The sequence below is a fragment of the Silene latifolia genome, chromosome 9 (genome assembly GCF_048544455.1).
Source record: "Silene latifolia isolate original U9 population chromosome 9, ASM4854445v1, whole genome shotgun sequence".
Classification (NCBI taxonomy): Eukaryota; Viridiplantae; Streptophyta; class Magnoliopsida; order Caryophyllales; family Caryophyllaceae; genus Silene; species Silene latifolia.
Window position 1 is genome coordinate 59,296,955 of NC_133534.1, and position 72,089 is coordinate 59,369,043.

At 35.7% G+C, this 72,089-nt stretch overlaps 1 protein-coding gene across 1 annotated transcript; it reads right to left on the minus strand.

Moving 5' to 3' along the window:
• Positions 1-1,931: 1,931 nt before the first annotated feature.
• Positions 1,932-6,713, minus strand: LOC141599808 (uncharacterized protein At1g51745). The gene is made up of 3 exons (XM_074419926.1): positions 6,035-6,713; positions 4,180-5,072; positions 1,932-3,239 (listed from the first exon to the last, which is right to left on the minus strand). The coding sequence occupies exons 1-3, from the start codon at positions 6,217-6,219 to the stop codon at positions 2,344-2,346; spliced, it is 1,974 nt and encodes a 657-aa protein (XP_074276027.1). The 5' UTR covers positions 6,220-6,713; the 3' UTR covers positions 1,932-2,343.
• Positions 6,714-72,089: the final 65,376 nt, after the last annotated feature.

Below are 72,089 nucleotides of genomic sequence, written 5' to 3' on the forward strand. Positions count from 1 at the left end.
TTAACCTTTGCCCTCGCATCCCATACGGCCTTTTTAGCGGCTCGTCTAGCCTCCTTGTACTTTTCAAAGTTCTCATCACTCATGCATTTCCCCAAAACCTTATAGCATTCACGTTTAGTCTTTATCGCTTGTCTCACCACATCGTTCCACCAAGATGCGTCCTTACTTGATGGTATATTCCTTTTAGATTCCCCTAACACCTCCCTCGCCAAATCCTTTACAACATGCTCCAATTTATCCCACGTTGCATCAATATCTTTCTCCTCGCAATCCGACCAAATATCGCTACTTCCAACCTTATCCAAAAACACTTGTTGGTTTCCCCCTTGTAGCTTCCACCACTTGATCCGTGCCTCACCGATTATCTTTCTCTTCCTCAACTCTCTCTTACCCCGAAAATCAAGCACCACTAGTCCATATTGTGTTGCGGCACTTTCCCCGGGTATGACCTTGCAATCGGTGTACTCTTTCCTCCACACATTCCTTACCAAAAGGAAGTCAATTTGACTAGCATTTCCTCCACTTCTATAAGTCACCAAATGAGAATGTCTTTTCTCGAACCAAGTGTTCATTACCACCCAAGTCATATGCCAAAGCAAAATCTAATATGTCACTTCCTGCTTCATTTCTCTCCCCGAACCCAAAACCCCCATGAATGTTCTCGAAGCCAACTCGACTAGTACCCACATGCCCATTGAAGTCACCACCAATGATCAATTTCTCTCCAATAGGGACTCGTTCTACAACCTCTTCCAAATCTTCCCAGAAGGCTCGTCGAAAAGAAGCATCCAAATCTACTTGAGGTGCGTAAGCACTTATAATAGTCACCACCTCATCCCCGACTACAAGCTTAATGCTCATAATCCTATCACTCTTTCTCGATACTTCTACCACATCATCAATGTATGTGATAATTTACAAGTGTTTTATACTTTCATCTGAAAAAAATAATAATTTATTTTTCAAATGAATGATGGGAAACAAAAATTGATAGTGATTTGCATGGGCGGACCTAGGGGGTCCCGGGGGGCAAGTGCACCTCATTAAGTTTTAGAAATAGATTTGTATAAGTATCATAATTAGACAACAAGCTATCATGGCTCAGTTGGCAGAGTAGTGGACTTCTGTCTAACCTGTACTAGGTTCGATTCTTGCCCCATATACTTTGTGTTAACTATTTTTGTGGTTGTTTATTGGGCTAAAGCCATGTAATTTGATTGTTTTTTCGTGTATATATGAAAAAATTGGTTGTCACGTGATTCAAACCTTTGACCTTCAAGTGATTTACTTACCACAAATCCATTGAACTACTTGAACTTCATGCTAAATTAAGTATTTAAATATATTATATGTTGTACAAGATATATTATTTTAAAAGGTATTTCCCTCACTTCATTCAATTCTATACATTTACTTTATACATGTATATCAATGCTTATTTTTTTTGTTCATATGTTTAGTTACATATTAATAAAAATTGATATTCACAATGTACTCGGTAAGAGAATTTAAACAAGATTTCACATACTATTTTTTGAGAAATTTTAAAAATAAAACACTATTTATGAATAGTGTCCAAAAATCAAATGTATAGAATTAAATGAAATGAGAGAATTATAATGTATTTTGAGAAATTTTCAAAATAAAACACTATTTATTGAGACCAATTGTTTTTCAATGCTTTTACTTATATAATACGAGTAACTAATTTAGGGGAAAAAATTCCAAAATATGAAAAAGTCATCCCAAAAAAAAGATATAATATGATAAAAAAAAAAAAAAAAATCAGTGCCCCCTTCTACTAATTTTCTAGGTCCGCCACTGGTGATTTGCATCAATCATGGCTACTTCACAATAAAAGGAGAGACTTGTATACCTTGAATTGTGATTTGCATTGCATTGAGAGACGCTATTTTACGCTTAAAAAGTCATCCGCAAGTTATGATAAATGTGACTAAAAACTCCAACAAAAACAATTACAGAGTACGCTAAAGCCCTAGTCTACCAAGACTCTTTCATCAACAAAAGAAGAAAGGTGGATATATGTTAAAATTCAGGAACACCAAAGCCTCAACCTCTCTTTGGCATTATGTGTAAACCAACAACAATCTACCAATCTATCTATGACTGTCTAATGTCTACCATTTCCTACAACTCTACACTTCTATAACAAAAATAAGACTAAATGTACAGCGCCGGTAATTAATCTGATCAATTAGACCTCCTCCTAACTTAATCTGAAATCTCTAATCATATTTAAATTGAACTATTAAAAAGAAAAAGAAAAAGAAAAAAAGGTATAATCACCCCCAGCTTTACCATAAATCAATAAGGGGATCACCATCATGTGTTAGCTGCAAGGTGAGTAGACCGTGAGCCATTCAGTGCCTCGTTTATCCGACTAAACACTACCTTTAGCGGAATACAAGCCAATGTAGGAGGACCGTTGGATGTCTGAGACATGGGTTTACTCTTGTGAGCACCAGTTAGCGACGACAGCTTTCTCGTCTTCTTTGAGGAAGAGCCCGAGCCACGCCGCTTTTTAGACTTGGAAGATTTTCTGCAATTGAAACGAGATCGGAGTTTGTTTTTCTTCTTTTTATGTGATTTTGGTTTGACTGTGACTTTGATTTCTGTGTCTTCATAATCAAAATCACAGCTGCCACCTGGTGGATAATCGGGCGGTTCAAGATCACAATACCCGTCTTCTAAAACTTCGACTGCGAGTGGGTGACCAGTGATAGGTTTACCATTAAGCTTGCTCATGAGGGAGATATAAGGAACATGTTGAGCTTGAGACCTTGAAGCTTCCACTGTGACTTCAACCTCATATAACAAAGACTCTGCGGGGATGCTTATCGGGGAAACGTCAGCCAACTCAAAATTGGAATTAGCTGAAAAACGTGACTGATTGTATGGGAATGATCTCTGAGAAGAAGCCATAGAAGATGGAGGGAGCCGGCTGGAATTCTCAGGATCGAACGAATAAGGATCGAGTTGATCATGGACATCTGCTTTCCATTTAGAGAGTGGTTTTTCACCGTTGCTCAGATGTCTTGAGTTTCTTTTTCCTTTTGACTGCCACTTAGAAGCACTTTTCTCCACATTAGTGTTGATATAGCCAGATGAGAAGTAGGTAAGTCTAGGCTCATCGAGTGCTTCGTGTCCAAAAGATGAAGCTTGAACTTGGATATTTGAACCAGACTGCCCTCTAGAAGATCGACAACTTGGTGAGAAACCTAAGAAAGACCAAATGACAGATGAATATGACAGTCATTTATAGCTAAACCATAATATTTTGAAAGATAGAGAATATCCAAAGCAGCCATATGGAACATATATAATAACTATTTGGTTGGCCATGCATGTATAATCTAAAATTTGCGCTGAATAAGAAACAGAAACCAGCCCCATATACAAGATCCAAACGCAAAACCTGTTCGAAAAGAGACGTTTACAAAAAATGTGTAAGAAACTGTTTTGATAATTTTCATATACAACTTTACATCATAGGAAACATCAAAGATCATTGCTTAAAACTCCACTTGTTGATCTTTGGGCTCATACTTGCACAGGCAGGTCAGATACTACTGAGTAAAGAGGAATGTTTTAATTGTTATATAAATCAGACTTGCACAACAGTGTGTTCTTGTAGTCAAAGAAATTTGGGCCTGTGGATATAACGGACAAAATAAAAAAAATGTCTCTTTAAACCCCTCAACACTTCTTTTTTCATGAAATACTAGATGGTCGTCTTTTTTTCGGTTATGGGTCAAATTGCTAAACATTATTGCAGGGGGAATGTTGCATACCCCAGAATCTCACTTACCCCACTTTGAGCACGAGTTTCTTTAAAGACAATGGGATAATGATAACGTGTGCTACTAGCCTACTGCAACTAGAAGGTACTCCGTACAACATAAAAGTTTAAAACAAGTTTTAAGTTCCATAAGAAATCAGCTTCATGGCTACACAACAATATTTAGTTGTATAAAGGCAACCATTCTCCATGTGGGAATGGCTAGATCAATAAACAACCAAAATACTAGGCACTTGCAGACCAGTGTATGAAACAATGGCCTATTAGAATTTCTTTGGATATTAAACAGACCAAATATAGCTTAAAAATCAAAACAAACTCATCTGCACATGATATAAAAAGCCAGACAGAAAACATACCAGACGCATCCCCATCGACAAACGGGACATCAATTAATATTTCTGAAGAATCATCCTCAGATAGAAGCCAATTAGACAGTTCAACACTTTTCATACTGCTATTTTCTTCACATTCATAGCCATCAGATACTGCATCGGATCTCTCAAACGGATTTGCAAATTCATCACAGATTATGTGGACAGGAACCATTGTTGTATTCTCCAATACCTTTGTCACTGGCCGTCGTGGATATTCTCTTTTCAGAAGTTCGTGAAGATGTACCACTTGAGATCTCTTTTTCTTTAACATCGACATTGAACTTCCATTCGATAAACTTCCCGTAGAAACTCCATTGATACCGCACAAGTTATTAACATATAAACTGTTTTCTGAACTTGGATTTGGCAAAGCTATAATCGGGTCTATCGGGTCTTTCTTCTCAGAGACCATGCCCAGGTCATTTAGTCCTTTCATGCGTTTTATCCCTTCATATCCATCATCTTCCGAGTCATTAGGGGTCTTCCGCTTCCTGCCTCTATATTGCAGACCCTTAATATGAGTAGAACCATTAGTCTCTTCATATGAGATACCAGATTGAGACAACTCCTGAGTTGAATGTGAAATTTCCCCATAGACACAAAATGTTTCCTCAGAACATGTTCCCTCAGATGAATGCTCACTCTCAAAGGCCGGATCTTTCTCGCAATTCTGCTGTGTGACAGTGTCTGGAAAATCTTTCAACATTGATTTTTCAATTTCAAGGGCACAAACGATGGCGTTTTCTCTCCGGGGATATTTAGTAAATTTCAGAGAATTGCTAGCTGCAGAGAGACTTGCCTTTTTAATGCAGGTGTCATATTCCCCACAACGAAATGCCTTCACCGCTTTGGTTGTTTCAAGATCAAACCAATCTCTAGTATACCCAAAAACAAAACAAAATAGAGACAAGAGACTTAGAGATCCAAAGAACATATACTAAGACGCAATCAAAACATGGCAGTTCATAATATAAATGCCAATACTAAAACATTAAAACAAAGATTAAAAAATAAAAATAAAAAAAAAAAAATAAAAAAAAAAAAAAGGTAGAATTGGGAAGGGTATATACATGGACAGACATTGGATTGAAAGGGTGAGAAAATGAAGTTGCCTTCATAAAATAAATAGGTTAGAAGGCACAACTAAACCACCCTCCAAATAGATACGATGATACACTCTACAAAGAACCATCAAGGTGCTAGAGAAGTCCTTAGACATTGACACCACATACCAGACAAAAAGGGTTATCAAAACATAGCATTTTCATAGAAAGGTGAAATCCAAGTGCGGCCCTTTTTCAAATCATGGTCCAGATCCAAAGCCCCAAATAGATTTCATGGCTATGAAGGAGCTTTAGAGTCTCACGCGATTGTTAAAGAGAAAGTCCCTGTTCTCTTTATTCAAATCCATTCTTAAGAACCATATACCTTTGGAGTCAAAAGTCTGGCTGCAGTTATCCTCATTCTTCCAATGGCGATTTCTAAAGTACTCGTAAAAAAGAAAGTCAGTCTAGGGTTTAAATCACAAGGCCTAAGCTTTACCAAGCCATTGATAGCCAGTGACATCCTGTAACATCATTTCATCCCCCAACAACATTTCTAAGCCACATTGAATTTATTACACACAGCCAACAATATCACGAACACGAAACTCAGCACAGAACAAGGAATATACACTAAAGAAATGCAAACAGCTCGAAACAAGGATAACTGAATATACAATCTTTCATCCAAAACCTAAAAATCAAAAGCAGAGAAGGGGCAGTTTCAGATTCCAAAAATCAAGAGGTTGAGAAATGCAATAAAATGAAAAATGAAGGAAAAAGAAGAGACATACACACTAATGTCATCACGGCCAAGAAGCTTAATAGGAGTACCAGATCTTGGAGTAACCATGTCAGTATCAGAAAGCTCTTCTGAACAAACAATTTGACCAGGCCACCATGACCCGTTTTTCCTTCGGACCCAAACCAACCCACCCACCGTAGCATGCAACACCCCATTTGCACTACTACCCACCATTTCTCTCCTATCAATATATATATTTCAAATATTCACTAACACAAACACATAGCCCACCAAATCTTAAACCCCCATATAAATTAAATAAATAAAGTTATAAACTTTTCCAAATTTTTTGGGGTTTTTTTTATTTAAGAAGATGAGTTTTTAAAGCTTAAACAGAAGAAAATGACGGAAACCCAGATTAGATTTGATGATGTTTACAGTGATTTTTCAGGTTTTGGTGACAAAGGAAGGGTTTTGGCTTGTTTTTCTGAATTTTTTTTTTTTTGTCAAAACCCTAAAAATCTTTTCTTCTACTTTCAGTCTTTGGAGTAGAAATACATGAAGGTCGGTGGATTTTTGGTTCTCATGTTCTTATGAACAATGAAATGAAATGAGAAAGTTTTGGCCTTTTAATGTTTGGATCATCCAATAAAATATGTGAAATACAAACGTTGAAATCAGGTGAGAGAAATTTAAACAAGGAAGGGAAGGATAGATGGAAAAAAAAATACTGTGTTTAGTCTTGTTTTATCCTATTATAATCGTAAAACGGATTCAAACATAATTATTAGTGGTTAAATTGGTTATTAAAAAATCCCGTTTTACAATTAATTTATGAAAAAACGTCTTAGACAGGTCTTTATGAAAAAAAAAAATATATATATATAAATAATTAGTATTCTTAACTATTTCGTTTTCTAAAGTTGTTTTAACTTTATCGAGTTAAAAAACCTAGAGAGAGAAAGCGATGGCTGCATAAAGAGAGAAACGTGCCGCCATTGATTTTCGAGCCCATGGCTAGGAAATCAAATCTTCAACGACAGCGGGAAATGGCATTGAGGGACAAGAGTATTCCTGTCATACCACTAGAGACGTCCCTGAATGAATCAAATGAGGAATTGACATCATCGGCAAGATCACTCTAGCCGGAACAGAAGGTCACTATTTCATCCTAGTAGCAATCGATTACTTCACCAAGTGGGTAGAAGCGGCTTCCTACACTAGTCTTACAGCCAAGAACGTGGTAAAGTTCGTACAAACCAACATTATCTGTCGATATGGTTGCCCACATGAGATCATCAGTGACAATGGATCACATTTCCAAGCTGAGACTGAACAATTCCTAGCCAAATACAAAATCAAGCATCACCATTCCTCGCCATATAGACCACAAACCAATGGCGCGGCAGAGGCGGCAAATAAGAATGTTGTCACGATTCTCAAGAAAATGATTGACAACTATAGAGATTGGCCAAGCAAGATGCCCTTTGCTTTATGGGGATACCGTACGTCTGTTAAGACGCCCACTAGGGCCACACCCTTCTATTTGACCTATGGCATGGAAGTTGTACAACCAGTCAAGCTAGAAATACAATCCTTGCGTATTTTACTCGAAAGTCAAATCCCAGAAGTCGAGTGGAAGAAGGATAGATATGAAGAACTCATTCTCCTGGATGAACGAAGGTTACGTGCATTACATAATGTGCAAACATATCAGGCACGTATCAAATGAGCCTTCAACAAAAGGGTTAAGCCAAGGAACATCAAAGAAAAAGACTTGGTCTTCAAATCAATTAGAGCTCTTTTACCTGTCGATCCACGAGAAAAGTTCAAACCCAATTGGGCTGGGCCATTTCTTGTCAAGTTCATACTTTCAGGGGGTGCGGTTAGAATCACAGACCTAGATGGGAACGAATTTGCCAACCCGACAAACCTCGACCAACTGAAACGTTACTATGCCTAGAATAGGAGCAAAAAACGCGCCTCGCGTAACCTCACCTGTCGCTCTTGTGGCACGAAATAAACGGCCCCTGGCCAAGCTGAATTAAGCTAATGTCATCTTGCTCTTGCATTTTGACAATTTGTCATCCTCATATCATCAAACAAACTAAATTGCATTTTAGGAGTAAGTAAAGCTCATGCTTATTTTCTAAGTTCATTACAAGCTCGTGCTTAGAACAATTATTCTTTTACATTTACTCGAACTACGCGCAAGGGTTTGATTTCATTTTCTAAATGAATACGTAGGCAATCCTTCACGGGATACAACTCATTTAATTATTTCAAATGTAAATAGAAGGACATTTGCAATTGCATTTGAAATTCGACAAGAATAATAATAGAAAATCTTAACGGTTTCATAACCAAGTAACTTTTTTTATTTCATTTCTAATAATAATAGTACGTTACATAATAAAAACAAATAGGTTAGGATTCTAAAAACTCCACCTTCTTATTTCAAACAATAATAATAATAAAGACTTAGGCTACTCTTCCATTTTCCCTTTGCCTTTGTCATTTTTGTCAAATTTCTTATCCCGGCCTCGAGCCGGATGCTCTTGCGCCACTTTAGACTTAATCACCAACGGTCTCTCTCGTGGTCTTGCTTTGCCATTCTTGTCAACCACCATCTCGACGGCAGGACAAGTTTTCGGTTTCTTCAAAGGATGAACAACTCGAAATCCGGCTTCTTCCTCTCCCTCAGTCAGATGCTTCTCTTTCTCCTTTTCCACCTCGCGAACCTTGTAGTCAAAAGGCTCGCGCTTCCTCAATCTCTCGCGCTCCTCCGGAGTAGTAGCTTTCCTCCACCGCAGATAGGAATCCGACACCCATAGAGCACTAACAGAAGAATTCAAGAACCAAATGTTCCTTTGAGCCCATTTGATGGCTCATTCTCTTCGACTCTCAGTAGTAAGCGCCACGGCAGTCTGCGGGACAGTGTCAAGCTTCGGAATCATCTGCTTCAATCCAACCTGCCTCATCAACCTCTTCGGGAAGATGCATACCATAAACTCCAAGCCGGGAATGCGAACAGATCGGGTAGGATCCAAGGAAGATACTCCAGTGACAGATTTGAGATGCCACCATGGTACGATCCATCTAATTAAAGGGCCATCTTCACTCTTCAATTTGTTTTCCCAGTAGTTGCAGACTCGAGTGAAGTCCACCATGTAGAGCCTGATCCTCATTGCAATTAAGCGAGCATGATAAGCAGGAACATTAACTGGGGGCTCGATCAATCGAAGACGCTCCATAAGCCAGACCTACCAGAAGCAGGAATTAAACGGAAAAAAAACGAAAAAAAAAAGCGAAAAAAAAAACAAAGAAAAAGAAAAAAAACAAGTCTTTTACCTGCAAATAATGGGACTTCCCAAATAAGGAAGGTCACGATTGGCTTTCCTGTTATCTAAACCCAATAGGATCTCTCCTAAACACAGGCAAGCTGGGCTCCTGCGCAGCTCCATTTGCTCAATCAAGCTCAAGAAACGAGGGTCGCCTCTCAAATCAACATCAACATGCCCTTGAAGGACATATACATGTAGTAGGCAAAACCCGAATGCCCTTCGTCTCGCGACATAAGAGATAGTAGGATCTGCCCTATTGATGAATCGGTCGATGAAATCCAACATTCGCACTCCTTTAGAAGTCACAAGACGGTCCACATCAGCTCTTGCCAACCTAAGCAAGTCTCTAAACTTGTTCTTATACCCTTGTGAAGTGGAGGGAATAGCAGGCAAATGTTCCGGGTCCTAACCACCAATCGCAGCAATTTCTTCGGGAAATGGGCAAAAATCGCCTCCGAGGAAGGCAAATACGTGATAATTCGAGTCCCAATAATCAAGACAAGCATCTAGGAACGGTTTGACTAACTTGATCAACTTCAAACTCAATAGCGATCCAAGATTATAGGCACCCATGTCGTGTTTCTCCACATTGGAGAACTCATTTGTCCATTCTTTTAGACGAATTTCGCGAGTATTCATGATGCATGCTTATTTTGTATGCTTTATGTAATAAGACGAAGAAAAGACGGAAGAATTATGTGAATAAAACCTCCCTCGACGTCTCTATTTATACTAAAAGCTGTTTCCTAAAACCCGTCAGGACGGATGCACTGGGGAACAGGCGCAGCACCTGCTGCGCCTCTTCGAAGGGACACAGCTCTTGTTGCGCCTCTTCCTCAGCCTTCTTTCTGTGATTTTCCGCGTTGGATCTTTCCTAAATTCCTCAACGAATAATTTCCTATTCATACGGGTTATTATTTTGGTAAATACGTCAAGTTGCCATATTTCGTGTTTCCTAATTGCACGGGCACGCATTTCGAGGCGATATCGACATTTTCGTCATTTTAGCACACTTATGCATTTCTTTTTTATTTTTCTTTTTGGGGGAATCATTTCACCAATTTAATTTATTCGTTGTCAAACTTATACATTTCTTTTTCTTTTTCTTTTTTTTTCTTTTTGGGGAATCATTCACTCTCATCCCACATTAACCTTCAAACTTATAAGTTTCTATTTTTTCTTTTTTTAGGGGGTAACCCTCCCTACCGTCCGGTCATTTCCGGCAAAATTTTTGCATTTTCGAGTCATTATTTTGCGCTAATTTAGGCCATGTGTACAAATGTATGTTCTATGTGATTTCTGTGTAAATTTCGGCAGCATGACGGCGCAAACCGTCATCTACCAAACTTGTTCAAAGCTAACCTGCAGGTACAAGTAAAACAACCCAACAGCAAAGGCACTCAGGCCATCATATATACAACCAAGAAGGGATATGTACACCAAACTGGGGGGGCTCGAGCCCCAAAACAAAGTCCGAATGTCCAAAATGTGGGTCCTAAAACGTACAAATGTACAAAACACAGCCTCGACAAACAAGCTACTGCTGGTCGTCATCTAGCTCGACAACTCTCGCCTCGAGAGCAGCAACCTCGGTGTCGCGGACCTCGAGCTCCCTCAACAGGCGAGTTGTCTCCTCCCGAGACTGGGCAAGCTCTCGCTCCAGCTCACGCTCCCTCTGCAAACAACAAGAATTGGCTCATGTCAATTATTTCAAACATAAGGAAAGTTAGAAAATTCGAAAATGAAGTAAACGAAAGGTTCATACCTGACGCCCTCGGCCGCCAACAAGTGCCTCTACGGTAGTAGCCCGCAGCCGGTTGGCTACCCTCCATAAAGCCACGAATCGGGATGGCGCAACCTACATTTCAAAAGAAGAGATTCTTAACGATTGGACAAGCTCAAGCAAATGTGTTCTTACACAAAATTATACAAGTTAGGAGACTCACCCTTCGAATCAGATGCTGCCACTCGTCCAAGCCAGCATCTCTCACCGCCGCATCAAAGTCACGCAACTCGGAGATCGTCGTCATCCCCGTCGTGTCAGTGTACTCGAGGGTCTCGGGGTACTCTGGGGGCTCGATGCCCGCCGCCTCGACCTCCTGAAAAGTCAAATGAATTATTTTAACCGATGATCATTCATCGTGTTCTCAAAATAATCAAAAATAAAGAGTAAAAAACTTACCACAACCGGCCAGTACGCCAACCTCCCGTAGAGGAACGCCGAGTAGTCCTCACCCGGAAGAACAAGGGCGTCGCCACCGACGCCAGCCAGGTCAGCCTCCCTCTCAGCCTCAGAAGGCTCCTTAAACATCGTCCAAGGAGGATCGATGGGAACCGTCAAGACATCCCGAGAGCACTGACGAGCCAAGCGCTCACCCAAGTACCACAAAGGACCCATCGACGTCCTCAGCAGCAACCGACTCAAGCTCCTAGGTCGAAGGATCTCAGCCACAAAGGGAGGAGCGCCAGCGTACTCTAACCAAGGCCTGGGCACCCACTGGGAAAACCAAACAAGAAGTCATTCTTATGATCAGTTCTGAAAAAAGTAACGAAGAAACGAACAAAGGTGAAGTACTCACGCCGTCCAACTGAAGAGCGTTCACCTCCCGCCGACAGACGTCATGGAAGGAACGCCGGCTCCTCGTATGGCACATCACCTAATCCCTCACAACGGGATAGGCCTTCTCCACCGGCTCCGTCCTCTTGGGCGCGAGGCCCGAAAAGTAGGAGTACACCCACGCCTGTAAGGCAGATAATCAATAACGATCTTTCGTGATTTGACAAGAAAAAGAGATGATCTTTCATAAAATGAAATGAAGGTTCATACCTCCAACAGCAGTCCAGGGTCGACAGCAGCAGGAGAAGTCCCCTTCTCCATCAACTCCAGATGAACCATAGCCCTCGTGAAGCGGATGAGGACCGCAAAACAAGCAGTGACCCAGTCCCAATGGCCTAGGGAGCTCAGGTCAGAAAGAAAGGGAAGGAGCTTCGTTGAAAGCCTCTCTCCCTTGTCTCTGAGGTAGATCGAAGACAGAAACCACCCGAGCCACAAACGGACTCTCTGCTCTGCGGTACAGGGAGGAGGAGCCGTCTCCCTCCCCTCGATCACCACCGACGCCGGGGTCTTCCCCGCAAAGTAGCCCCGAACGTAAGAACTAGGCACCAAACCAGGTACCGCAGCAGCCTTCGGCGCCAAGTTCCAGCCGATCAACCTCTTAGCCTCAGCCGAGTCAACTCTCATCGCTGTCTCCGGCCACTCCACCACCTCAGTCCCACACGGTAGACTAGAAATCATGCCGTAATCCTCCAATGTGATCCCACCTCGCCAAAAGGCATGTGAAATGTGGAGGTCGTGTCCCAAAACCGGTCCAAGAAAGCTCGGACGAGACAGAGGTTAGCTCGAAGCTTCCTCCTCGCGATATCCCTCCAAGCCTGCACCAGGGCGCCGAATGCTCCCCGCTTGATCATGGCTCGCTCCTCCGCTGACAACCTCTCGTAGCACCCCATCGCCATCGTGTAGCCCGAGAACGATCTGATATTCCCGGCCTCCTATGTTAATTTGAAACAAAAGCTATCTTTAGCTCAAATGAAGAAGAAAAGGAATGACAAATGGAAATGAAAGAGGATGAATGAAGAGTGATGAATTCGATTTACCAAGCTCTTCACCGTCATGTAGGACAAGTGACCCTCCACAGCCCAAAGCAGGTGCCTACTGTCCCAGGTCTCAGCCCACGCAAGTGCTCCCCTCAGCTGGCGACCACCCCGTCCAACGTTGGCCCATCTCGGGGCCGCCTCTTCCTCAGTTTCCCTCCATAAGAATTTTCGAATATTCGTTATAAGTTCGTTATTTTGTGAGCCCATCTTTGGTGCTCCTCTTCCTCGATGCCATATCACATATTTGGTCCGTTTGACTTATATTTTTCGCCTGGACCCGTATTTCCATGCCAACAGCAAACTGTTGCCACGTTTTGCCAAGACCTAGCTTGTCACAACGAGCGGTTCTTCTTTGACAGGTGTTTCGACACGCCTTTATTACGTTCCCCTGCGAGAGTACACGGATAGACATTTCCTCTCGAGACATGGAGATCAACATCGACCCCAAGCTCTTTTGAAGTTTGTTTGAAGCCGACCACAAGCAGATTTCTCCCAGCAGTTCCTGACTATGTCTTGCTGTCTTCTCCCAATATCGCGTTTTGTTTCCCCTGGAGTTTCAAGGAATTTCATGTATGGTCTCTTCTTATGGCTGCCGAGCTTCTTTACATAGTGGAATGGACTTTAAACGACCCTCCCCAATAGTCGACAGACTCTAAAGTGTTCCCGACGACAGGTCCTTGGCTCAGACCCCTTGAGCCGCCTCGCGTCGCCATAGTCGTCAGGTTGTAATCTTCGATTGACCTGATGGCTATACTTTGACTTTCGCCTTGTCCAAGCCTCAGTCAAAGTGGGGGGGCTCTGTAGATACCTCATTTCTACACCTCCCGCAAACCACCCGGTGATGATTGGGCTGCATGTTTGGTACGCGGAACGATTTGTGACAGTTCGTAAGTTTATCGTCAAGTAATCGCTCAAACACTTGTGTCTACCTCTTAATTGTCATCTACGTGCCGATACGGTCGTTTTGGCAGTAATTAGAGTACATTTGGAGTTCGGGTCAAAAACCGTCTTCATTTTCTAAAACCGAGTCAGAATGTTCTGGAATGTTCCGGATATTTCTATTCCATATTTTGCAATCTTTTAATCTTTGGTAAATAATTTCCTGTAATATTCACACAAAATATTAAGGAAAACAAGATTACTCCGTTATTCCATAACCAAAACACGGAAATCTTTCTTCCGCAAGAGGAAACGACGCAGCAAGTGCTGCGACTCTTCCAAGAGACGCAGTGCCTGCTACGCCTCTTCCCAAGTCCTTTTCTGCGTATTTTTCGTATCTTTTCATATCTTTTCGAGATTAACTTCCAAAGTTTCTCCGAAAAACCCTACTTCCTCCGTGTGATTAGTATAAATAGAGACCTTCGGTCTCACATATTTCTCACGCGATTGTCCGCCCTTCTCTTCTTCCTTTGCATTCTAGACCATTTTCTTACTTTTTGGCGTCTACGTGCTTGAACTTTCGACCACGTAAGCTCGGATCCTTCTGAGTACCAACCTCGTTTTGGACGACTGACCAATTTGACCAACTCCACAATCAATCAACTTAATCAATCTTATTCGTTTTCCGCCTAGAGGGCACTTTCTTCTACATTCGAGTCGAGCATCACTAAACGTATACTTAGTTCATCTCGTTTCATCAAACATGTAAGTCTGAGGGTGTAAATCCTTCTTTTATTTATTGTTCTTTATTTTTGTAATCATAATGTAAGATTTATGTCGAAAATACTCTTAAAGCCGATTTATAAAACCATGTTTTAAACTCTTTTCTCGGATTATCAGAAGACAACCGTCGAGAAAGGACGCAGCAACTGCTGCGCCTCTTCCTGAGGCTGCCGCAGTTCCTGCTTCCTTTCTTATTCCTTTGTCTTTTGTCAATTCGTTTGTTTTTATTTGCTTTCGTTTGTTTTTCGATTCTTTGATATAATAGCATAATAATTATAACATGTAATATATTATTCATCGTCTTTAGTATTAAATTCGTCATTAAATCCCGACTTAAATCCCTTATAACCAATATTTGCGAGTTTTCGTCATTAAAGTCAATCCGGTTTTTAGAGGTTCGATTTACCCATATTGAGTCTCTGGAATTCGATCTTTGATATATTCCCATCTGTTATTTATCATATACATCATTAATTCATCATTGATAGTTTGTTTAACCTAATTAGTTTGTTTAATTTGTTAATTAACCTTATGAATCTTGTATATAATTAGTCCTAATTAGTTTTGTTCATGTTTTACTGTTTTTTTTGACCTCATTCACATGTAAATAATCTGATAATTACTTCCACCGAGTCAAATAATATTAATCAAGCATTAAAATCACCAACGAATATTAACAATTTGCAATTCCGGCTTCACAGCCAGAACTGAGCCATGGAACGGACGCAGCAACTGTTGCGCCTCTTCCAAGGGACGCAGCTCTGCTGCGCCTGTTCCTGGTTGATTTCTGTCTCTGAACTCCCGTTTTGCCTTGATCTAGTTTATTAATTACGTATTAATTAACTATTATTCGTATTATCACCCTAATTCCTGTTCGTTAATTTGTTTATTCTTTCTTTTCCCAAATTATCCGTTTTAAATGTATTTTCGACATAAATCAATTAAATCCGATGTAATTATTGTAATTTTCATTATTGTATTCGTTTTATTATTGCTTGTATGTTTTCACATGTAATCAATCTAAATTCCTACTTCGACCCACTTGTATGATAAACTACGTGTTAACCGACTTAGTCTAATTCTCACATGTTAGGATTAATTTATTGGATATTGCATTGCATGCTAAAATTGACAATACATCGAGTACAGACAATTTCCCTAATCATTATTAGAGGCCGCTATCGAGGCGGGCGGGATTAGGTGTTCGATCAAAAGAGCTTCCTAGCTAATACGTACCCTCACCCCTTACTCCAGATCTCTGTGAACATCCGTGTTCATTGGCATCCACGAGAGTCATTCTAGACATAGAATGCTAAGGGTAATGAGTTCTTGGTGTTCATGTCACTACTTTGTGTCTTGACATGGCACGAGGTATTCGAACGGTTTCCAATTTTCCACAATAAATTGGTGGCGACTCCACAAATGCAAACGCTTGTTCCCAAGCGCCCCCGTGGGCCCGCGTTCACACCCAGCCACGATGCGTTTTTGCATCATTTCAAATACAGCCACGATGTCTATTTACATCATTTAAAATACAACCAAAACCTGCAAAACACATATAGAATCGTCGACCGCCAAGCGGGAATCCATTTTCACGTCGACCGCTATTGCGGGAATCAAGATAGGCAACAAAAGAGACTTGAACGCAGTTTTTTTACATAAAAAGTAGGTCAAATTCGTACATTGTCTTACTAATTAACAACAAATCACCAATGTTTTTTCATACTCTCTACTAGACGACAATACTAACGTAACTAAAGGCTCTAACCTACAGGGGAAATAAAACTACCACCTCCAAACCCGTGTCCATCATCCGTAAAGTCGTCCCGCCTTTGTGGATTAAATTGTGAACACGTGTTTGGGGGTTGAGATGCTTGTATATCAGCCCAAGCCTTTAGCATTGCCGTCATTTGTTCGGCCTGTTCACGAACGGTTTTTTCAAGAGCAATTCGAGCGGCTCGCTCATCATTCATTTGGGTGGAAAGCTATGAAATCATGCTAGGAGTATAAGAGAAAGACCGTCGACCAGCTTTGTTAGTAGGAGGATTATACCATATTTCGGCCCCTTTATCTCCGGTTCTTCTCGTCAAAGCCCTTGACAGCCTTGTAGTACGCCCGGATCTCGTCGGGAGATAGTCCAGGTGGCAATGGTTGACTCATCTCCTCATTGTAATCATGCTGGAAAAAAAAAACAAAATCGTCAGAAATGATATATATAGTATTAGGATCAAGTAAGTCCTCCTCTTACATGTGAGTCCATAAATCCTCTTTAGGACCATTGGATGGGAAGGTTGGAGGGCTGAGATTGGAAGCAAAAAATAAGGGATTATGGCCTAATTAAACCCTTTCCCTCTCTACTTTTCTAATCCACCTTAATCTAACACTAATTTACTATATAACATTTTTTCTTCCACTAACTTCTCACTCATCTCTCACAATTTCAGTCCCCTCTCTCTCTAAAACCCAATTAATTCATATCTCAAATAATTCCCCCAATTAATTCACCCAAAAAATCCAAAATAAATCACTCAAAAAATCCTCCCACCACCCACTGCCGCCACCACCACCCTAACAATACACCCGACATCAACACCACCACCACCCTAACACACCCGACACCACACCACACCACACGACCCCCAGATCGCCTCCACCCACCACCACGATCGACAACACCATCCCACCCACCACCAACGAAACCACCCCACCACCCTTCCCCATCCTAGAGCTGTCGCCTGCTACCACCCTCCCTCAACCTCTCCGCCTCACTGCCTCGCACCACCCTCGCCACCTCCCACCACCAACACCAACGTCCTTTTAATCTCTTATTTTCAGATCTGAAATACCGCCTCACAACACCTCACGGCGGCAACATCATCACCACCGACTCCTTTTCACTCTGACCACACCCCACGACAACCTCATATCAGATCTGTGTTTTGTCGCAGATCTCGGTTTTGGTGGGGGATTTGCAGCGCCGATGGGGAAGGAGGAAAAGGAAGAGCGTTGGTGGTTGTCGTTGTTGGCGTTTCAAAACATTTTTCAAACGAGATTTTTAAAAATTTTGTGACTTGTTTTGTGTTTGCTATTTTTAATATTGTTGTGACTTGTTTTGTGTTTGCTTTTTTTTTTTTTAATATTGTCGTTGTTGGCGTTTCAAGTCATGGTTTTAATATTGTTGTGAGATCTTTTTAGTCTTAGATCTGCTTTTTTTGTTTTAATATTGTCTTAGTTCTTATTTTTATTTTATGAGATCTTTTTATTTTAGTCTTAGATCTACTAAATAGATCTAAGATTATTTGTTGATTTTAATCTTAGATATATTTAAAATATAGTCTTATTTTTAAGGTATTACACTTTGTCCATTAAAATTACACTTTTTTTTATTAAAATTACACTTTTTCCGATTAAGGTTACACTTTTCTCTATTATTAAAATTACACTTTTCTCTATTAAAATTACACTTTTTTCTATTAAAATTATACTTTTTTCTGTTAAAATTACACTTTCTTCTGTTAAAATTACACTTTTCTCCATTACAATTACACTTTTTTCTGTTAAAATTACACTTTTTTCTATTAAAATTACACTTTTTCCTGTTAAAATTACACTTTTTCATGTTAAAATTACACTTTTTTCTGTTAGAATTACACTTCTTCCGCTAAAATTACACTTTTTTTCCTTGGAATTACAATTTTTTCTGCTAGAATTAGACTTGTTTCTGCTAGAAATACACTTATATCCATTAGAATTACACTTAATTTCTCTCAATGGACTTGGTTATATTCTCATTGGACTAATGTTACACTCTCAATGGACTGAAGTTATTCTCAGTGGACTGAAATTAAACTTTCTTGGACTAAAATTACACTTTCCTGGACTAAAATAACACTTTCTTGGACTAAAATAACACTCTCATTGGACTGAAATTATACTTTTCTGGACTAAAATAATACTTTCCTGGACTAAAATAACACTCTCATTGGACTGAAATTACACTTTCCTTGACTAAAATAACACTTTTTGTCGTTAAAATAACACTCGTAAAATGCTAAAATTACAATAAGTTGTGATAAAATTACAAAAATTTAAAATATTATTCGTCAAAATCAGTCAAAAAAGACAGAAGTTAAACTCGTAAGACGCAAAATTCTCGTAAACATTCTTAAAATTACAAATTTCAAAATAATATCCGTCAAAACCGCTTCGTAGATTAAAGTTACACTTTTTTGCTGTTAGAATTACACTCGTAAAATTCTAAAATGTCGAAAACTTGTCTAAAAAAATAAAAACGAAAAAAACTGAAACAAGAAAAGTGTTAACAAAATTTTCATAAACTTTGAAGTATAAGACAAATGGTGGTGTTAATTGTGTATGATAATGAATTAGTAAATGTATTATTAAAACTAGAGAGAGAAGTGAATTAATTAGTGTTAAGTGTGTTTCTTACTTTCAATCTCAAGCATCCACCAAGCATGATCTAAGGGATATGGGAGGGACTTATAGACTCAAAACATATGAAGGACTTATAAGAACTTCACACACTATATATATATATATATATATATATATATATATATATATATATATAGATTTGGGATCCCATGAGAACCATCAAGATAATGAGAACTGTGAGAACCTCTTTAAGGGCTGAGATTAAACATAGGGCTGAGATTAGTCCAACCCGTCTCACTCTCCATTTTTCAATTATCATTATCACGCGTTCTGCACTTTTTCTCTTTTCATTCAACTTTCTCCCTCCTCCTTCATCACACCCTCTTTTCTGCGATAACTTTGGTTCATTCCTTCTCCATTCTCGTTGATCTCGAGCGCCAATCATTGTGATTTCGACCAAAATACTTCGTATATCCGATTTCAATTTTGCTTCCTTCTCTGTTCCGCTGATTTCATCATTGAGTTTTCCGATTTCGAGCATATTACAATTTAGGTAATTCCACAATTCCCCCATTTTCTTTTTTTATTCCTCAGTTTTCCTGATTTTTATAATTCAAATTAGTTGATTAGGGTTGTATTCTTGTTTGTACTTCTTTCATTTGTGTTCGTTGCTTTGTTCGATTCAAGATATCTGCACATTAATTACCTATTCATTACTTCATTTTACGTACTTAATCAATGATCTATCACTATAATCTCTTGTGGCACATTGTGTGTTCCGTTAGTCTTTTGATGTTTAATGAATTCTCGGACCTTTTTTTTACTCTAATAATGATGGTAAAATTATGCTTTTTGTCATTTGTCTGCTCCTGAAAAATTATCGCAACAATCCCTTTATAGGACACATACTCTTTAGCCCCCATTTCCTCCTAAGGATTCTTAATCTTTTGAGGGCTTCTGCAAGTTGAGGCTTTTGCTCTGAGGAATGCAATTTCTGATGCTATTTGCCATGGCTTTTAAGCATATTGACCCTTAATAGGATCCCTCATTCCATCTCGGCTTTGGTGTGACATTATAGCCATCATCGTTGTGAAGGTAGCTTCATTATTCTTGTAAATACTTTTCATTGATATAATATTTGTGAACATTTGAAGTGATTATTGTTATTGGATTAATCATATACTGTCTGTGTGATGCATAAATCAGCAAGAAAAAAGTAACACTCCATGTCAATGATCACAATTTTATTGGGTCATCAGTATTCAGTCATGCCTGTTCAAGTGTCTATGCTTTAAGCCCTTTCATTTTTACCTAAATGTGGTTAGGTTACTCTTACAGCTTCAGTTTGCATCTGCTTTAAGTGTTTTCACAACTTCTTAACTGATCGACAATTTCCTTTTTCCCTTTTGGATCTTATTTCTTGGTTGGACTGGGGCTTTCTATAGTTACGTCGGTGACTACTAGACTCTTTGTTTGTCAAAAAAAGAGATACTTGTGGGTTGAAAAATTGAGTTTGTAAGAAACTATGGTATTGAACACGTGATGCTACCAGAGAACCCGTGACGCCCACCGGGTGTTCCTACTCGCCTATTGGAGTCCCAACCATTGTGTTATTGTTAGTCTTTGGGTCGAGTGGTTTCTTTACATTTGGCTTTGACCCAAACATAGCTTCTTTTTTCAGTAGCAAGTCTGTTCTGCAACTTTTTTGCTCCTGCAAAATCCATAACAAGGAATTCTCGATTTCAGTAAATTTTTGGCTTCATTGATCTTGCACTTACAGAAACACAGAAGAAAGGCTTTATCTGACAAAGATCCATAAAAAATGGACAAACCAGTAAGTTGGTAAAAATAGAAAGAGTGAAAATGATCGATTGGTTAAAAACAGGTAATTTTAAAAGACAAACTGGTAATAGAAAGAGTGAAAATTTTCTACTTCTGCTCCTCCATTCTCGCCAGTTGAGCCCGATTTTTTTTAAGTTAGCCGTTTTGAGTAGTAACATAGTTTGGGTATTAAACTGTGACAAAACCTTTAGCAAACTCGATTATCTCTTGGCATGCAATAGACCCTCCAAATCTCTAATGTTACTGTTAAAGCTTTCAGGATATGGTTGTGTTTGCCTTCTTCATGAAATAAGGTTCTATGTACATGAAATAATGTTCTATGTGCATGAAATAAGTGTTAAATGGGCATGAAATAAAATTATATGTGCATGAAATAAGGTTCTATGTGCATGAAATAAGGTTCTACGTGCATTAAAAAGTTCTTCAGTTGCATAAGTTGGTTATATTATGATACTAATTAATATTGGTTAAGGACATTAATTTTATATGGGCATAAAATAAGATTATATATGCATAAAATAAGGTTCTATGCGCATGAAATAAGGTTCTATGTACATGAAATAAGGAAAATGACTATGGAGGAGATTTAATGTATTAACCGGCCTTTTTATGTAACTACAAGGCATTTTAGTGTATCTATTATATATCTTACTAATATGTGAGAAACATTTGAGGGTACTTATGTCATTTATTTCAGACTCGTATTTTTTTAGTGTATTTTAAAGGCTATTAGCTCAATGGTAGAGCAATGTGCAAATTTTGCACAAAGGTATGGGTTCGAGTCCCATATAGCCTAAATCGTAAATCCAATGATAAGAACGTCTCATGATGCAAGCAATACAATACAATTATTTAGGAGGCTATAATAATATTCGGAGAATGGCACGTAGACCTTGATCGGACTCAAGCGAGCAGCTACAATGGCAATGAGCCCGTGAAATAGCTTTGCAATTATCAGAAGTTCGATACAAGCATTTCAAATACTAGCATATATAGTTATATAACAAAACTATTACCATACATGTCATACTTGAATTAAAGGAGATTACCAATTACACTATTTTTCATTCTTAAGAGAAAGAAAGATTTGGTATTTCATGGCCAATATGGGAGTCGAACCCACATCTTGTGCATTGCACAATGCTCTCCCATTTGAGCTAATTGGCTTTCAAAATAAGTAAAACGTAGAAGAAAGAAGAGCTTAAGCTTGACTTAGAGGACTATTTCATCAGAAACTCAGGTATTTTTCTCGAAAAGCAGCTTGCTCATAGCCACGGCCAAGGAAATGGAGCGGTGCGGATGAGGTTCAACCTCCTCCGCGTGTGCAATGTGATATCTTGTCCAATATGAATGCTGCTGGTAGGTCTATGACTGAAGCTACTTTCAATTCTGGGTCAACTGAGGTGCTTACTAGGTCATGTGTCCATGGCAAAAGGAAGAATTTACAATTATTATATCTTTCAGCCAATCAAAATAATTCTAAATCTTTCAGCCAATCAAAATAATTCAAGAAACCAAAAAGATTGCCATATGTTGCAGCAGAAAATCTCCTGTTTGTGTGGTTGCAGGTCCATATGTTTCCTACATTTGGCGTCTTATAGGTGAGTCGATTCTAATATGTTTGGGTGTTGTACATCGAAAGCTTTCGATGCAATGAATGCAAGTTTATTTTCAAAACTTGTATACAAAAAGTTATACTCTGCAGTTTCTGCACACAATTTCAAACCTCCGTAAATGATGCTATTTTAGTAACTGTCAAGACTCAAGAGTAAATTCACGTCTTTATGTTTTCATACTTTAGGCGCACAACTTTTTTTTATAGCTCTCTGGCTATTCACTAGAATTACACCTGATTTTTTATAGCTCTCTTGCTATTCACTAGAATTACACCTGATTTTTTTTATAGCTCTCTCGAGCTAAAGTATGTTTTCATACTTTAGGCGCACAATTTCTGATGCCGCGTTCCGGGTGAGCTCTAAAGCTTGTTATACCATAAAGAAAGATTTGGTATTTCTATGAACATTATCTAGAAGATAAGAAATCCCCTTAGAAAATCCACACGTGAGCCCATATTCATATATGAAGTTAATTAGTCTATTGAGGGAAGCTTTGGTGTAGCTTTTTAGAAGATAAGAAAATCCCCTTAGTAATTAATTATCTAGAAGCCGTGTTATTCAGGGCAAATCCTGAACTTCTGATGCTTGAGTTTTGCATCAGGAACATATGCAATTGTTTCCCTTGGTGATAAACATTAGAGTGGTAGGATTAGTAAGTCTGGTTTTTGTTTAAAAAAGCATAAGCTCGCCCGAGACCAGTAATCAAAGCGTCTCTGTCCACCTTAAGCACTATGCAAAGTCCATTTCTATTGACCTCTTTTTCTTTTATTTGCACTACCAGCACTGATTTTGTAGAAAACTTGTGTATTCAAATCGAACTCAATAAGACTACCAGGAATATCACATACATCCCAATATAAAGCATCAGTCTCGTACAGACCTACACCAGTTAGCGGACCAAACAGACTCGGGTAATGAACACTCTCCCAGAGATTATGTTTAACAGAATACAATCTGTAACCAGTATTGACAGCATTACCACCTATGACAAAATAATCATCCCTCGACGAAGAATAGCCTAACCCAAAAACCATACCAGGAAAACCATCATCTGTAACAATTTTGTAACGGTTAGTTGACGGATTCCAAATGACACATTCAAAGTCCATTAGCCACAGCAGTCAGTTCAGGAAATGTAAAGGCTGATTCTTTATACACAAACACATCAATGTCATTTACTACATCAGATTTATTTGAACCTACGAATTTGATGAAGGTAGAGTAGCAAACATTCTCACTGCAAACTTCTAATATTTCTATTAATCGAACCAACTAATTTACTGCTATTCCAATCAAACTAATTCAACATTACATCAATTTAATTCAATCCTAATTTACTGCTATTCCATTCAAAATAATTCAACATTACATCAATTTAGGTTAAAATCGAATCAATCAAACAAATTTTACATAAAATCATTGTGCTATATATTGATATAACATGGAAATAATATCTTCTAATTACGAAATTGAATAAATTTAAACATGAAACTTACCTTCGTCAATGGCGGTGAAGGAGGAGTATGACGATGGTCGATGACACCGAAGAAGGAGAAGCGCAATAGTCAATGACAGTGAAGAAGGAGAAACGCGGTGGTCGGCAATGGAGACGATGAAGAAGCGCGATGATCGAATGAGGAGAAAGAGAGAGACGATTGTGTGGTTTGTAAATTGTAAAGATGGAGAGCGTCTAAAATATTATATGACCCCGATAAATCTCAGTCGTTGAAATTATGTCTGATCCAGCGGTCCTTAGATGCTTTAGAGGTTCTCATGGTTCTCATTATAGTAGTGGTTCTCACCGGATCTTGACCCTATATATATATATATATATATATATATATATATATATATATATATATATAGAGGTAAGATCTAATGAGTCCAACATGGGACATTGAGTCCATAAGTCCCTCTAAGGGCCATTGGATGGACTAAATGGAAGGTTGAGATGAATTTGATTAAAGGCCTTTAAAAAGAAAAGGAAAAAAATGTGGATGGTTGGATTGAGATGGATGGTTGAGATTGAAAATTACCAAAAAAATTTACCACTAATCAAATTTCTACACACTAATTAATTTTTCTTTCTCTCTCTAGCCCCTAATTAATCAGTTTTGAGTTTTAGATTTCAGAAGTGTAAATGTAATGTTGTATGAGTTTTACAAGTGTAAATGTGACGGAAATATAATTTTAACATTTTACAAGTGTAAATGTGATGTTTTACAAGTGTAAATGTAACATTTTAAGGGTGTAAATTTGATTTTTTGTGACGGAAATTTTGAATTTATATAATTTTAACATTTTACAAGTGTAAATGTGATGTTTTACGAGTGTAAATGTAACATTTTAACAGTGTAAATTTGATTTTTTGTGACGGAAAGTTTTAATTTATAGAATTTTAACATTTTACAAGTGTAAATGTGAAGTTTTACGAGTGTAAATGTAACATTTTTAAGAGTGTAAATTTGATTTTTTGTGACGGAAATTTTGAATTTATAGAATTTTAACATTTTACAAGTGTAAATGTGAAGTTTTACGAGTGTAAATGTAACATTTTTAAGAGTGTAAATTTGATTTTTTGTGACGGAAATTTTGAATTTATATAATTTTAACATTTTACAAGTGTAAATGTGAGGTTTTACGAGTGTAAATGTAACATTTTAAGAGTGTAAATTTGATTTTTTTGTGACGCAAACTTTGAATTTATATAATTTTAACATTTTATAAGTGTAAATTTGATGTTTTAAGAGTGTAAATATAACATTTTAAGAGTGTAAATTTATTTTTTTAGTTAATTTGAAGGTTTTAGAGTGTAAATTTTGTCCTTTGAGTGTGAATTTGGTCCTTTATAAGTGTAACTTTGTCCTTTACAAGTAAAACTTTAGTCCGACTACCAAAAAACGCCACCATCAACTTTGTCCTTTACGAGTAAAACTTTAGTCCGACTACCAAAAAACGCCACCATCATCGTCCTTCCCCACCAACTCATATCCACAAAAAATAGAGTGCAAATTTATATAATTTTAACGAGTATAAATGTAAAGAAATACGAGTGTAAATGTTAAGAAATACGACTGTAAATGTTAAGAAATATGAGTGTAAATTTAAAGAAATACGAGTGTAAATGTGAGGAGATACAAGTGTAAATTTAAGAGAAATACGAGTGTAAATGTGAGGAGATACAAGTGTAAATTTAAATAAAAACGAGTATAAATGTGAGGAAATACAAGTGTAAATGTAAAGAAATACGAGTGTAATTGTAAAGACATATGAGTGTAAATGTAAAGAAATATGAGTGTAAATGTAAAAAAATATGAGTATAATAAATATATTTATTAGATCTAGAATAAAAATCATGATAAACAACATCAACAACACTAGATCTAATAAAGAGAGATTGAAAAAAAAACATCTAACAAAAATATAACATTAAATCTAATAATAATAACAATAATAATAATAAAAATAACACTTTATTGTTGAAAAAAAAAAAAAAAAAAAAAAAAAAGAACGACAACAAACAACGACAACAAATATGAGGGTAAATGTACAGGTATACGAGTGTAAATGTAAAGAAATATGAGTGTAAATCTGAAAAATGCGTGTAAATGTAAAGAAATATGAGTGTAAATGTACAGAGATACGAGTGTAAATGTAAAAAAATATGAGTATAATAAATATATTTATTAGATCTGGGTTTGAATATTAACAAAACCGACTTAAATATAAATAAACACAAACAATAAACAAACTTGGTTTAAAAAAAATAAAAGGAAATAAAAAGAAAATACAAGACTCAAAAACAAACCAAAACCAACGACTTGACAAACAAACAAACCAAAGAAAAAAGAAAATACAAGACTAAAAAACAATCCAAAACCAACGACATGACACACAAACAAACCAAAGAAAAAAACAAAAACAACAAAGAAAAAGCATAACACTGACAGACAACCCAATAAACAAAAATAAGAAAAAGCATAGATCTGAAAGACAACCCAATAAAAAAGACAACAGCATAACCATCAACGACAACACAAACACCATCAACGACAACACAAACACCATCAACCATAACCGTGTTATTAACATTAGATCTGAGTTTTTTTTTTTTAGTGTAGGGTCGTGTGTCGTGGTGGTAGTGGAGGGCGGCAGCAGCACCGTCGCCGTTCTGAGTTTTCCTTTTTTTTTTTTTTTTGTGGTTGTAGATCCGGTGTTGGTTTGTGGTGGTTGGTTATTTGCGTGGTGGTTGTAGGAGACGGACATCGGAAAGGAAGAGAAGGTGTTGTTGGTATATGGTGGTGAGCAAGGTGGCGGAAAGAGGAGGTCGACGCAGTGGTGTTATCGTGGGGTGGTTGTCAAGGCTGGTTGTCGGATCTGGAAAAGGGGGGATGCGGGATTTTTTGGGTGGTTGGTGCGGTTGCGTGAGGAGGGAATTTTTTGGGGTTTTTTTAATTTGGTGGTGGTGGTGGTAGCTGAGAGGTCGGGGTAGTAGGGTGGGTGTGGTCGATGGTGGTGAGGATGAGAGGAGGGAGTTTTTTTTTGGGTTTTTTGAATTTTTTGGTTTTTAGAGAGATTGAGGGATGATATTTGTGTGATAGGAGAGAGAAGTGAGTGGAAAAATAAGGATTATATAGTGAAATTAGGGGGTTGATTAGTGATGGTAGTGAGGGAAAGTGATTAATTAGGATTGATCCCCTAATTTTAGCACTAATCCCTCCCTTTTCCCTTTCAATCTCAGCCCCTCATCCTATCTTTTGAAGGGTCCTAAAGAGGACTTATGGACTCAATGGATTTTGGTGGACTCACTTGATCCTTCTTCTATATATATATATATCTATATATATATATATATATATATATATATATAGAGAGAGAGAGAGAGAGAGGAAGGATCAACTAAGGTCCATTATATATTTGAGTCCATAAGGTCTTTTGTGAGCCATTGGATGGAGGGAGATGGAGGGATGAGATGAATCCACCAAAAGTCATTATACAAGCAAATTAACACACTTTACTAATCCACCCTAATTAACCACTAATTTACTATATATTTGTTTTCTACCCACCTATTTCTCTCTTATCTCACACATTTCACTCTTCTCTTCTCTCAAAAAAAAAACCCAAAAAATCCAAATAAATAAAAAACCCAAAAAATCCAAATAAATAAAAAAAAACCCAAAAAATCCAAATAAATAAAAAAACCCAAAAAATCCAAATAAATCAAAAAATCCAAATAAATCAAAAAACCAAATAAATCATTCATTTCTCTCTTCCTCATTCACCACCACCCACCACTATCCCAACTGTAACCACCCACCGCCCACATCCACCGCCACCTCCACCACCGCCGTAATTATATAAACTCGTTTTTTTTTTTTTTCTCCAGATTTTGCGTCTCGGTTTATTTCGTCACTTTTTTTTTTTTTTTTTTTTTTTTTCAACTCGTTTTTTTTTTTTTCGTTTTGTATTAATTTGTATGTTTTTAGTTGTTTTTTCCATTTATTATTTTTTTTTGTCTTTTATTTTATTTTAGTTGTCTTTTATTTTGTTAGTTATCATTTTTTAGTCATTTTCTTAAATCTCTTCTTGTTATATTTTTTTTTTTAAGATTTCGTGTTTTAAATCTCGTTTTTTTTTTTGTGAGATACTTTTTTTTCATCTAAGACAAAAATGGAGTAAAGTTATACAAAAATGAACCAAAGTTATACAAAAATATACCAAAGTTATACAAAAAATTGAACCAAAGTTATACAAAAATGAACCAAAGTTATACAAAAATGGACCAAAGTTATACAAAAATGGATTAAAGTTATACAAATATGGATTAAAGTTATACAAAAATGGAACAAAGTTATACAAAAATGAACCAGAGTTATACAAAAATGCACCAGAGTTATACAAAAAATGCACCAAAGTTATACAAAAAATGGACTAAAGTTATAAAAAAATGCACCAAAGTTATACAAAAAATGGACTAAAGTTATACAAAAATGCACCAGAGTTATACAAAAATGCACCAGAGTTATACAAAAATGGACCAAAGTTATACAAAAAATGGACTAAAGTTATACAAAAATGGACTTTGGTGCATGTTTGTATAACTCTGGTGCATTTTTGTACAACTTTGGTGCATTTTTGTATAACTATGGTGCATTTTTGTATAACTTTAGTCCAATTTTTGTAGAACTTTAGTCCAATTTTTTGTATAACTTTAGTCCATTTTTTGTATAACTTTGGTGCATTTTTGTATAACTCTGGTCTATTTTTGTATAACTTTGGTTCATTTTTGTATAACTTTAGTCCAATTTTTGTATAACTTTAGTCCAATTTTTTTTATAACTTTAGTCTATTTTTTGTATAACTTTGGTGCATTTTTGTATAACTCTGGTCTATTTTTGTATAACTTCAGTCCAAAATTGTATAACTTTAGTCCAAATTTGTGTAATTTTAGTCCAAAATTGTATAACTTTATTCCATAAGAGTATAACTTCAGTCATAAAATGTATAACTTTAGTCATAAAATGTATAACTTTAGTCGTAAATAGTAAAAAAAACCAAACAATAAAAAAAATAAAATCAAAACATACGTATAACTCTAGTCATACAATGTATAACTCTAGTCACAGTTTGTATAACTCTAGTCAATTTTTTGTATAACTTTAGTCCAATTTTTGTATAACTTTAGTCTTTTTTTGTATAACTTTGGTCATAAAATGTATAACTTTAGTCATAAAATGTATAACTTTGGTCATAAAATATATAACTTTAGTCATAAAATGTATAACTTTAGTCGTAAATAGTAAAAAAATCAAACAATAAATATGAAAAATATGAAAAAAAAAAAAAATAACAAAAACCAAAAAAACTCATAATAACAAAAACAAAAAACCAAATAAGAATAATAAAACCAAAAAACCAACAACCCAACCAAACCCGAAATCTGAAATAAACCAAATAACAATAAAAAAAACCAAATTTAAATATCGTGTGTATAACTCTAATGCACGCAGTGTATAACTCTAATGCACGCAGTGTATAACTTTAATAGACAAGATGTAAAACCAACAAAACAAACTTGAATGGTTGTATAACTTCAACAAAACAAAAAATCAAAATAACAAAAACCAAAAAACAAAGAACAAAATAAAGTAAATCTGAAAATTAAAAAAATGGACAATGAAAATAAAACAAAACCCATAAAAAAACCCATACAAAATAAAACAAAACCCATATAAAACAAAACCCATATAAAACAAAACCCATATAAAATAAAAACAAAAAAAACAAAAAACCCAAATATTAGAAACAAAATGGAACGATTCAAGTGTTGCGGGCTGGGAAGAAAAAAAAAGAGAAAGGAAGAAGAAAAGGGGAGGAAGGAAGGACGGGAGGAGGAGGAAGGAAGGACGGGCGGCGGAGGAAGGAAGGACGGCGGGAGGAGGAGAAAGGAAGGACGGCGGAAGGGAGGTCGGGATCTGGGTGTGTCGGGTCGTGAAAGCGTGCGCGGCTGGTGGAGGGTTGTCGGTGTGTGGCGGCAGCAAGGAGGGCGTCGTCGGATCGAGGGAGGTCGGGATCCGGGTGTTGCGGGTGTGGTGTGTCGGCAGTGTGTGTGGTGTCGGGGTTGGAGAGGAGGCGGCAGGTGTGTGGTCTTGTTGTTGTTGTTGTCGGGTGCTAGGGGGTGGTGCGGGGTTGTGTGTGGTGGTGCGGGGTTGTGCGGGGGTGGTGTGGGGGTTTTTGGGGGAAGTTTTTTTGGTTTTTTTTGTTTTGTTTTAGTTTGGGTTTTTTTGTATAGCTTGGTTTTTTTTTTTTTTTTTTTGTTTAGAGAGGGTGGGAGAAAATGAGAGAGAAAGAGTGAATGTGAGAAATGAGAAAGGTTGAGTGAATGAGGAAGTGAGTTGGGAGATTAGAATGGTGGAAGAGTTGTACACAATTAGGTAGAGTTATACACAATTAGGGAAGAAGATTAGGGAGGGAGAATTGTAGCCCTCCATTGAGATGTAATCTCATCCCTCCATCCCTTCCATCCAAAGGCCCTTATAAGGACTTAGGGACTCAATGGATGTAAGGACCTTAGAAGAACCACTCTCTCTCTCTCTCTCTCTCTCTCTCTCTATATATATATATATATATATATATATATATATATATATATATATATATATATATATATATATATAGAGAGAGAGAGAGAGAGAGAGGCAAGATCCGGTGAGTTTGCCACTTTTCGTGAGTTACCCCCGCATTTATATACCATTGGATCTAACAAGATCAAGGGCTGAGATTAACCCACACAAACACTCATAAAATAATTCTATCTTTCTCTCTCCTAAAATCAATCCTCCTGTGCGTTTATTTCTTTTTTTTTTTTTGTTCTTTGTGTTCTTCATTCTTCTCCACAATTTTCTATATTCTTCAAATTCATGTCACAATTCAACTAATTCTTCACAAAACTGGAATAATTCAAAACGAAAAGCATAAAATTCGTCGATTATCTTACGATTAATTCGATTGCATCAAGCAATATCCGTCAAATTTAGCCCCAAATATGGAGAAACCCTAATGTAAGACTATGAAAAGAAGGTAAGCATAATTTTTTAAATTTTGTGACTAATAACATTAGGAAACAACAAATTTAATAGAAAGTTTGTTCATTTACAACAACTTTTGAAAAGATTTCGATATTTTTTGTGATTTGCAGCAATTTGAATCATGATGAACAAATATAACTGGTGTTCAATAGAATAACTGACGCAATGTAATAGAATAACTGACGCAGTATAATACAATAACCACGTTTCTGTAATAAAATAACTTGTTTCTACCTTACTAATGAACTTGAAATTTATATGAATTTGACTCGATTTATTCTTTTTTATCCTTTTTAATGCAATAACTACCTTTGTATAATGAAATAACTCATTATGTTTGGTGATTTGCAGGTTGAATCATGATGAACACGGATAATTGATGTTCAATGTAATAGTTGATGTATATACTTGGTCATGTTAATGAGGAAACTTAGTTATTTTATAGTTAACTCGGTTGGTTGTTTCTCGAGAATAATGTTTACTTGTGTATATAGTTATTCCAATGGAGAAACTCAATTATTGTAATTAAGAAACGCAATTATTTTATTGTAAACTCAGTTGTTTACTGAGAATTATGTTCTCTGATATCTATAGTTATTCCAATGTAGAAACTCAGTTATTGTAACAAGTAACTCATGTTATTGTATTAAGATGAAACTCAAATATAAAGTTTCTATCTTTTTTTCTTGTTTCATCTTGTTTAATTGGATAACTGGCAATTTTCAATAGAATAATTGATTTTGTTCAATAAAATATTTGAGATTGCTTAATATAATAGCAAAATCTGAAAAATGAAATAATCAGATTTGACAACGTTAAAAAGAACCGCTTACTTTCACCATATAACTATTTTGTCTCCAACACATTACACTTAAGCATCTCCAACAAATTATATTTATACATCTTCGTAATTACATCTAATCTTCTCAAACAATACATATAATAATAGTAACATCACTAACATTACATATATGTATCTCCAAATGTTATGTCTAAAATTATTTCATTCCGACGAGAACCATGTCTTGCCGGTGTTTTCACCATTCTTCTGTCTGTATTTATTCCTGATGAGAACCATGTCCTGCCTATTGTTGAGGGCTTAACCAGTTGAAAATGAAAGCTCACTGAAATAAATAAAAACAAAAAGGGGGTAAGTTAAAAATAACTATGCAACTGAAATACAATAACCACCAATACGTATTAAAATAACTGTAAATACACTATAGAATAACTGGATATTTTAGGGAAATAAAAGCATATTTTGTCAGAGTGGAGTAACCATGCAAAATGAAATACAATACAATAACTAAGAATAACTGTAAATAACTGTAAATACACTATAGAATAACTCTACTATTTGTAGTTATTGTAATGTAGAAACTCAGTTATTTAAATGTAGAAAATCTGCTATTTGTAGTTTTGTAATGTAGAAACTCAGTTATTGTAATGAATAAAACGTATTATTGTATTGAGATGAAACTCAAATATAGTCAACAATCTATCTTTTGTTTGTTTTCATCTTGTTTAATTGAATAATGGTCATTATTTTCAATAGAATAATTGATTTTCTTCAATGAAATGATTGATATTGGTTAATGCAATAACCAAGCTAATAAAGCCCTTTCCGATTTGTCGAGCTTGCTTTAGAAGAAGAAGGCGAGAAAGATGAATATACAATAACCATGGAATCTAAATTTGACATAAGCAACACTTGTTTAGAACATAAAAATAGAGTAATTACATCAGAGTCGTATAATAATTGACTTAAATTATTACAATAACCGTGATTGAACTTTACAATAACCATGCGTCAACTATGGTGTACTATAATAATGATTACAATAATCGTGATTGAACTATACAATAACCATGATTGAACTTTACAATAACCGTGATTGAAATTTACAATAACCATGGTTGAACTATTGTGTACTTTGTCTCATACTTTATCCTTGGAGTTAAACATTAACAAGAAGTTGTCTTGCTGGTGTTTCATCATTCTTCTCAACGAGAACCATGTCGAAGCCTATTAATGGGGTTAAACCTGTTAAAAGCAAAAGCTCCCTGAAAGAAATAAAAACAACGAAGAGCGTAAGTTGAAATAATTATGCAACTGAAATACAATAACCACCCATAAGTATTGAAATAACCATAAAATACTATAAAATAACTTGTTAGTTTAGATAAATAAAAACATACTTTGTCAGAATGGCGTAACTAAACAAAATGAAATACAATAATCCCACTAATGCATTGAAATAATCGAAACAACACAATACAATAACTGAGTATTTCAGAGAAATAATAATGTACCAAAAAAACCCAAATGCATTAAGACGCACCATTCTTATCAACAGAAGATACTCTAAAGAACCTCATTTTTCTGCCATCTATCTACATTCATAATAGTTTGATTGAACAACCAGAAAGAGAAACATCCAATTCAAAAATCAAGTGCAAAAACACAAAATACAATTACAAAACCCTAGAATTATGTGAAAACAAAAAAAAAATCATTTAACAACACAAACACAAAAAATTGAACAATATAATGAAGGAAACTGAATAAATTGAAGATTACACACACAAAAAACATTAAATTCGAGCAAAGAACAAGAAGATGAAATGAGAATTGAATACATTCAACCAAAAAAATAGTAGAAAACGAAAAAATCATTACCTGATTTCACGTAATTTAAGATGAAGATGAAGTCGAATTAGTGAGCGAACACGAAGAAGGAGCACGAAGAAAAAGCTTGAAGAAAGTGAATGTCGCAGTAGAAGATGAATAATAGAGGGGAAATATGAAGAGAGAGAGAGAGAGAAAGAAACTGGATAAATGAAAAAAAAAGTGTAGAGCATAAAATATAAGATTTAAATAAAAGATGAAAGATTTAATCTCAGCCATTCATCTTAGATTAGATTAGTGGTTTAGATTCAGAGGGGTAACTCACCAAAAAAACCAAACTCATATGATCCTATTTCTATATATATATATATATATCATTTACAGTTTTAATTTCAAATATTTATATGTTTTTCAGGTGGGATGACACGCCGGTCAAGAAATATGTTACTTGGTCGTTCACCCGTAACCTAGGAGATGAGTACTTCACTAGGTGGGGTGAAGCGAGCCACGCACAGCGTCAGAAGATGTGAAATTACTTTGCGGTAATTAATTTGACACTTATTTATAATTATGTATTTCAATAATAATTTTCTTAAGTTTATAATAATTTTCTTAAAGTTTACATAACTAATTTCACACTTGCTTTTGAAACAGAGTCATGTAAGATCCATCGATCGTGGCTATGATCCTACGCCTGAGTGGCAGATGAGGGTAACGAGGCGGATTACCACTCTTATTAATGGACTGAAATATAATAAGAAAACGATAAAGTGGGTGCCTGATACTTGGTGGGAGAACCTTAAGACTAGGCTAGAAGATCCCACTTTTTCCAAACATTCGAAAATCATCACGGCAAATAGGAAGTCGGGTGGTAAAGATGGGAAAGCATTGGGCACCCATACTCTTGGTCGGAAGAGTTGCTCCGATGCTTTTAAGAAATTGGCAAGTATTATTTATATTGCTTTTAAAAAGTGGTTAATATATATGATTGACAAATATATACTTGATTTTACTTGTTTTCATAGTACTTTCAGGGTGAAGAGGCCACTCCGTACAAGTTGTTTACGAAGACGAAGAAAAATAAGAAGGGCGAGTGGGTTAATCCTCGAGCTGCTGAGAAAGACGTAAGTTTTTGTATTCAATTTAATATTTATTTTTATTACAAAGAACGGTAGTATCTTTCTTAGAAAGAACGATAATATCATTTTTATATATATTTGAGTCCATGAGTCCATAAAACAATATCACGAATTTTTTTTTTCAATTTTTTTTCAAATTTTTTTTTTCCGAAAAAGTTTTTTTTTTTTTTTTTTTTTTTTTTTTTTTTTAGCTGTGATATTGTTTAGTATAACATGTGATATTGTATTACAAAATAATATCACGATTTTTTTTTCAATTTTTTTTTTTTCGAAAATGTTTTTTTTTTTTAATGTATGCTGTGATATTGTTTAGTATAACGTGTGATATTGTATTACAAAACAATATCACGATTTTTTTCCGAATTTTTTTTTCAAAAACTTTTTTTTTGATTGTGATATTGTTTAGTATAACGTGTAAAGCGTAAGTTGTGATATTGTGCAAAGTATAACGTGTGATATTGTATCATGGACTCAAAAAGATAGGGTGGACTCATGTGATCCTAATTATATATATATATATATATATATATATATATATATATATATATATATATATATATAGAGAGAGAGAGAGAGAGAGAGAGAGAGAGAGAGAGAGAGAGAGAGAGAGAGAGAGAGATAGGATCTTGTGAGTTTGGTTTCTTATGGTGAGTTGTGAGTTTGGCCTTTGAAATCTCAGCCACTAGATTATATTAGAGATGAATGACCAAGATATAATCTTACCTGTCATATAAAATCACTGTCATTTACTTATTTTCTCTTTTTTCTAGTGCTACTCTTTTTTTACTTTAATTTTTTTTATCTCCTTTTTTTTACCTCGTGTTATTATGTTTTTTTTTACAACTTTGATTTTTTTTTTCTCTTATGTTTTTCTCTAATTTTCTCATTATGTTACCTTATTTTCTTTTTATTTTTGTACCAAATTTTTTTTACTCTTATTTTTTTAGCTCGTGTTATTATGCTGTTATTGTGCTTTTTTTTACTTTGATTTTTTTAACGACTTTGAGTTTTTTTTTTCTCTTTTTTTTTTTTACCACATGTTATTGTTATTCCGCTGTTATTGTGATGTTATTCTGCTGTTACTTTGAATTTTTTACGACTTTGATTTTTTTTTTTTACCACGTGTTATTGTGCTGTTATTCTACTGTTATTCTGCTGTTATTGTGTTGTTATTCCGGTGTCACAGTGATTTTTTTACTTTGATTTTTTTTACTACTTTGATTTTTTTACTATTTTTTACCGCATGTTATTGTGTTGTTATTCTGATGTTATTCCGGTGCCATTTTGATTTTTTTTGCGACTTTGATTTTTTTTTCCTTTTTTTTTACCCAGTGTTATTGTGTTGTTATTCTACTGTTATTCTGCTGTTATTGTGATGTTATTCCGGTGTCACTTTGATTTTTTTACTACTTTGATTTTTTACTTCTTTTTTTTACCACATGTTAATGTGTTGTTATTCTGGTGTTATTGTGATTTTTTTTTACTTTGATTTTTTTTTTTCATCACGCGTTATTACAGTGTTATTGTGTTTTTAGTCCGCTATTATTCTTGTGTTGTTGGAGTGTTATTGTAGTGTTAGTCTATTGTTAATGAAGTGTTATTGTGTTGTTACTCTTGTATTACTCTAGTAAGATTTAAAGTATTAATGATAGTTGTCACTGGTTGTTACTTCATTGTTACCCTATGTTACTCTATTGTTATTGGAATTGTTCATTGTTACTTATTCTGTAATTTTTACCTGATTATCTTATTGTTACTCTAGTATTAACATGGATTGATATTGCTCATTGTTACTCCACTGCTATGGACTTGATTCCACCGTTATTCTTATGTTATTCTTGCGTTATTATGTGGTACTCTTGTGTTATTCCTATGTTACACCTATGTTACTCTTGTTTTACTTTAGATAGCCTATGTGGGATTCGAACCCACGCCATTCGTGTTATTACACGATGCTCTACCAATTAAGCTAATAGGCTTCATTTTAAATATGCATGAGCCAAATATTGATTCCATTGATCAGAATATGTTCGGATGTTATCTCTTTAATCTGGACACAAACACACACACACATCAATAAATGGGCGTTCCATCAGATTGACAAGGATTTCTTAAGAATTTATTACTAAACAACCTCTTAATTATCACAAACAAGATCATGAAACCATGCTCCATTGGGAAGAGCATCTGCATTCACATGTAATAACTCAATAAATAGAACTGATACAATTAACAAACGACCCAAAGCAACACACTAATCATCTACGCAAGTAGATATCATACAAGCAGCCCAAATTACCTACTTTCTACGTATGATACTATGATTGATATAAACTCTGAACTCAGCCCACTCTAGGGGCGTGTAAAAGGGGTTGTAAAGTTCACTGGTAACATCTTCATGTTGGGGTTGGTGTCCTTAACAGTTAGTGCAAGGACTTATAAACCTCTAAAAGGATCAAAAGGGCATACTTTGGTATTATTATCAGTTGATCCACGTTTATCAATAACGGTTGGCTTGCTAGATAAGTTTGACGTTATTGTCATACAGATGGCGGTGATCAACTGGTCCCTAAAAGTCACACCTATAGGATACGTTCGAGAGATGTGACGGTATGAAAATACTGTCATGTAGATGCCAAATATCGACTAACCAGTTAGTCCGAGTTATTTGACTAGTAATTAGTCAAATATGTGATGTTGAGATATTATATTTAATACGGATTAAATATCATGGGCTAAGGCGAATTAACCAGTTAATTCGTAACATTAAATATACGTGATTTATATTTAATTAAATGTATATTAAAATAATTATACAATACTGTTTTGTCGGACACGTATTAATAATTCAGCTAACCCGTATTATTAGCTGATGCCTTAATTTCCGATAACCGATAATGAGTTTATAATCGACCACGTCATATACACTTAGCGAGTGATGGACCGGACCGCGAGTTTAAGTGAAGAGAAAATGAAAAGCCCATACGGGCTCCTCTCACTCGGTTTGGCCGAGAATCACCAAGACAAAAGGAGAGCTTTCTCCTCTTGTCTAACCTAATTCATTCTTGCTAAAAATTTAGGGTTTCGAAGAGCATTCTTCTCTGTAGAAACCGAGATCTCACATCTCAAGCAAACTCACATCAGTTCTCCCTATATTGCAAGGCAATCGGAGAACACTGTTCTAGCACAAGGGCATATCTCGGACAAAATCTTGGGTGCAACGATTAGGAGGAAATCGCTTAGATTTACATTCTTTACGCCGCATTTAAAGGACCCGAGGGTTGATTTCTAATCTTTATCGTTTCCTTGTTATTTTCGTTTTATGACTATAAATTGCATATGAAATTTTACGTTATAATCCTTAATTCGAAGGGTAGTATACGGATATTAACCCACAAGTGGTATCAGAGCGAGGCCACGTAAATTTTTATATGTGTTTTTCATCAAACGATTGTTGAAACGATGAATTTTGGTTAAAATTTTGTCTCGGTGACCATTTTTACTCGGCAGAATTTTTTTTTTTTTATTTGCTGCGTTTTGGTTGCTTTGGGAACCGTGTCTTGTTTACACGGTTGCTCTTGTTGTTGTTTTGTCTCGAAAACCAAACCGTGCCATGTTTTACACTACTGTTTTGTTTCAAATTTCATGTTGTTTTTACATGTTGTTATTTTATACGGAGATTATAGCAACATGTCAAGTTTTTGTCAATTGTTAAATTTGTTTTGATGCGTTTTTGATCAAAATTACAATTGATCTTGTCTCGATATATGTTTTCACGAGGGTTTTGAAGTTTTCAGCCACTTTTGCATTCGATCGAGCGTATTTCTACTCGATCGAGTCTTTGTTTTGTCTTGTTTTTGATCGATCGAGTCCCCTGTTGTACTCGATCGACCCTGTCTCAAAAACCTTTTGCTCGATCGAGTCCCTGTTGTACTCGATCGACCCCTTTCTAAACCCTACTGCTCGATCGAGTTGTCCTCGTACTCGATCGAGCAGATTTGCTGATATAGGTACTCGATCGACCTCCAGATTAGTCGATCGAGTACTCCCGATTAGCATACCCCTCGATCGACTTGCGATTGATCGATCGAGCCCTTTAGTTCCTCGATCGAGCACTTATGTCCCTGGATCGAGGGATTTCGTCTTTTGACTTTGAAAATTTGTTTCTTTTGATTTAAATTTTCTTATGGCTTCAATATGTACTTTATCCGGATATAGTACACTCGCTATGATTGTGAAACGGTTCACACACGTACCATTAAGTTATTTTAAATTATATTTAAAGTAACGGATTATAATAGATTAAAATTAAATGATAGAAGCGGTTTTTTATCACGAATTTTAATCATTAAAAGGTGGTTTGGATAAATTTAACATAATTACGGAATTATGTCATGAATAAATTTGTTTTGTTTTTAGTTGATGCATTTTTATTTATCGTTAATTTATGAATGCCGTGAATGCCTTTTATTACGTATTTAATTTTTGCAAGCGGTTGTAACTAAGTGTGGCCTTAGTAGAACGTGTTACCGTAATGATGGAACACGGTCTTGGTTGTATTTTGAGATCTTGTATCTCCGTTTTTGTTTTTTCACTTGTAATTACAGTTTTAATTAGAATGTAAATAGGTTTATATTTTGTAATTTTAATTGTAATTTTTGAGAAGACCAAAGATGGAGACAGGATGCTCACTCCCGCTACTTGGATCAAGATGGAACATCAAGACAAGCTTTTCGGGTCCAACGGTGGATTCCAAAGTTGTATTATGTTCTTATACTAGGATAGGCCACACTAGGAAATTTTTATTTACGTATTGCATTCCTTTATTTATTTTTCCGCAACGATTAAATGCATCATTTTCCGCCTAAAAACCAAACCACCTAACTATTGCATGAAAACTGACACATATAGAGGTCACGAGTTAGTTTTCATTGACATTCTCATGTCACACGTTTTAAGCCATCATCCAAATAAATTCATTCACAACAGACGCTAGTTATTCGTTCACTTAAAATGAATTATAATTTTGTTGATGGGATCTTCCTCGTATAAGCCAAAATTGAGAACGGTCTTTATAGGTCAAACTCCAATGAGTCCCTTCTTCGTCGGTAGGCATACTATGACCCCTTCTACGTCGGGTAAGTTGGAACTGATTGACCTATTTTATCTCAACACTATGGTCACTCGTACGATCCTGTGATCATGGTGGACTATAGATAGGATTTACGGAAATCTATCGACCAAGAGTTCTTAAGGAAGAATTAGCTAAACAGTTGGCTTATCAATTTACTGAAATTGAGTCTTGGGATCACTTGTATCATTCTTGAGGGAGATCAATTATGCAAGTGCGAGAGTCTACATGTTTAAAATGAATTTTAAAATAGACTTAAATCACCTCGATGAGTTGCTTATTTCGTTTTGTTTTTCTTTCTTTTTCAGTGTAGATCACGTTTTAAATCGCTAAACATCAAATGGCTGGTTCAAGTGATAACCCAATGCCAAGTGCCACATTGGACCGTGAGTCCTGGCTTAGGATCTTCATGAGTCAGATGAATCAGTCCACTCGGATCAAGAATGACGGATCCAACTTCTGGATCGGGAGGCAAAGATTACGGAATGCGCGCCGCCGACGGAAAGCTCGGATATCGCTTGAGCCCATGCCGTTAAACCCAGGCCCCACGGCTGGAATTAACGAAATCAACAAGTATAACGATTTCGCTTTAGAAGCTGGTGCGGTAAAGAACGTACTTATTTTTGCAATGGAACCCAATTTGCAGAAACGCTTCATAGCCCAAGGTGCAAACAAGATTTTCACCACGCTCACTAAGGAATTCTCGAAAGCACCGAGAATCGTGACCTATGAGCATACCACTCGCTTCTTTGATGCGAGACTCCAGAAGGGCCAACCGGTTAGCCCACACATTCTCAGCATGATTGAGAATGTCGAGAAGCTGGAGACCTTTAATCAGTAACATCAGCGAGAATATTGTTATCGACCGTATTCTTCACTCACTCCACGATGGTTATTCGCAATTCAGAGCGAATTACTATATGAATGATTTGAAGAAAACTCCCCATGAACTGCACTCCCTCCTCGTACAGACCGAGAAGGACATGAAGTGCAGTGGGAGCTCGAAACAGGATATTCTCGTTGTGTCAAACAAAGGGAAAGGTAAGGGCAAATCTCCGGCAAACCTAACAGTAGGTAAGGCGAAGTTCAAGAAGTCGGGTTCAGGTAAGAGTGGTCCTGGTGAGTCGAGTAACTCATCAGGCATGACAATGACAAAGAGCAAGAGTGAAAACATGGAATGCCATCATTGCCACAAGACTGGGCATTGGAGACGCACATGTCCTGTTTATCATGAGGACTTAAAGGCAGGTCGTGTTAAACCTGTTGGTATGTCTTCTCTCTCTCCTACTTTTATTCATATGATTGAGATTAACCACGCAAGTTACGGAACTTGGGTACTTGATACTGGTTGTGGTTCTCATCTGTGTAATCATGTGCAGGGGCTCCGAAACATCGAACCCCTCGTAAAGGGTGAGGTGGACCTGCGTGTTGGGAATGGAGCAAGAGTAGCTGCCATCTTCAAGGGGACATATGTGATCCAGCTTCCTAGCGGATTTGAGTTATCATTATATGATTGCTATTATGTACCCAGTCTTTCTAAAAACATTATTTTTTTCTCGCGCTTGATAAACTTGGTTTTTCATTTGTAATAGAGAATAATTCTTGCATTTTCTCATTACACAATATGATTTATGGCAAGGCAGTTTCCATGAACGGAATTTATGTTTTAGATCAGACCTCGGAAATATTACACGTAATGAATAAAAGGTTAAAGGTTGGTGACAAAGATCAAACATATCTATGGCACTGCCGTATGGGACACATTAATGAGAAACGCGAAAAACAGCTCATCAAACATGGAGCTATCTCGGCCTTTGATTTTCAATCATTTGGCACGTGTGAATCATGTCTCATCGGTAAGATGACTCGGATTTCCTTCAAAGGTGTTGGAATGCGCGCTGCTGACCTATTAGGGCTCATACACACGGATGTATGTGGTCCTATGTCAATCACCGCACGAGAAGGCTATAGGTATTTCATCACTTTCACGGACGATTTGAGTAGATATGGCTATGTCTACTTAATGAAGCACAAAAGTGAATCCTTTGAGAAATTCAAGGAATACCAAAATAGGGTACATAACCTGTTGGGTAGAAAGATAATAACACTGCGTTCGGATCGTGGTGGCGAGTATCTTTCTCACGAGTTTGATCAACACCTAAAGGACTGTGGGATTGCCCTACGTTAACTCCACTGGAACACCTCGGTGAACGGTGTGTCCGAACGGAGAAATCGAACACTACTTGATATGGTTCGATCCATGATGAGTCACACGGTTTTACCCGATTCATTATGGGGTTATGCTCTTATGTCGCCCGCTCTAATACTTAACCAAGTCCGTCTAAAGTGTTGACAAGACTCCATATGAACTATGGAAGGGAACGGTCCCTAACTTGTCCTTTATACGGGTTTGGGGCTGCGAGGCTTATGTCAAGTGGAGACACGAGGATAAGCTCGGCCCGCGATCGGTCAAGACATACTTTATAGGTTATCCTAAAGGAACGCGTGGTCATTACTTCTATTCGCCAACCGAACAACGCGTTTTTGTTGCGGCTAGTGCGACATTCTTAGAGAAGGAATTTCTCGAGAATGCAAAGAGTGATAGAACCTTCGACCTGTCGGAGATTCCAGAACCAAACACCGAGCAACAATTGGAGGAACCAATTCCTTCAATCCCGGCTGCGGTGAATATTCCTGAGGAACCTAGGAGGTCGGGAAGAGTCTCTATTCCTCCGGACAGATACATCGGTATGGTCGAGGAACATGACATAGATGACGTTCTACTCTTAACGAGTAGTGAACCCGCAACCTATAAAGGTGCCATGACCGATTCGACTCAAAGCTATGGCTTGAGGCCATGCAATCCGAGATGGACTCCATGTATGAGAACAACGTGTGGGATCTTGTTGACTTACCGGCTAAGGTTCGTCCCCTTCAATGCAAATGGCTTTACAAGATAAAGCATTCTGTGGAAGGTCAACAAGATATCTACAAAGCACGACTAGTTGCTAAAGGTTTCACCCAAGTGCCAGGTTTGCACTACGATGAGATTTTTGCACCCGTAGTTATCTTTGCGTTCCATTCGGATTATCTTAGCGATCGCCGCTTTTCATGACTATGAAATTTGGCAAATGGATGTGAAAACCGCCTTCTTAAACGGCTTTTTGGAGGAAGAGTTGTACATGGTACAACCCGAAGGTTTCATCGATCCAACACATCCTAAGAAAGTGTGCAAGCTTAAGCGTTCCATTTATGGACTTAAGCAAGCATCAAGGAGTTGGAATCATCGTTTCGACCAAGTGATAAAAGAAAATGGATTTACTCGATCGGTCGAGGAACCATGTTTATATATCAAGTCGAGTGGGAGCAAGATTGTCTTCCTAATATTGTATGTTGATGACATACTCCTGATTGGGAATGACATACCTCTCTTAACATCGGTGAAAGTATGGTTGAAAAACCATTTCCAGATGAAAGATCCGGGAGAGGCACGAGAGAATTCTAGGCATCCGTATCTATCGAGATAGATCACGACGGATGTTATCTCTCGATCAGAGTCTTACATAGACAAAGTCCTAGAGAGATTCAAAGCATGACTAACTCCAAGAAGGGGTTTCTTCCTATGGCTCCGGGGTGCACTTGAGCAAGTCTCGGGCACCGAGACACCGGAAGAGAAAGAGCGCATGACACGGATTCCTTATGCTTCGGCTATAGGATCAATCATGTATGCCATGATATGCACACGTCCGGACGTGGCATATGCATTGAGTATGACAAGTCGATTCCAACAACAACCAGGTGAACCACATTGGTTGGCTGTCAAGAACATTCTTAAGTACCTACGGAGGACTAAAGATTGGGCTTTGACTTATGGAGGCGAACAAAAGCTATGCGCAACCGATTCTGTGAGATGCTAACTTCCAAACGGATCGTGATGACTCGAAATCTCAGTCGGGATTCGTTTTTACTCTTAATGGCGCTGCATCACTGGAAGAGTTCGAAACAAATGTTAAAGCAGATTCTACGACCGAGTCCGAGTACTATGCCAAACGAAGCAACAAAGGAAGCGATATGGATGCGTCAATTCTTACATGGACTATCCGTAGTGCCTAGTTCGAATGACCCGATCACCATCTATTGCGACAATAGTGGTGCCATCTTCCAAGCTAAGGAGCCAAAGTCTAGCAACAAGTCTAGACATGTACAACGGAAAGCTCATCTAATCGGAGATTACGTGGAGCAAAAGAGAGTAGTGATAGAAAAGATTGCTACGAGATGATAACATAGCAGATCCTCTCACTAAAGCATTACGACAAGATAAGCATGAAGGGCACGTTAATTCCATGGGAATCAAACGTGTTCCTGAGTTGTAGTACTCTTTTATGGATCAGATTCATTCTCCTTTGTACTCTATACGACATCATCGTTTTGATATTTTATATATATATATTTTGTTTTTCATGTGGAATTGTACGACAATTTTGAACACCACAAAGTGAAATGAACAAACATCATATCTTGTTAGTCCTTAATTGCCCACATGAGATGATAACTCTGGCAATTATTCGTGACGTTGGTTGATGGTGGGTTCAACGAGCCATAAGTCAACGAGGTTGGTGACCAATCACGCAGGCGATTTATACGGATATTTCGTAGGACACAATTGTGACATCGACGTGGAGTCCTAAATGTTTTATAACATTCGTTGCCGGGTCGTGGATAGGACTTCCATGGTGATCCTAAGAGTCGATTCTTTGACTATCATTTGTCTCTTGCGACTACGGCAGATTTTGGGTGACTTTGGTTTCTTTCTCACGGTCATCCGTAACAGGGGGCCAAGTAGATTTTTTTTCTGGGTCATTTCATGCTGTGCTTAGAACGGAAGGAGTTCGAGTTGAAGGAAATATTCAGCCTTTATCGGGTACTCGATATTTCTCAGGGCCACTCGAGGAGTCAGAATCGAAATGCATGGCCATGCTCGGATACGGATTCGTTTTATCGGTTAAGTTACTCTCTAGTCGGGGAAACCACTCTAGATACGGATCGATTGTAAAATACGACCTTTGTGGATCCGGATCTGCAAATTGTTTTACATTGTGTGGGAGAAATTTTAAATGAATATGAGAATCGGTTATCGCACATACACTTGTACGGACAAGTGGGAGTTTGTTGGAGCTTGTGTCCTCCGGTTAGTGCGGATAACGTCATTGCACATACACTTGTACGGACAAGTGGGAGCTTGTTGGGGTTGGTGTCCTTAACAATTAGTGCAAGGACTTATAAACCTCTAAAAGGATCAAAAGGGCATACTTTGGTATTATTATCAGTTGATCCACGTTTATCAATAACGGTTGGCTTGCTAGATAAGTTTGACGTTATTGTCATACGGATGGCGGTGATCAACTGGTCCCTAAAAGTCACACCTATAGGATACGTTTGAGAGATGTGACGGTATGAAAATACTTGTCATGTAGATGCAAATATCGACTAACCAGTTAGTCCGAGTTATTTGACTAGTAATTAGTCAAATATGTGATGTTGAGATATTATATTTAATACGGATTAAATATCATGGGCTAAAGGCGAATTAACTTGATTAATTCGTAACATTAAATATACGTGATTTATATTTAATTAAATGTATATTAAAATAATTATACAATACTGTTTTGTCGGACACGTATTAATAATTCAGCTAACCCGTATTATTAGCGGATGCCTTAATTTCCGATAACCGATAACGATTTATAATCGACCACGTCATATACACTTAGCGAGTGATGGACCGGACCGCGAGTTTAAGTGAAGAGAAAATGAAAAGCCCATACGGGCTCCTCTCACTCGGTTTGGCCGAGAATCACCAAGACAAAAGGAGAGCTTTCTCCTCTTGTCTAACCTAATTCATTCTTGCTAAAAATTTAGGGTTTCGAAGAGCATTCTTCTCTGTAGAAACCGAGATCTCACATCTCAAGCAAACTCACATCAGTTCTCCCTATATTGCAAGGCAATCGGAGAACACTGTTCTAGCACAAGGGCATATCTCGGACAAAATCTTGGGTGCAACGATTAGGAGGAAATCTGCTTAGATTTCTGTTCTTTACGCCGCATTTAAAGGACCCGAGGTTGATTTCTAATCTTTATCGTTTCCTTGTTATTTTCGTTTTATGACTATAAATTGCATATGAAATTTTACGTTATAATCCTTAATTCGAAGGGTAGTATACGGATATTAACCCACACTTCACATGTCAGAATAGACGATGGAAGTTGTAGCTAGCTGATCATCTGTGTTGGTTCAATCGTCATCTATCTTCAGTTTTCGTCAAGTATGAACATGAACAGTATTGATTAGTGCAGGCAAATCGACAATGTTACTTTGGCCCGAAATTACGATAAGCTTAAATGATGCCAAATGGGTGTTCCATGAAGAGCCAGGGACTTCAAGAAGAGGAGCATCAAGCTTTTGAAAAAGACGTATAAATTCCCATCATAGAGTAAGAATTAAACGTGTCCATTTAAGATTCTAAATGAACATGACCAGAATGACACAAAAAATCGATTCATAACAATTTACCCGAACTGACATGTGCTAGAAGTCTAGAATGACCATTCAATACCAGCCCCAAACAGACCTGGAATGATCGACCCATCCTGACATGCATAGTGCATCATACACCCTGAATGATCTGCCCAAAACTGAATGAATTTGTACTCAACATGAAAGACTCGTTCCCTAGGTATACTTAATCATAGTTAAATAATAAGAATCAAAGAATCAATTCTATCTCAGACAACCACCATTATCGACTGGGGTAGCATAATAATTTGATAATCACAAGGCGCATTAATAATCTGCAATTGTGTTTCCTAAATTCCTAAACACTTACTCCGTATGTATCAGACATGAATCTTCATTCTACAAGCATTTCATAACATTAATATGTATTCAAGTAGTACTAATTAACTTAGGAAAACAATCAATTCATACATCAAGCTAGATATTTCAACGAAAAGCACACTCACAAATTTTGCATTTGAAAATCGTGAAATTGAACATAGAAAATTGGGGGAAATTGAAGTACGAAGTAATTCGAGTGAAATCAAAGAGTAAAAAACAGATTTACAAATAAAATCATGAGAAAACGTACTATAACAATCAAATGAAAAGAAAATTGCAATTTGACAATGAATAGATTATAAGAAAAAATAAGATGGAGATGAAAAGGTACCGGATAAAAAAAGCGGGATTCCAGATAGCAATGGTATCATCGATGAAACCACCAACGATGAGGCCGAGGGGATACTCATCAGAATCGGCGACGCTTTTGGACCATGAATGGCGGTTAAATTGATAGGAAAAAAAGGACAAAAATTTATGAGAGAGAAAGCAAAGTCTGAAAATGGTAAGTTGAGAAGACGAACATTATTTCATAGTGCGATGAGTTTGTTTTTTAGATGAATCTTGGCCGTGTATTTTTCATTATTTAATGGTCTAGATTTTCCAAACTCACAACTCACCATAAGAACCAAACTCACGAGATCCCGCCTCTCTCTCTCTCTCTCTCTCTCTCTCTATATATATATATATATATATATATATATATATATATATATATATAGAGAGAGAGAGAGAGAGAGAGGCTAGATCCGGTGAGTTTGCCACTTTTGGTGAGTTACCCCCGCATTTATATACCATTGGATCTAACAAGATCAAGGGCTGAGATTAGACCCAAAAAAATATACACACTCATTTTTTTCTCTCTCTTCCCCTCATGCTACGTTTTCCCTGCTTCTTCATTCTTCCCCTCTTTTTTCTTATTTTCTTCATATTCTTTTTTCACTATCCTATTTTCTTTATTCTTTCTCTCTTTTTCCTAATTTCTTCAATTTAATAACATTATTCAATCAAATCATCACAGAAACTAGAGTAACTCAAGTCGAAAACACAAATTAGTTCATTATTTTCGTTCTATTTGATTTACACATGCATCAATCGCCAATTTTTGCCCAAAATTTGCAGAAACCCTAGCTCCAATCGACAAAACGAAGGTAGGAGTAGATTATATAAGTCAATATATGTTATTTTGCGAGTTATTTTATTTTCTACACCGTTAGTATGCTTGTTTATCATACCGTTGACATTTGATTGATGATTTATTATCATAATGCTGAAAATTTGTTGGTAACCTAGATTAGCATACCAACTGTTTGTTAAAATGTCTAGTTGAATTTAGAAACTCAATTATTGTAATGAAAAAACGTGGTTATTTAAATGCAGAAACGCGGTTATTTTAATGTACAAAGTCGATTATTGTAATGTACAATCTCAGTTATTGTAATGTACAAACTCACTTATTGTGGTGTAGAAACACTGGTATTTGTAGTTATTGTAATGTAGAAACTCAGTTATTGTAATGAATAAATTGTGTTATTGTATTGAGATGAAACTCAAATATATTCAAATTTCTTGTTCACTCGTTAGTTGTTGTAACATTACAACTCGATTATTGTATTACTTAAACCCAGTTATTCTATTATTAAAACTCAGATATTGTATCTCGTAGTTATTTCTTGGATGTTATGGAAAGTAATATTCTGCTTTTTGGTGATTTGCAGGTTGCGTCACGATATACGCGGATAATTGACGTTTAATGGAAAAATTGATGTATATACTTGGTCGTTTTTTGTTAGCTTTCATCTTGTTTAATTGATTAACTTAGTTATTCTAATATAGAGAAATTGATTATTGTAATGTAGAAACTCGATATTTGTAGTTATTCAAATGTACAAACTCAATTATTGTAATGTAGAAACTCAGTTATTGCAATGTAAAACTTTGATATTTGTAATTATTGTAATGCAGAAACTCGGCTATTGTAATGAGTAAATCGTGTTATTGTATTGAGATGAAACTCAAATATAATCAAATTTCTATCTTGTGTTTGTTTTCATGTTGTTTAATTTAATAACTAGTTATTTTTATTCAATTAATAATTGAGATTGGTAATCTAGATTAGCACACCAACTGTTTGTTAAAATGTCTAGTTAAATTTAGAAACTCAGTTATTGTAATGAAGAAACGTGGTTATTTAATTGTTATTCAAATGCAGAAACTCAGTTATTGTAATGTAGAAACTCGGTTATTGTAATGTATAAACTCGGTTATTGTAATAATGGAGAATCTCGGTATTTGTAATTATTGTAATGTAGAAACTCAGTTATTGTAATGAATAAATTGTGTTATTGTATTGAGATGAAACTCAAATATGTTCAAATTTCATGTTCACTCGTTAAGTGTCGTAGCAATACAACTCGATTATTGTATTACTTTAACCCAATTATTGTATTATCAAAAATCATGTATTCTATTTTATAGTTGCTTCTTAGGTGTTCTGATAAGTTATAGTTTGCTTTTTGGTGATTTTCAGGTGGAATCACGATAGATGCGGATAATTGACGTTCAATGGAAAAATTGACGTATATACTTGGTCATTTTAATGAAGAAATGTAGTTATTTTAGAGTTAACTTAGTTGTTTACTGAGAATAATGTCATGGTATTTACTGATTATTATAATGTAGAAACTCGATTATTGTAATGTAAAACTTAGTATTTGTAGTTATTGTAATGTAGAAACTCAATTATTGTAATGAGTAAATCGTGTTATTGTATTGATATGAAAATCAAATATATTCAAATTTTTATCTTGTGTTTGTTTATCTTATTTAATTGCATAACTAATCATTTTCATTCAATCAATAATTGAGATTGGTTAATGCAATAGCAAAATCTGAAAAATGAAATAATAATATATATAACAAGGTTGAAAAAATCACTTACTTTCATTATATAACTATTTTGTTTCCAACACATTACACTTAAACATCTCCAACAAATTATATCTAAGCATCTCATAATTACATCTATGCATTTCAAATAATACATCTAACAATAGTAACTTCTCAAATATTACATATATTTATCTCCGATATAATGTCTAAAATAATTCTTCCAACGAGAACCATGTCTTGTTGTTGTTTCCATGTTTCTTCCACCAATATTTCTTCCTAACGAGAACAATGTCTTGCCGATTGATGAGGGTTGAACCAGCAGACAACAAAAACTCACTGAAAGAAATAAAAACAAAAAGGGGGTAAGTTATAAATAATTATGCAACTGATATACAATAATCACCTATAAGTATTGAAATAACCATAAAACGACTATAAAATAACTGGATATTTTAGAGAAATAAAGCATATTATTATAACCGACTATAAGCATATTATATAAGACCACGATAATAACTCCAAATTGAAATAACTATGTTAAAACAATACAATAATTGAGATGTAATATTATTATAACCAACTTAAACAGATTATATAAGAAGACGTCATCTTATAACAACACAAATTTGAAACAACTAAGTTAAAACAATACAATAACTACGTTTGAATAATGCAATAACTCGGTTAAAGCAATACAATAACTATTATTACCATTAACATATTCTAAAATAGCAAAACAAGTAACTACAAAATACAATAACTGAGTTTGAATAATACAATAACTCGGTTAAAGTAATACAATAACTGTTATGACCAGACTAACCACAAAATCCGAGAAATTATCAAAGCTATAGAAACAGAATTGAATAAAAAAAACCTACTCAAACACCTTACAATCAACATAAAAATGCACAAAATCATTTAGAATTCTCATCTCAAACTCAAAACCTTATTTATTGGCAAAAAAAATGAGAAAACAAGTAATTTAATAACAAAAGACATAAGAACAAACGAATATACAAAAAATCAGCGAAAATGAAACGAATATTAGACAAGAACGATAATGAAAACGCACAAATTAGATCTAGAAAAACAAAATTAGTACTTACCTATAGTGAAATTGAAGAGAAATACGAAGATGAAGCGAAAGTGACGATGAAATCTCCATAATTGATGACGAATTTGGACGAGTATGATGTTTGTAGCCTAAAACTTGAATCAAATTGATGAAGATTGAATTTCATAATTTGCATCAATTCTTTTTTTTTTTTTTTTTTTGGTTCTGGTTTTTTAGAGGTGGAAGGAGGAGAGAGAGTGGTCTTTTATAATAATGGGGGAGATTGAGGGAAAGTGGGTATTTGTAGGTTGAGTAAGATCTAATGTCAGCCATCCATCTTAGATTAGATTAGTGGTTCAGATTTAGAGGGGTAACTCACCAAAAAAACCAAACTCATATGATCCTATTTCTATATATATATATATATATATATATATATATATATATATATATATATATATATATATATATATAGAGGCAAGATCCGGTGAGTTTGCCACTTTTCGTGAGTTACCCCCGCGTATATATACAATTGACCTAACAAAACCAATTGATCAAAAAAATTCATCGATAAAAAAAACAAACCCGTCTCTCTGTCTCTTTTTCCCCTCCCCTCTCTCTCTCTCTACTTTCTCATCAAAATATCAGCTACTTGTTACGATCAAAAATCGCACAAAAATCGTCAAACCTAATAAAAAATCATCGATTCTTCAGATTTTTTTTTGCAAAATCTCAAATTTACACAAAATTCATTCACTATTTCGATTTTTTTTTTTGCAAAATCGCACAAAAACTATCAATTTTTTTACGCAATTAATACTCAAATTTCGAAAACCCCCAACTATTGAAATCAAAACGAAGGTATGAATATTTCTTAAGATTTCTTATTTAATACTCGAATTACTGCAGTATTTGAATCAAATAAGGAATTCTAATATTATTTATGTGTGTTTTTTGTAATCAAAACGAAGGTATGAATATCATTTATGATTTCATAGCTAACAATCGAATAACTTCAGTGACTTTCGTAGCTATTGGAATCAAATAACTTATGTGTTCGATTCTACTCGTTAGTATGCTTGTTTATCCTACCGTTGACATTTGATTGATGATTTATTATCATAATCCTGGAAAATTGTTTGTAATCTAGATTAGCACACCAATTTGTTTGTTAAAATGTCTAGTTGACTTTAGAAACTCCGTTATTGTAATGAAGAAACGTGGTTATTTAATAGTTATTCAAATTAGAACCTCGATTATTGTAATGTACAAACTCGGTTATTGTAATGTACAAACTCGATTATTGTAATGTAAAACTCGATATATGTAATTATTGTAATGTAGAAACTCGGATATTGTCTTGAATAAATCTGGTAATTATAGTTATTGTAATGTAGAAACTCAATTATTGTAATGACTAAATTGTGTTATTGTAAAACTCAAAAATCTTCAAACATTCATATGCGATTGTTGTAACATTACATCTCAATTATTGTATTACTTTAACCCTTGATTATTGTATTATTAAAACACGATTATTGTATCGTCGAGATACTTCTTGGATGTATATAATATATTCAATGAAATAATTCATTATTTTTGGTGATTTACAAGTTCAATCACGTTGAACACGGACAGACGTTGATGGAATAATCGATGTATATATTTGGTCATTTAATAGTTAACCCTTGATTGTTTAGAAACTCCGTTATTGTAATGAAGAAACGTGGTTATTTAATAGTTATTCAAATTGAACCTCGATTATTGTAATGTACAAACTCGGTTATTGTAATGTACAAACTCGAGTTATTGTAATGTAAAACTCTGATATATTTAATTATTGTAATGTAGAAACTCAGATATTGTACTGTATAAATCTGGTAATTATAGTTATTGTAATGTAGAAACTCAATTATTGTAATGAATAAATTGTGTAATTGTAAAACTCAAAAATATTCAAACATTCATATGCAGTTGTTGTAACATTACATCTCAATTATTGTATTACTTTAACCTTGATTATTGTATTATTAAAACACAGTTATTGTATCGTCGAGTTAATATAGTCATTCCCGATTTGTTGAGCGTGCTTTAGAAGAAGAAGGCGAGGAAGATGAATAAGAAGCTGGATGATAAAAAGCGGAAGAAGATGAATTGCAATTTGAATTTGACATAAGCAACACTTTTTTACAACATAAAAATAGAGTAATTACATCAGCGTCGTATAATAATTTCCGTAAATTATTACAATAACCGTGACTGAACTTTACAATAACTGTGATTGAACTTTACAATAATCGGCCATGATTGAACTTGTGTACTTTGTCTCATACTTCATCCCTGAAGTTAAACATTAACAAGAAGTTTTCTTGATGGTGTTTTTTCCCCATTCTTCCCAATGAGAACCATGTCAAGCTGATGAGGGTTGAACTAGCAAAAAGTGAAAGCTCGCTGAAAGAAATAAAAACAAAGAAGGGCGTGAGTTGAAAATTACTATGCAACTGAAATACAATAACGACCCATAAGTATTGAAATAACCAGTAGAAAACAAAAGCTCACTGAAAGAAATAAAGCAAAAAAGGGGGTAAGTTATAAATAACTATGCAACTATAAGCAATTGTATAAAACCACAACAATAACTCAAAATTGAAATAACTAAGTTAAGACAATACAATAATTGAGATATAATATTACTATAACCAACTGATTATATAAGAAGACGCCATCTTACAATAACTTTAATTTGAAATAACTAAGTTAAAACAATACAATAACTAAGTTTGAATAATACAATAACTCGATTAAAGCAATACAATAACTGTTGTTAACAGATTAACACAACAAATAAAAAGTAACTACAGCATACAATAATTGAGTTTGAATAATACAATAACTCGATAAAAGTAATACAATAAATGTTGTTAACAGATTAACACAACAAACAAAACGTAACAAATCAACAAAAATGAAACGGATATTAGATAAGAACGATTATGAAAACGCACAAATCGGATCTAGAAAACCAAATTAGTACTTACATATATTGAAACTGAAGAGAAATACGAAGATGAAGCGAAATAGACAATGAAATCAAATGACGAAATCTCCTTAATTGATGACAAATTCGAACGAAGATGATGAAGATTGAGTATGAAGATTAAGTTTGTAGCATGCAACTTGAACGAATTTGAATGAATTTGATGAAGACGGAATTTGATAATTGAACAAAATCAACGAAAAAATAGTATAAAAGAAGAAATTTATTACCTGATTAGACGAAATTGAAAAGATGAAGTAGAACTGAACACGAAAAACAAGAAAGGCGGATAAGATCGAAGAAACAAGCACGAAAATCTGGAATTGAAATCGCAGTAGACAAATTGATGAAGATTGATTTCATAATTTTTATCGATTCTTTTTTTTTTTGTTCTGGTTTGTTAAAGGGTGGAGGGAGGAGAGAGAGTGATTTTTTCTAATAATAGAGGACATTGAGGGAAAAGTGGGTATTTATGGGTTAATTAAGATCTAATCTCAGCCATCCATCTTAGGTTAGATTAGTGGTTCAGATTCAGAGGGGTAACTCACCAAAAAAACCAAACTCATATGATCCTATTTCTATATATATATATATATATATATATATATATATATATATATATATATATATATATATATATATATATATATATATATATATATATATATATATACACACAAGTGGAGATCCGGTGAGTCTAGCTCTTGGGGTGAGTGCGTCCTACTGATTAGGACCGTAGGATCTTTTGTAGTTGAGCGTCCAGATTGTGCCACGTAGCTCATAACAAGTACGCGCATTACTTTGGTTTACAGGGGTTTGACATTTCCGTTTCACAATCTGATTCCAGAAAACAATCACACACTCTCTTTCTCTCTCTAATTGTCCTCTCTTTCCCAAAAACAATCTCATTCCTCACTCACTCGACAATTTCTACAACTTTTCTCATCCAATTTTTTTTACCAAAATCAATGAATCAACTAAAAATCAATACTAATTAAGAATCTTTCTACTTGCTACATCCTACTCGGAATGGATCGAGGATACATTGAAAGGATCAAATTTAAAACCCTAAAAATTCCTCCAGCAAGATTAAGTAGTCTTTTCTATCATGAATTCATCGAGGTTTTCGCTGCAGTTTGCTTGCACTTCACTTGATACTCCCTAATTTTGATTTGAAACTTTGAAGACCAACTAATATCAAGAATTCGAGATCGTATTTGAAGCAAGTAATCAGGTAGTATTTTATATGGATATTGGCTTTGCTAATTTCAAGTATGATGAATATAAGTTAAAGAGTTAATTTAGTGGTGTTGATTTCTTGATGACGAATGTCAATGCGAGTCTCTTAGGGATTTAAATAGGATATTTTCGTTTAATCCGCTGTGCATAGGTATTGTTTGGCAATTTTTGCGGATTAATTCTTTATTGATTTGAGTTTGATAAGTTTTACGGAGTGATTAATGTTAATTTGGTCACAATATTTTGTATTGAGTCGCAAATTTCAAATATTTTTTGATGAATTGAAGAATTTTGATTGATTTTTCTCTACTTGTTTCTACTTTGTTGTCAGTGTAAATTGTACTCCGTATTGGCTTAGCTTTCAGACACTAAGTGTTTGTTATTATAACACAACATTCACTATAACACACGTCCGTTGTTATTATAATATATGTTTATGCTTATAGTAACACATTCTTCATCGTCCCCTCATAATCGATATGATTATTGTCAATGTAGCAATATATGAGTTGTTTGTCACACACAATTGTTTGTTACTGTAATTATAACACATACTAATCGTTATTGTAACACCGAAAGTTGTTATTGTAACATACGTTGTAATATAAGTTATTTGTTGTTGTAATATGTATAAGAAGTTATTGTAATACGTAGAAGAAGTTACTGCAACATATCAGTTTTATTGTGACAGATATTTGCTATCATTGTAACACATTTTGTTGTCATTGTAGCACATTTATTTTTCTACTCTAACAAATTTATCTTTGTGATATAAAGTCCCAAATTCTTACAGGAGAAAATATCTTGTTGGAAATGGTGGACTCTTTTAAGCCAAATTTAGGATCGTGTCACCCTTATAGTTAGTTCTTATTACTATATTCTAAATATTGTAAAATGCTTAATCAATGGTTGTGACAACATGTTTTGTTGCTCCAAAGATCAATCTCTGATCTTTCTTTACATCTTAAATTCTGAAGAACAAAATCGTATTGTGATGTATATTATGAATAGTTATATTTTACGAATTTGGAAAGCCAATTAGCTCAAATGGTAGAGCATTGTGCAATGCACAAGATGTGGGTTCGACTCCCATATTGGTTATTATATACTCTCGTTACTTTAGAGAATAACTAGTGTTACTCTAAGGACAAACTAATGTTACCCTAAAGAATTATTGGCCTTTTTTTCGCTTGTCATGTTGCGTCCATTCTCGCTAAGCTATGACTTCAAAGACCTCTAAGTTGTAATCCTACGTTGATTAAGAATGCTCTAAAAAATTGTTATAGTCATGCTCCCATCAGAACTTCCAATGATATAGCCTCTTGCACTTCCAATGATACAGCCTCTTGCACGTTCCTAATGTGCACTCGAGTCCAACCACGGCTTGCTAGTATTTAGTTTTGCATGCCCGAGTATTATTATTCGTGACTAGTCAACTATGTTCTTTGTATTTCTCGTGTCAACAAGTGACTTTGGACACTTAAATAAACAAGGCTATATGGGATTCGAACCCATACTTTTGTACAAAATTTGCACATTGCTCTCCCATTTGAGCTAATAGCCTTTAGAATACGACAAACAAAAATAAAATAACGAGAACCTAACACTAATAACCTTTAAAATGTGCAGTTGTGTAATGATACAAACACCTTTCCTAATTCCATGTCAGTCTTCGTGAGTAATCGTAGGTAGTGAATAGAAAACAGGTTTGCAAACAAATTATTAACTTGTATGACTTTAGCATGCACACAAGTTTGAGAGATATTCCATGATAAACAAATTGCCATAGCAACTATTCATAACACTCAACATCCTTTATGGTACTAATTATAATTTCATAAAGTAGTTAGTAATGAGTTGTTTCTTGAAAGAGAAACAGAATAAATGAAAACATGAGTCAAGATATTTTTCACTAAAAAAGTCCCGAACTTTTTTTTATGTAACACTGAGATGAATGTGCCTTGTGTGAGAGATTGATCTATCTTAATATGATGAGTCTAGAAACATAAAAAGAGTCACCTAAAAATGCAGTATTATTTGTTAACACACACTAATGAACAATAGAGGAACACTCACTAAATCATACGGAGTATGATAGATTTCAAACTTAAGAATGGCAATAGATTACCTTAGTTAGTGGACGGCGAATAAGATTTCATCGTTTTGCTTCCTTTGAATTTCACAAAAATTCTTGGAATGATCGTTACTTTAATTCTATGATAAAGATTGACAAGAAGACTCACGTAACATCATTATATCGTAATCAAACAATAATAGGATATGTAACACAACTAAACCATTATAGTAACATAGTTAAACCATTATTGTAACATGATTAAACTGTCGTTGTAACATGATTGAACCATCATTGGAACACAATAAATCCGTTACTATAACATAATGAAACCATTATAGTAACATCGCTAAACCATTACTGTAACACAAACAATCCAAACATGTACACTTATCGTAACACACTTGTTGCATTAAAGTAACATCATTATATCGTTAAAATTACATCATTATTGATAGCCTTCCTATTAACACAATTACAATGTAAAACTGCAGGAAGTATCTCTTTCCCATATTTTTCCTTTCAGAAGAACACTAGTATAATGACAAATGTAAACTTAGCACAATTCAACAATTGAGTAATTATTTCTACTATTGGTGATGATTAACAAAGAAGTACACAGTCAGCAGGTTAATTTGCATACTAATTTGAAATTCTGCGAATTAGCAAGTGTATACTAACTATCTAAGAATACACAGTGAACGTAGGTATGTAGGAATTAAAAATCAAAGACGGTATTGGACAACGATTAATATCATAGTAAACGATGGAGAACAATAATTAGCACCGCAATAACTAACTAATGAATTATAAATGCGATAAATTGTAAAAACCTGACCAATTTGATCTTAGAATTGCAAAAATATACCACATATAATGAATCCGAAACAGCTACTACAAAACAAACTCCACAAAATCGAAATAAAACCTCGAACGGAGGAAATATTGAGATTGCAAATTAGAAGAATCACGAAGGTTCAAGATAAATCAACGACAACATAGGAAGTGGAGAGAAGAACAATCGGCATGTTGCTTGAAGGCGGCGAAACGAGATCCTAGCTAACAGAAGTCCGGCAAGATCATGAGATGACGATCGCCATTTCTGAAATCTCCTCGAATCTCCATGAGAGATAAAGAGACATGAATTAGGGTTTATAGTAGTTGATGTTGTTCAATTGAGAAATTTTGTTAAGACAACATTGACGAAAGAGGGAGAGTAGAAGAATTTGGAGCGGGTAGAGAGAGAAATTAATGGGCAAAATATGAGATATTTTCGCTGGATAATAAGGTTATGTATGGACGGGTAGTTTGACAATTATACCCTTAGTACCACGCGCGCTACTGTGGCCATTGGATCTCCTTCATCTAACGGCTTAGGATGATAGGACGGACTCACCCTAAGATGCTAGACTCAATAGATCCTAACTCTCTATATATATATATAAGTTTTAAAAATTAAAAAATTAACATAAACTTGCCAAAAATGATCTGGCCAAGAACGGGCTGATGAGAGAATCACCTGCATGCCCTCCTGCTCCCGTGTTGGAGATTGAGGATCGGCCTCATCCTCAATCTCCTCGTCCTCCAGATCATGTCGAGATGCACTACTATTGCTCCCAAAAACACGGTGAAAAATATTCGGCATAATCACTACTTAAAAACAATGCAAATTGTTAGTTCAAAAAAAAAATCGTTAGTGCAAATCAACCATTTCTGAAGGCTATATATAAACAATGGAAACAAACACTAACTATAATTTTAAACAGTGCAAATTTTATTGAATGTTTAAAATTCAGACTTTTCTACAAATGGATTAATAATTGTACAATTACAACTAGTCCTCCTCACTAGCATTGTCACTACAAATCAAAAGAGGTTCATCATCTGAAAAAAGCACTTCTACTTCTTCCTCTGATTCCTCATTTTCGTATCTAATAAGTTCTTCAACTTCATCTTCATCCCCTTCTTCTCCGACGTTTCTGTCATATTCCCCTTGACCTCTTTCCACTACCACTTCGTATTCATCTTCATCCTCTATATCTTCCAACAAAATCGGTGAAATTGAGTGATCATTCACAACCACATCTTCTTGAAAGACACTTTCTTCAATAGGAGTATCAACTTGTGATCTTGCATTGGTTTTACAAACCGCGGACCACTGGATACCTTGATTACCTTTCTTAATGGTTGGATAAGGAGCATAACAAACTTGACCGACTTGGAAAGCTGCCACAAATGGGTTATGTCCACGAAATTTCTTTTTTCTCGTTTGCATCTACAAGTTCGTAAACCTTATGGATACTAAGTCCTTGTGAGGAATTATCAAACCAATCACATTTAAACAATATAACCCTATAAACCCTTTACTCGGTATAATAAGAAAGCTCAAATACTTCATTTAGGGTTCCATAGTAGTCCAACCCTTCAGTTGAATTCACAGAAACCCCATTGCTTAACGTAGATTTCGAAACATCAACTCCCTCCTTAAAAGCTCGAAATTTATAGCCATTGATGGAATACCGTCTCCAAGACTTCACCAAGTTACTAGGACCTAATGCTAAATTTATTATTAGATGATCCTTCAATCTATGAACCTATGAATAAAAAATAATAATTAAGTTGTTATATTTTTTTTCAATATTTAATAAGAAATTCAAATGTGTAGTTTAATTTCAAAGAAAATGTATCACCACTTACTTCATTTCGGAACCATTTCGAAAAACTTTTATCATGTTTTGCCCAAACATCATCAGAGGACGTGACATCAGGAAATTTGATTTTGATATGTGTCTCATATTCCCTATAAGTAGGGAAAGCATGTTTTAGTTATGTATTACCTATAAATTCGATCTAATTTGATAATTAAAAAACAATTGAGTAATGATGAAGTATTAACTTACACTTACTTTTTATAAGTCTCTAAAAATTCTCCACAGTTCCTTAGCACATAAAAATGAGCTTCTTCATACTCTTTCTCAGTTAAGTACCTATGTATACATTTCCCGGTTGTAGTTCCCATCTCATCATTGAATAACTCAGATAACTTAGATTTTAACTGGTCATCGGAATTTACACCAACATCTAAGTCTTTTGCTTTTGTGTCAATGTGATCTTCGAAATAAAAGGAAACAGAAATTTGAAATTTCCTCTAACAAAAAAGCGTTGCATATTGAACCCTCCACCCAAGTTTTGTTGCCAATCTTTTTTTTCAAATGATTAAGAAATCTCTCAAATGGATACATCCATCGATATTGAACAGGTCCTCCAACTTTCGCTTAATAAGGTAGGTGAAGAGACAAATGCTCCATGGAACTGAAGAAAGACGGGGGAAATATCTTCTCTAACTTGCATATTATCTCCGCAATGTTTGACTCCAGACGTTCCATAGAATCAACTCTAATCGTAGAAGTACACAAGTCCCTAAAAAATTGGCTTATCTCAGTTATTGTATTCTAAGAACCGGTCGGGAGCAACTCTTTCAAGGCAACAGGGAGTAGTCGTTCCATAAAGACATGACAATCATGACTTTTCATGGAATGCAACACCATCTTTTTATGGTCAATACACCGACTTAAATCTGAAGCATAACCATCCGGGAATTTTAAATTAGCAACCCAGTCACATAGAGCTTTTTTCTCCGCAGTTGATAAAACAAACCTAGATGATATGGGCCGTTTATAGCAAAGTTCATTAAAGTCGTCTTTACCCTTAAGGTCAAATTTAGTTTTACCTGGTACATCCATCATAGTGTTGATAAGTTGTTCAAAAAAAAATTTCTCAATGTGCATAACGTCTAAGTTGTGTGAATCAGCAACGTTTTCCAGTATGGAAGTTCCCAGAATATGATTTGTTTCCACCAACCTTCATTCTGATCTTTCAATCTTTTCAATTCTTGATCAGAAGCATCAACTATTTTTGGCAAGTCTTTTACGGAATCACACACTTCATCACCCGTTAATTTCGATGCGGCTATGTGATTCTCAATTTTTCTGTTTTTTAGAAAATGCCTACAATTGTCGCGGAAAAGATGGTCAGGTCTTAAGAACTCACGGTGACAATCAAACCAACAAACCTTTTTGTTATTTCTAAGCCAAAAAGATCTATGATCATTTTCTGGACAATAAGGATAAGCACGATACCTACTTGTGGACCAACCAGAAAGCATGCCATATGTCGGGAAATCGTTGATCGTCCACATTAATGCAGCCTTTAATTGAAAATTTTGTTTCTTAGAGACATCGTAGGTGTCAACGCCGGTTTTCCAAAGTTGTTTCAACTCTTTGATCAACGGTTGGAGGTAGACATCTAAATTTGACTTAGGGTTCTTAGGACCGGGAACGAGCACAGATAAGAACAGAAATTGTCTTTTCATGCATAACCAAGGAGGTAAGTTGTACGTAGTCACATTCACGGGCCAACAGGAGTATTTCGTCCCGAACTGCCCAAAAGGTTGAAATCCATCCGTACACAAACCTAGCCGAACATTTTGGGGTTCACTTGCAAAATTTGGATGCTCTCTATCGAAATGTTTTCACGCTTCTCCATCACTTGGATGTGCCATTGTCCCCCTTTCTCTTAATCGTGAGTTTTTGTAGTGCCAACTCATCTCACCTGCTATGTGTTTGGTTGCATATAGTCGTTGTAACCTTGGCGCAAGCGGGAAATAAGTTACTGGTTTACAAGGAATTCGCCTCCCACTTGAATTCTTTTTACCTTTATACCGAGATGCACGACACTTTGTACATTCTTCAAGATTAGAATTTTCCTCCCAGAAAAGCATGCATCCATTGAGACATGCATCAATCTTCTCAGGGGTAGTTGGAGTCCCTTGAGAACTTTTTTAATCTCATTAAAATTACGCGCCATTTGATTTTCCTTTGGAATTAGGTCACCAACGAACGACACAAAACCATTAGTGCATCTAAGAGATATGTTGTTCTCACATTTGACTGATAACAACCTAGCAGCCGCTTGCAACAAACTCATATAACCTGTAACACCCCTGATTTTCGGCTAAATTAAAACTAACTTTTACATATAAAACTCGCCGAAATACAGAGATATTATAATTAATACACAAGGTCTCTTATTACAAATCCCTTTTAAAATTAAATAATACAAATTGGAATCAAAAACTTTTACAAAGCTTCAAATGAAATCCTCTTGAAATAAAATTCTTTTTTAACAGCAGCGGAAGACCTGAAAGCAAAACCAGAAGACAAGAAGGAACTACCCCATGACGAGTAGCCCAGAAGGGAGAAAACATGTCAGCCGGAAAGCTGAGTAACAGATAATACCTCAATATAAGCAGAATAGTTTTTGGTCATGGCGTGGAAACACAAACATGTAAAAATAAAAATAAACAGAGAGAATAATAAAAACACTCCCCGTTAACTCATCTCATACTCAAACATACTCCATAATATAATACACTCTCTCGTCCCAATAATTAACCAAGTTTCATCTCATTACTCCGTCTCACTCATTACTCCGTCTCATAATATAATACTCAAAAGTAACCAGGTACTGTATTCTCATCGTCGACCCTAAGCCGATGACAAGGGGTGAGTGAACTGGCGGATAAAAACCACGAAACAATATTTCCATCTCAATATCGATCATAAACTCAAATAACTCAATAACCACGGTCGCACTGGACCGTAAAAATAACTCGGCTCAAAGGCCCCATAACTCATAACTCAATATCAGTAACCAATTTCCATCTTAATTTCAATATCGATATTGTCAAATATTCCATTAAAGGAACTGCTCAACACTTAAAGTACAAGACTTTAAGCTACTCACCCTTGAGTCAAGGTCAAAGAACGACAATTACCAATACAATATAAAAACCAATGATCTCAATCTAAATCAATGTCACTGATCAACACATACCTCACGATAACAAACGTATATTAATAGTTGCATTTCAACACTCCTGAAAATATCAACCATTGTAATTATATCCATATTTCACATTACCACTCACAACTACACCAATTTAATTGTTTACCATTCTCGTAAGTCAATTTGATAAACACAACATTCACACAATTTCACTATGAACCATAAAATATAGCAGCCAAATCTCAGCGCACAAACTACCTAATTCGGGTGCACTCGCCTTATCCCATAATTCCAACAATAAACTTATCAATATACAATAATAGCTATGAAAACAAAGTAACAAATACTAGTAATTCAACCTAAATAATATTCCGGCACACATAAGATAATAATAAATTAATAATAGTTAACAAGTAATTCATACAACCTCGAACAATAATAGTAATATTAGGATCGGTAAAATCGTGTTACTTTAAAAATTAAGCATTCAATCTCGGATGAACTTAAAGGATCCAAACAGAAGACCCACGACCAAATTAAATTATCACAAGGGCATGAAATAATAGGTGGATATTAATGATCAAGAGAGATTATAATAGATCATGAATAAGGTGTTGAAGATAATGAAATCTTGTGAATAAAAAGAGAAACCAAGGATACATAGGTCATAACCCATGTCATTATGCAAGAAAATACGGTATAGAAAGTTGAGAGATGAAGAATTAGTTTGACGGCATAAATAATGTACAGCGAAGACAAGAAAAAAAGTATATAAAAGTAGGGTTATGATTTTTAGTTAAGTAAAGGGGTTTACGACTCCTATCAATAAATTTGCTTGTCTAAATATTTAAAGCTCCAAAAATATACAAAATTATATCTAGAATATTTGGGTATTACATAACCTCCCTCATACATTGGTTATTCGGCTTGCTCTAACATTTTAAAGAACGAAGAAACTTGGGGATTCGGGGTTTCATAACGCACTTCTTCATCGTTAAGGTCATTAGGATTGGATCGATCCTCCAAAATTTGGTCAACAGTATCACGCAATGCATTTCCGCGAACTCACGGTAAGGATTCTCACTAACATTTGTACTTGCTTTACTAGGTAATTTCTCACCGTGATATGTCCATACATAGTAATTATCGGCGAAACCATTCGACCAAAGATGAATTTGAACATCTCCTTTCCTTTTAAAACCTAGGTTTTTGCATTTCTTACACGGACACCTCATTTCACTTAAATTCTTATACTCACTATTTTTTTCGGCAAATTTAATAAACTCTTTCACCCTCTCTGTAAATGCTTTCTTGGGTTTCTTTTTTTTTCATCTAATCTTTCATACATCCACTGGCGTTCTAATCTTTTCATGTTATTATGTATCTACATACATTTATATATGTCATTAAAAAAGACATAACTTAACAACAATCACAATCAAGAATAATACACAATAATTTAACATTTTAACCAATATAAATATAGTTACAATTGTCTACAAATAATCTGTATTTCTTTGAATTGGGTCCTTATCACTCTAACCTAAACCCATCAATGTATGTTTCAAGTCACTAGCAAACATGTACTTGTAATTTATTAATGAGGAAAAAAATTCGGCAGCAATTCTCATCCGTTCTCCAAATACACAATGTAGAATAAATAATTACTCCACATATGCATTCAGAGAACAATAAATGAATTGTCACCAAACTATTTCCTCATTAACAAATCACAAGTACATGTTTACTACCTAAGTGACTTAAAACGTACAAAGACAGTCCCAAAATGGGGACTATTCAAAAATTACTCCTATTGAGTAATTTTTTAATGGGTACTAGGTCAATATGAACAATAATTTTAACAATATTAAAAACAAAACATACAAAAATGACTACTTTTTCAATTAACAAAAACTAACATGACTAATTTTTCATTTTACATATCTAGTCTAATTAACATTAAGTCTAATTATCATTTTAAAAACATTTATTTCATAAAATTTAACAATAATCTAATTAACAAAAATTACATAGCTATCCTAAGTCAACATGCATACATTAAAATTTAACAATGTATATTTAAACAAAATTGGCTTCTATCCTAAGTCAACATGCATCAACACCAACAATAATTCACCAACAATTAAAACAATAACTAATATCCTAAATCAATTAAGCTAATTAAACCAAAAAAAATTAAAGGAAATTAAAAAATACCTAATTAACTTCACAAAGAAAAAAATGAAAAGGAAGAATGAGAAAGAAGGAGGAGGACGGCAGGGGGCGGCAGCAACTGTGGAAAAAAAAATTAAAAACAAGAAAAGAAAATGGAAAAAGAGAAAGGAGAGAGAGGAAGAAAAGACAAAGATAATTACCTAATAGTGACGGCGACGACGTGGTGGTGTTGGTGGTGGCGCCGGAAGTAGAGGAGGGTGGTGGTGGTGTCGGGTTTTTAGAGAGTTAGGGTTAGGGCGATTTTAATTGATTTGGGGGAAATTTTGGTAAAGTGTCGAGGGAATGGTCGCGGGTTTCAGATAAAAGGCACCCCTGACGGAAATTCCGTCAGTTAAATAGAATTCCTGACGGACATTCCGTCAGTATTTCTAAATTCCTGACGGAAATTCCATCAGAGGCCCACTTACTCAGAATAATAATGCATCAACAGCACACATCACCATAATATACACTCTAACGAAATGTCCGTCAGTAATTTATAAATACTGACGGAATTTCCGTCAGTATTTCTAAATTCCTGACGGAAATTCCATCAGAGGCCCACTTACTCAGAATAATAATGCATCAACAGCACACATCACCATAATATACACTCTAACGAAATGTCCGTCAGTAATTTATAAATACTGACGGAATTTCCGTCACAAGGTCAATTATTGTGACAGCTGTTGTGCACAATGGATTTAAAATATCTAATACATCTGACGGACATTCCGTCAGTATTATGCTTTTACTGGCGGACATTCTGTCAGATGTCCCAATTATTTCACAGCTGGCATGCACTACTATGTGTGAGAACTATCTGACGGGCATTCCGTCAGTATTTCTAAATTACTGACGGAAATTCAGTCAGATGTTTTTTAGCGCCATTGACTTAGTTAACGCGCTAATTACAGCTGACTAGAAATCCGTCAGGAATGTGTACCGACAGAAATTCCGTCAGAAAGCCGTCGGTATCCCGTGTTTTCTGACGGCTTGTTTTTTCCGTCAGTGTGCCTGTCACTATGTCGCCTTTACGTTGTAGTGTAACATCGGGGCATTATTTGTTTGATAATAAGCCTATGATTGTTAAGGCACAGACTAAGGCAATGATTGTTAAGGCATGGACTAAGGAACGGTTAGATAACATTGATGAAACCGTGTTTGTGCTTTTACGAAATCTCATTTTTGCACCGAAAAATGATGTGAGGTTCAAAATCTCTCCTCCAAGTGAAAGGCACCGAAATTCACGGGTTTCAATGAAAATTTCGTGGGAAATTTCATCAATTAAATTTTTAACAAATTATGTAAAATTGGGAACAACTTTTTTTGTCCACTTTCAGCTATGCTATATAGATGCCTCTACCGGTAGCTTATTATAATAATAAGGATAGAAATCATTGTAAAAGTCATAAGCACGGGTTACAAACGTTATGGCGTCTATTTACGTCAGGGTCGCCAAGCCAAGGGAATTTACAATGGACAGTGGTAAGACAGCCAGAAAAGCTCTTCCTGACGAAATGAGCGGGGGAAATTGCATTGCCAATGCCATTCTTGTACAATCATTGCATAATCTACGAGTTTTTGATTAAATTTACTAAACAAAAAGACTTGACTTAATATCGACAACCATCTTTGCAGAAACTTCCTTTGGGATGAGGGGATTGAATATATGAGATCACCCATTGTTTCATGGGATAAAATATGCAAACCAATTAAGGAAGGGTAATTGGGTCTCAGAAATGATTTTCAATGGAATCAAGCAGTAGTTGGAAAGCTGGTTTGGTAGATCACTTCAAAATCAATTAATCTTTGGGTGAAGTGGGTTAATAACATTTACATCAAACAACCAGATTGGCCGAAATATTCTCCTCCAAATGATCCAAGCTGGTATTAGAGGAAAATATGTAAAATCAAAAAATGATGACAAAACACTGTCAACAGTAGCAATAGTCAAATCAGAAGAGACAAGAGTATACTATTGCAAAGGGATATGAATGCATAAGAGACAAAGGACAGATTGTGAATTGGCATGGATGCATATGGAACAAATGGACTAATCCTAAGCATGGTATGATTGCATGAATGTATTATCACAATGGTCTGAACACGAAAGCAAAACTGAAAGATTGGGCATAAGTGAAGATGATAATTGTTACCTTTGTGGCAAGGATAGTGAAACTATGGAACACTTGTTCTTCAAATACGATTATAACAAAAGATTAATTGCAAGGTAGAACAATGGGCCGATATTAATCTGCCTTATCAGGATATCATCAACTGAACATTAAGCAGACGAGGATCGAAATTGAAGCAAGATCTCGCTAACTCGATACTGAATGCTTGCTTGTATCAAGTCTGGAATCATCGAAACCTAAGTAAGTATGAACTCAAGCTTATCAGACCGGAAAAAGTTGCAAAACTAATGATCGAGGAGTTGCGGACAAGGTTTATAAGATTCATTCAATCACCTAGCTCTGATGGAGATGAGAGATGGCTTGAATTTCTTCGTATTCAGTTTTAGGGTTGTGTTTGCAGTGAGAAGGAGATTTGAAGTAAGGGGTTAGAGCTGCAGATAAGGTAGAGTGTTTGAGACAACTTTAGACTATCTGTTTGTGATCAGATAGTTTTTGTTGTTGGCTTGGGCCTTTGAGTTGGGCCGATTTCTTATCTGGAATGGTGGATGTGTGTTACGCATCCGATATTTTTGTTTCAGTTTTGATTCATTTATATAATACTTATATTTTAGCCAAAAAAAATAATATCGGCTACCTACTCAAAAATTCCAAGGTATAGAGCTTAATAAATTGATGACATTCATGATTAGTTTCATTTTAGGATGGGAGTAGTACTCTTTGTTGGGGTTGGTGTCCTTAACAGTTAGTGCAAGGACTTATAAACCTCTAAAAGGATCAAAGGGCATACTTTGGTATTATTATCAGTTGATCCACGTTTATCAATAACGGTTGGCTTGCTAGATAAGTTTGACGTTATTGTCATACAGATGGCGGTGATCAACTGGTCCCTAAAAGTCACACCTATAGGATACGTTCGAGAGATGTGACGGTATGAAAATACTTGTCATGTAGATGCAAATATTGACTAACCAGTTAGTCGAGTAATTTGACTAAGTAATTAGTCAAATATGTGATGTTGAGATATTATATTTAATACGGATTAAATATCATGGGCTAAAGCGAATTAACAGATTAATTCGTAAAATTAAATATACGTGATTTATATTTAATTAAATGTATATTAAAATAATTATACAATACTGTTTTGTCGGACACGAATTAATAATTCAGCTAACCCGTATTATTAGCTGATGCCTTAATTTCCGATAACCGATATGATTTATAATCGGACCGCGTCATATACACTTAGCGAGTTATGGACCGGACCGCAAGTTTAAGTGAAGAGAAAATGAAAAGCCCAGATGGGCTCCTCTCACTCGGTTTGGCCGAACCAGGAGAACAAAAGGAGACCTCCTCCTTCTGTTAAACCTAATCATCATTTGAGAGAAAATTAGGGTTTCGAAAGAGCATTCTTCTCTGTAGAAACTGAGATCTCACATCTCGACAAAACTCACAACAGTTCTCCCTATATTGCAAGGCAATCGGAGAACACTGTTCTAGCACAAGGGCATATCTCGGACCAAGTCTTGGGTGCAACGATTAGGAGGGAATCTGCTTAGATTTCTGATCTTTACGCCGCAATTAAAAGGACCCGAGGTTGATTTCTATACACTTATCGTTTCTATTGTTTTATCGCTTTATGACTATAAATTGCATGTAAATTTTACGTTATAGTCCTGCAATTTAAGGGGTAGTATACGGATATTAACCCACAAGTGGTATCAGAGCGAGGCCACGTAAATTTTTCATGTGTTTTTCATAAAACGATCTTGAAACGATTTTGTTTTGGCTAAAAATTTGTCTCGTGACCTATTTTTCACTCGGCAGATTTTTTTTTTTTTTTTAATTTGTTGCGCGTTTTTTATGGTTGCTTTGGGAACCGTGTCTTGTTTACACGGTTGCTCTCGATGTTTTTGTGCTTGAAAACCCGTGCCCCGATATACACGGAGAATTTGTTTGAAACCGTGTCATGTATTACACGGTTTTATCATCTTTTCGTTTTGGTTTTATGCATATTGTTGTTTTTACAGAGATTATAACAATATGTCATGTTTTATCAATTATCAAATTTGTTTTGATGCGTTTTGATCGAAATTTCAATTGATTTTGTCTCGAAAATCAGTTTTCACGAGGGTTTTGGTTTTTCAGAGGTTTTGCCACTTTTGCATTCGATCGAGCGTATTTCTACTCGATCGAGTCTGTTTTTGTCTTGTTTTTGATCGATCGAGTCCTGTTGTACTCGATCGACCTGTCTCAAAACCTTTTGCTCGATCGAGTCCTTGCGTACTCGATCGACTGTTTTCAAAACCCCTCGCTCGATCGAGTTGTCCTCGTACTCGATCGAGTAGTGTTCTTGATATAGGTACTCGATCGACCACCAGTTTAGTCGATCGAGCACCTCCTGATTAGCATTCCTCTCGATCAACTTGCGGTTGATCGATCGAGCTCTTCTGTCCCTCGATCGAGCACTTATGTCCCTGGATCGAGGGATTTCGTCTTTTGACTTTGAAAATTTGTTTCTTTTGATTTAAATTTTCCTTTGGCTTTAATATGTACTTTATCCGGATATAGTACACTCGCTTAATAGTGAATCGGTTCACTCACGTACCATATAGTTGTTTTAAAGTGTTTTTAAAATGACGGATTATAATAGATTAAAATTAAATGATAGAAGCGGTTTTATCACACGAATTTTAATCATTAAAAGGTGGTTTGGATAAATTTAACATAATTACAGAATTATGTCACGAATGAATTTGTTTTAGTTGATGCATTTTTATTTATCGTTTTGTTGAATGCCGTGAATGCCTTTTTATTACGTATTTAATTTTACAAGCGATTGTAACTTAGTGTGGCCTTAGTAGAACGTGTTACCGTAATGATGGAACACGGTCTTGGTTGTATTTTGAGATCTTGTATCTCCGTTTTGGATTTTTCACTTGTAATTACAGTTTTAATTAGAATGTAAATAGGTTTGTAATTGTAATTTTAAATTGTAATTTTTGAGAAGACCAAAGATGGAGACCGGATGCTCACTCCCGCTACTTGGATCAAGATGGAACATCAAGACAAGCTTTTCGGGTCCAACGGTGGATTCCAAAGTTGTATTATGTTCTTTTACTAGGATAGGCCACACTAGGACTTTTTTATTTACGTTTTTGCATTCATTTATTTATTTTTCGCAACGATAATTTGCATCATATTCCGCCTAAAAACCAAACCACCTAATTTATTGCATGAAACCGACACATATAGAGGTCACGAGTTAGTTTTCATTGACATTCTCATGTCACACGTTTTAAGCCATCATCTAAATTAATTCATTCACGACAGACGCTAGTTATTCGTTCACTTAAAAATGAATTATAATTTAGTTGATGGGATCTTCCTCGTATAAACAAAAATTGAGAACGGTCTTTATAGGTCAAACTCCAATGAGTCCCTTCTTCGTCGGTAGGCATACTATGACCCCTTCTACGTCGGGTAAGTTGGAACCGATTGACCTATTTTATCTCAACACTATGGTCACTCGTACGATCCTGTGATCATAGTGGACTATAGATAGGATTTACGGAAATCTATCGACCAAGAGTTCTTACGAAGAATTAGCTAAACAGTTGGCTTATCAATTTTTGAAATTGAGTCTTGGGATCACTTGTATCATTCTTGAGGGAGATCAATTATGCAAGTGCAAGAGTCTACATGTTTAAAATGAATTTTAAAATAGACTTAAATCACCTCGATGAGTTGCTTATTTCGTTTTGTTTTTCTTTTTTTCGGTGTAGATCACGTTTTAAATCGCTAAACATCAAATGGCTGGTTCAAGTGATAACCCAATGCCAAGTGCCACATTGGACCGTGAGTCCTGGCTTAGGATCTTCATGAATCAGATGAATCAGTCTACTCGGATCGAAGAATGATGGATCCAACCGCGGATCGGGAGGCAAAGCATTACGGAATCTGCCGCTGGCGACGGAAAGCTCAAATATCTACTTGAGCCCATGCCGCCACACCCAGTTCCACGGTGGAGCTAACGAGATCGCTACTTATAACGATTTCGTCATGGAAGCGGGTGCGATTAAAAACGTGCTCATTTTTGCAATGGAACCCAATTTGCATAAACGCTTCATAGCCCAAGGTGCAAACAAGATTTTCACCACGCTCACTAAGGAATTCTCGAAAGCACCGAGAATCGTGACCTATGAGCATACCACTCGCTTCTTTGATGCGAGACTCGAGAAGGGCCAACCGGTTAGCCCACACATTCTCAGCATGATTGAGAATGTCGAAAAACCGGAGACCTTTAAGCGTAACATCAGCGAGAATATTGTTATCGACCGTATTCTTCATTCACTCCACGATGGTTATTCGCAATTCAGAGCGAATTACTATATGAATGATTTGAAGAAAACTCCCCATGAATGGCACTCCCTCCTCGTACAGACCGAGAAGGACATGAAGTGCGGCGGGAGTTCGAAACAGGATGTCCTCGTTGTGTCAAACAAAGGGAAAGGTAAGGGCAAAGCTCGTGCAAACCTAATGATGAGGTAAGGCGAAGTTCAAGAAGTCGGGTTCGGGGAAGAGTGGTCTGGTGAGTCGAGTAACTCATCGGGCATGACAAAGAGCAAGAGTGATAACATGGAATGCCATCATTGCCACAAGAATGGGCATTGGAGACGCACATGTCCTGTTTATCATGAGGACT

Excerpts from the sequence above, each read along its gene's own strand:
- LOC141599808 (XM_074419926.1), bottom strand. The coding sequence starts at position 6,219 with ATGGTGGGTAGTAGTGCAAATGGGGTGTTGCATGCTACGGTGGGTGGG. Across the intron at positions 5,073-6,034 it reads GGCCGTGATGACATTAGTGT|AGATTGGTTTGATCTTGAAA; the intron begins GTATGTCTCTTC and ends TGGGTATACTAG. Across the intron at positions 3,240-4,179 it reads TGTCGATGGGGATGCGTCTG|GTTTCTCACCAAGTTGTCGA; the intron begins GTATGTTTTCTG and ends GGTCTTTCTTAG.